This window comes from Pelodiscus sinensis, chromosome 9 (genome assembly GCF_049634645.1).
Source record: "Pelodiscus sinensis isolate JC-2024 chromosome 9, ASM4963464v1, whole genome shotgun sequence".
Classification (NCBI taxonomy): domain Eukaryota; kingdom Metazoa; phylum Chordata; order Testudines; family Trionychidae; genus Pelodiscus; species Pelodiscus sinensis.
The window spans coordinates 32,726,254-32,798,342 of NC_134719.1; the positions used below are offsets into that span (position 1 = coordinate 32,726,254).

General features: G+C 40.7%; 1 protein-coding gene and 1 long non-coding RNA gene across 2 annotated transcripts; one reads left to right on the forward strand and one right to left on the reverse strand.

Annotated features, from left to right (window-relative positions):
* Positions 1-5,962: 5,962 nt before the first annotated feature.
* Positions 5,963-10,782, reverse strand: LOC142830578 (uncharacterized). Its single transcript, XR_012905951.1, has 2 exons — positions 10,644-10,782; positions 5,963-6,783 (listed from the first exon to the last, which is right to left on the reverse strand). It is a non-coding gene; the product is annotated as an uncharacterized LOC142830578 (long non-coding RNA).
* On the forward strand, positions 10,767-38,151 carry ZNF326 (zinc finger protein 326). Its single transcript, XM_075936453.1, has 10 exons — positions 10,767-10,927; positions 13,918-14,038; positions 15,752-16,157; positions 19,111-19,306; positions 19,671-19,785; positions 22,004-22,151; positions 24,621-24,720; positions 27,826-27,956; positions 29,425-29,520; positions 37,401-38,151. The coding sequence occupies exons 1-10, from the start codon at positions 10,912-10,914 to the stop codon at positions 37,587-37,589; spliced, it is 1,518 nt and encodes a 505-aa protein (XP_075792568.1). The 5' UTR covers positions 10,767-10,911; the 3' UTR covers positions 37,590-38,151.
* The last annotated feature ends 33,938 nt before the right edge of the window (positions 38,152-72,089 follow it).

Genomic DNA, 72,089 nt, shown 5'->3' on the forward strand with positions numbered 1-72,089 from the left:
AGGCTGGCAGCTCTCCTGCCCTAGACGGCCACTTTCCTGTGCCTAGTGCGGAGATCGTGGACGAGGTCCACGATGTCCGCACTAGCCCAGGAAGGTGCCCGCCTCTTGCGGTCCAGGGCAAGCTCCCGGGAGCCGCCAGCCTGGTCCCGGGAAGAGGGGGTGGGCTGGGGGACATCGGGTGGGTGGCTCTGTGCCGTGCCAGGTGCAGGGTCTGCCGGCTGGGTGCTGGCAGGCTTGCACCTGGCATGGGCACCGTAGCCAGCCCGTGCCCCTTTAAGGGGTCCGGAGCCGGGAGGGGGGGCATAGAGTTTCCCTGGTGTTGGCCAGAGTGGCCACCAGGGAAACCTGGGGAGGGCTAGCCTCCCACTAGTTCGAATTAAGGTGCTACACACCCCTTAATTCGAACTAGTAAGTTCAAACTAGGCTTAATCCTCGTAAAATGAGGTTTTCCTAGTTCGAACTAAGCGCTCCGCTAGTTCGATTCAAATTCGAACTAGCGGAGTGCTAGTGTAGCGGCTATGAATGTTAGTTCGAACTAAAGTCCGTTAGTTCGAACTAACATTGTAGTGTAGACATACCCCAGCTTCCCAAGGATCCACGGGTCTCAAATATGACTTTGTCCCTGTCTCCCCTTGGTCCACTTCTGTGCTAAAGTTGATTTAACCAAACCTGAAGATTTGATCCCAAAACTTCACGTCCTTCTTCTAACCCTCTAAGCCAGCCAAGATCACATTTAGTTTTCTATTGTTTAAAATGGCTAAATAGACATTCTGGGATTTCTGCTCTTGACAATTGGGTTACCCCAGACTTTTGCACAGATGAATTTTACATTTGTGTAGCTTGGATGACAGTCTTATTTTGCTCTTCCATGCGTATGTTTTTGTTTGTGTATCTTGGAGAGTTTACACATTCTAACAGTCTTTTGCAAAGGGCACAGGAGGGAAGGCGCATTGCCCAGAAAAGAGTAGAGAATGAAGCACAAAGAGGTGGGAATCTCCAAAACTAACATCTGAGACCAATTTCCCTGAAGATCCAACTCCAGGTATGTAAATTACAGCTGTTTTTAGTTATGTCCTGAAATGGCAATAGAATCATATTGATCATACCATTGGAAAATTCTAATCTTTACTGTGACCTCAACCAGAGCTATCTCTGGAGCGTTTTCTACAGGCTTGCATTCCAAAAGGAAGGCAATATTAGAGAGGTATTCCAGGGGACAGGCTATGCAATGTTATCTTAGGAACTGCAGATTTAAAAAAAACCGAAACTATTGAGCAATCTTTGGTTCAGAAGTCTGAATTTTGATTTTAGGAGTACTGCACATGAAAAGTTCCTCCTTCTGTTTTGTTGACATAGCAACTGGAGTTTTCTGTTTATTTGCGTATGAAGCACCTGTAATTCTTTTTGAAATAACTACCACAAGGATTTCTGTGATAATTATGCAGGAACTGTGTATGCATGGGGTGTGACTTTATACAAATCAAACCTGTGTTGTAATCTGATATGCATCACAACATACTTCTTTCAGATAAATCACTGTTGTCCTGTGTGCAGTAGAAGACTGTCCAAATGCATAATGTCCCATTTACCTGAAATTTAGATTCTTGTCCCTAATATTTGTGCCTATCTTTTTATCAGATGCAGGTTATTTGCCGTGAGAGTGATGTGCCTATCAGTACCTGTGATATACATACCATGAGTGCTTTGACTGCATACACTATACTGGACAAAGTATGGATTAACCTACTCTATTGTTCACTCACATGTGTGTCATTTATGAAGGCAGCTCTGAATATCCATGGCTTAGAAGAGAAGGACCAGGGGTAGGCACACTGATATATCTCATTTTCAAGGGCATTAATTACCATATAACTTTATTTATGTAGTCATTAATGACAGTGGGCTCAGTCTAATTCCCATTCATATCAATGGAAAGATGACCATAGATTTCAGTGAAATGGGCTCAATATGTATATTTTCCAAAATTGTTTCATTTCAGATTTGTCAGGATAATGATCCTCTGAGCAGCAAAGCAGTCAAGAGCTACACACATTCCTATGTAATGAATAGTTTGATTTAAGATGGAAGGATTTGCAAAGGAATAAGAACATCATGTGGCTATGAAGAAGTGTGCATATGCTTATTATATGTCATGCAGAATGTTCACTAAACTTCTTGAGGAAAATGGGAGCGCAGCAGTTAAGTCTGGGCTAGTAAAGTGCCTCTTGCTGTGCACTTGTTTTCTTTTTTGGACAAAGGCACCAAGGTATGGTAGGTCCTATTGCCTCCCTCATCTTCACTCTCTAATTATGCCATACTTCTAAGCAGGTCAGGTGGTCAAATCAGAAGGATAGAATTTAACTTTTTTTGCAGCTAGTTCACATTAAGACCATGTCCATGCATAGCAGAGGAACTATGCAAATATGATTGTTGCTAGTAGGGCTCTAGTACAGCTTTCCCACAGCACTTTGGGCAGGGATCTTCTCTTCGCATGAGAACTATGTTAAAACCACGTTGTGAAGCAGATCTTACAGCTTACTTAGTGGTTTAGTTGATAGTGTGGTGTAGCTAGTATCTGGGACCAACACACATCCCTCTTAGAGAAGCTGTGCTAGAACCATACAGGCTGCCGTTGGCATGTCTGTGCTATGGACAATGATGCCTTTATTGCCAAAGGGGAACTGATGATTTTGGTGTTCATTTTAAGGTCGTTCTTCATTCACTTATTGTGTCTGGTTTTCTTCTTACATGTGGGTTTGATTTAAATTTTTAGTTTGCCATTTCTCTTTTTTTCTTTTTTGAGAAAGCTAGATGTATTTGGTTTGTTGGATGTCTTTTTTCTTTAGGGGAAAAAAGAAACATTGTTGTCTGGAATAGTCTCAGAGGAGTAGCTATGTTAGTCTGTATCTGCAAAAACAACGAGGAGTCCTGTGGCATCTTAGAGACTAACAAATGTATTATACCCATGAAAGCTTATGCTGTAATAAATCTGTTAGTCTCTAAGGCTGTGTCTAGACTGCAGGTTTTTTTTTGAAAAAAGTAGCCTTTTTTCGAAAAAACTTCACCTGTGTCTAGACTACAGCCGCGTTCTTTCGAAATTAAATCAAAAGAATGCGGCTTTTCTTTCGACGGTGGTACTCCTCATTTCACGAGGAATAACGCCTTTTTCGAAAGTGCTCTTTCGAAAAAAGGTGCTATGTAATGCAAACTGTGCTTTTTCGAAAGCATCCAGACTGCCTGGGTGCTCTCTTTCGAAAAAGCGGCTTACTTTTTCGAAAGTACTGGTTGCAGTCTAGATGCTCTTTTTCGAAAGAGGCTTTTTTGAAAGTATCTTTCGAAAAAGCCTCTTTCGAAAGAGGCTTGCAGTCTAGACGTAGCCTAAGGAGCCACAGGACTCCAGGTTGTTTTTGTCTGGAATATGGTTATCAACTCTGAAGCTATTCTCAGAGACTTTTTGCCCCTGACATGGCATAATGCCATTTTCTTAAAATAGCCCATTAAAATCTCCAGGATTGCTTTCATTAGTCACTGGGCGAGTGAGACTGATTCCAGGAGACTCCAGGCTAATCCTAGGGTTAGCAACAATAATCTGAAATTATCTGTCCCTTCAACTGCCACCACTGTTTTGGGTTTCTGTGGTTTGTGTTTTTGTTTGTTTGTTTTTTTGTTTTAATGGGGAAATGGAGCACTCTTTTAAAGTAAGTTGTCTATGCATATTGAGGTTACTTTTTAGCACAAATTTCCACAAGAGTATTGCACCACACAGTGGCTGTTTTTATAAGTCTGGGTTTTCCTGTATTTCTCAGAGCCCTCTGTACACAGGAAAGTTCACATCACCTCCCTGTTCCTACTTTCATGCACATGCACACAGAATAGCTAGTCTCTGCCTTGGGAGAGGTGCCATACTGGAAAATTAGGAGTGGAGCATTTCACAGACCTGCCAGTTCAGAAACTGCTATTGTATATGCAGTAATAGCAAACTGTCTGCTGCAATTTGTGTTATCCTCAGAGCAAAAGAAAAATTGTGTCAGTGGGTGATGGAAAAAAAATAGCTATTTCTTTTATAGTAAATTACAGAATAATTCTACCTACATTTTTAGGGATACCTCTGTAAAATGTAGTTGATTTGCCAGTAAATTGCCACCTAAAATTTTAAACAAGTGCATTGTGTAACTACAGAACATTACAAATCTGGTAATGTTAGCTGGCAGTTTTTCCCAGATCAGCATCTTGAACTAACATCCGTGAAAATCAGTGAAAATACTTTCATTGTTTTCACTGGGGTTTGGCTCAAGCTCACAATGCTTAAAATACTAATGACTTGTCCACAGTAGGGTTCTCTACATTGCTAGTACTAATGGAGCTGACCCATTGTTAACAATAGCATAAACGTTTTGCAAATGTTCCTCAGTGTTTAAGCAATATTCTGAATAGACAGAAGGTAACAGAAAACATGGCATTCAAAAACAGAAAGAAAATCTGGATAGTGATATTATCAAACTACAAAAGAGATATATTCTTATAATAGTCTCACAGCTGCTGATGCTGGAATAGATAGCTGATTGTTCTCTTATTCATGTACTGCTTCAAAATACTATACAAAAATTCCATAAAATAAAGGAGGCAATCATGAATTCCTAAGTAGGATGAGAACTCTTGAAGGAGATTCTGTGCTTAGCCAAAACATTCACATTTTGGATCATAAAGCACAGGGCTGTCATTGGACAAGGTACGAGGAACACCAGAAGGTGGGAGACCTAATGCCATGAACAAAAAGCACAGAGCACAGGATCATCACTCTAATCACCAGAACCAAGCTGGAGAGGACCTTGAAGGACACCATCCACTGCCACTATGCCGAAAACCTGAAGCAGAAGCTGGACCAGGGCAAAATCTTCTAAGAGACTTGCAAGTAGAACACTGAGAACCACTTCCTCCCCAGGGGCAGCTTCGCCTGGTTTCACAGAGACTGGCTAAACTGCATTCTGTTGAATAGAGCCTTCCACCACAGGACTAGGGAAAAGTGCTGCTGGAAGTGTGGCTATGTCAATGGAATGCTACCCTATGGCCTGTGTACCTGCAGGCCCCATTCCAAAGCCTGCCAGCTGCGAGACAACACTGTCCAGAATTGCCTGGTCAGAGCCATCCTGCCACCACCGGGGAAGGTCACTGTGAGCTCCGCCAAGGAGAGCCAACAGTGACCGGACATCGTTATCGCCAACACAGGGAGACATCATGGTAGATGTCACAGTGTCCTTTGAGAACAGGATCCTGGATTTCCATGCTGCCTCAGCCTGAAAGCTGGAGAAATATGCCCCTCTGGCCAATACTCGGGAGATCTAGGGGCTACGAGGTTCAAACTCATGCACTGAATGTTGGAGCCCTGGGTTCATGAGACGCTAGCAACGAGCAAGTGCTGAGAGAATCTGGAGTTTGGCAATGCTGTGCCCGCTAATGTGGCAACTCATGCTGTTGGTGTGATCTATATGGAAACATCAGGGGACCTCAGCAATACCAGGAGGAATGAGCAGCAGCACTGATGAAACATGCAGCCAGGAAAGAAACTTAAATACTTCCCTGGTGAATTGTATTTTCCAATGGACAGCCCAAGTCACGTGAAAATCTGACTTACTAAGGTATCATCCGTACTCATTAATATACTTGCTTTCCCCTATGAATTCTCTGTAAAACTTTCCATGAGTGATGTACCCAAATTCTCAGTTGCTAATATTGAAACAGTTTTGTTAAACTTTCACACCTAAATCTAGTATATTGCTGGTTATATACCTTAAGCAAAATGTTTATCTGTAATAATCCAGGCATGACACCCAGATGTACAGTCTCTGTGTCTCAACCTGAGCACTATGTACATTTTTTAAACATTAGCGTCAATAAAGTTTTTAAATCTGTTCTAGTCCCACTGTTACGCTTATAAGAAACATGCAGGACCTTATTCAGGGGAGACGGTAATACACTGTGTTTATTGAGAATACAGCAGAGAAGCAGGTAGCATATGCTTTATAAAAACACACCCACACCCACACCCACACACTGTGTGTGCAGATGGTGTATAGTTACCAGTCCATGGTGGCTAAGTCAGCCTTACTAGCCAGGCAAAGCTGACTGATTGAAGAGTCGGGGTTCCTCTGAGACTACTCTGAGACTTGGATTGCAGGACTGAACCCAGAGTCCCATGGCAAGAGCTTCCCTTCTTATACATCCAAGTTCCCATTGGAGTCTGTGGGTTTTGCAGTGTCATGCTGCTGTCATCCAGCTTTAAAAGGTGTTAATTTGTGTTCCTTTGATGGTGATTGTCAGGGTTCCCATAATTGTTTTTCGGTCTTGGTAGGGTCACTGCCTGTCTCCAGGGTTTGCCAATGCTGCTAATTCAATTCAGCCTAGAGACACAATGGATGTTTCAAAGTTTCCACTTCTTCTTGATCACGTGGGCATCTGCGATGGCTTTCACTCATACACCCCCTCCATTCACACCAAACAATCGTACAGAGTTTCAGACAAGATCAATAGTTACATGAGGTACAACTTAATTTGCAATACTTAACAGGGAGCAAGGCCTTGCAGTAACATCTAATCATGAGAGACAGAGAGAAATAGAAACTACAGAACTTACAAGCAAGTCATTATACATGAAATTATACATCATACTTATAATCTTATAACCAATATTAACTAAAATATACATTTGTGCTACACCACTCCCCTTTTTGTTTCTCCTGTTGTTTTTCTTTGCTTTGTTTTTCACTTTTTGGAATCCTGCAGGAACTTAAAAAAGAAGCCTTTGTTTTAATGGGTTAGACAAACAGCAGCTAATTGATCATTACTGAAGCAGAAATAATACCCTTTTATTTTTCTGTTTATCTTGAATCCAAAGACTTATGAACTAAGTCTGAGGCATCCTCAGTCTGACAGGTACAGTTTCTTATAATTCTCTATAATTTTCTAAGTCCCAAGCTTACTAGGGACAGAGCTTAATGCCCAAAGCACCTCTGTTGTTACTCTTCTGTGTTCACTTTTTTGGTCTCACCTCCCTTTTATATGAGTATGTTACTAAAGAGACATATATCATGATCCCCAAGGCAGTCTCTTCATTTTTCAATAATTGCTTTGTAATGTGAAATGCACCTAATGTATATAGCAGTAATTCTAGTCAGAAGTTTGTGTTTTATATTTAAATTATGCTGGACCATTAAATCTTTTTTTGAGTGAGCCTTCCAGACTGATGCAGAATACAGCTCAACTAGTCTAGAGGGTCTGTACCATTGTCTGATGTTAAATTGAATACTTCAACCTATAGGATTCAAGGGCAAAGAAATTATTGTAATAAGCTGTTGTATAATCTGCTTCTACTTCATCATGTGTGTATCAGTCCATGTATACAGTCCATTTTAAGCCCTTCCACATGGAAATTGCAAACTTCATTTTAGTTGAACTAACCCTGAAGTACTTTATTTGTAGGAAAATGATTTCTGTGCCTGCTGGTCTATAGGAGCTATTCAACCCCTTCTGGGTTATGCAGCCATAAAGCTACCTATACTGGCCACTTACATTGTCCTCAGAACTGCTTACTTGATGCTTTTTTTGACATTACATAGGAATGTCTGATTGCTCAGTCAGACTCATTAGAAAAGCGGTGAGGTTTCACTGATTGTACTCACTGAATTTTTTTTAACATACTGAAGTTTTGAGTTTCAGGTAGTGATGTTTTAGGGTCACATTTTCAAGGGGGTCTTCATTTGTGTGTATGATTCTACATCTGAAAATAACCGCAGACAAAAAATATAATGGGTGTGCATAATATATTTGTGTTTATCAGAAAAGTTTAATCCTACATATTACTTCTATCTTTTACATGCATAAGTAATGGTGCACAGACATTTTGCTTGCACAGGGTTTCATGTGCAAAGGGGTATGTGCACAGGCTGCATACTGAATACTTGGCTCTTGAAAGCATTGCTGCACCAGAGCTTGTTGTATCCTTGGCTGAGACCTCTGTACTAGAGAGCCACAGTGATGGCTCCATTTGGAAGAAAATTTTCATGCTTTTTGCCCACACCTCTGCAGAGATTAAAAACATTTTTAGAATAGGACTGCTCTACAAGAAAAGCTATAGTATGTGCCGCCCCTCCCACTTCTAAAGATCTAGATCAAAAGTATTCTTAATTGCAGAGATTGAGGGCAGAAAACATACTTTTAACCAGGGCTCGACAAATAATACAATCTACTTGCCCATGGCGAGTAGATTGCAACCTGGAAGAGCCAGGTTTGGACGATCTGCACATGCTGGACAGCACGGCTGGCGAGCGGGGCTCGCCATAGTTTGGCGAGCCTTGCTTATAACTGCTCTAAATCTTTCATCTTAGATTAGAACAAAAAGGAGCAGAGGCCTAAAGATGAGTCTCATCTTCCTTCTCCTGATAGAAATGTAGCCGTGTTAGTCTGGTGTAGCTGAAACAAAAAACAGGACTATGTAGCACTTTAAAGACTAACAAGATGGTTTATTAGGTGATGAGCTTTCGTAGGCCAGACCCACTTCCTCAGATCAAATAGTGGAAGAAAATTGGCACAACCATATATACAATAAAAAAAAAGTGAACACATATGAAAAGGACAAATCAAATTTCAGAACAGAAGGGGGGTGGGAGAGGAAGGTAAATGTCTGTGAGCTAATGATATTAGAGGTGATAATTGGGGAAGCTATCTTTGTAATGGGTAAGTTAATTAATGTCTTTGTTTAAACTTAGGTGTAAAGTGTCAAATTTAAGCATGAATGTCAGTTCAGTGGATTCTCTTTCAAGTGTGGTCTTAAAAGGTCTTTGAAGCAGGATGCAAGTGATCAAGTCATTAAGACAATGTCCTTTCTGGTTGAAATGGCAAGAAACTGGTTTTTCTTTGTGATCCTGTCTAATATCTGTTTTATGGGCATTGATTCTTTGGTGAAGAATCTCCTGTGATAGAACCAGTGCTTTTTTTGTGATGGTACTGCCTGGTACGCAGTACTGGCACCTCCAGTCAGAGCTCAACAACTTTTCTCCTGGAGTACTGGCACTTTTTTTGTATTAAAAAAAAAAAGGCACTGGATAGAGCCATAGTAATTTGCCTTGCGTTCATAGATAAGTCAGTGTTGAAAAACACTGGGTTCAGTAAAGGGTATTATATGATATGAAGATATTATGTTAATAAACACCCTACTTTCCAAACACCTCTGCAGTTATGTAGCATGGGTCTGACTGTTCTCTTCAGTTTGAGGGAGTGAGCAAGCAAGAAAATCAGTGAAGACAGATTTAAATCATCAAGTAGGAACTTTATTTAAACTTATTTTAATCTTGTTTAGCATTTGTATCATTTTCCTTAAAAAAGGTTGAACACTGATTAGCAATTAAATTAGCCTTTAGACTAAATTTGGTACTAATTTTTGCTAACCAAAAGAACACAGCACGGGCACAGTTATTAGTGAACAATAATCAATATTACTTCTAATTTTTTCCCACACAGGTGCAGAATAATTTTTGGTATGTGCACTGAGGCATATCCTGTCCCTCTTCTACATTACCAGTAGAAACACATGCTGCTGGCTTTGGGCACTGTGATAATCAGTTGAGCATCATTTGAATCTCTCCTGTGTGGCCGCTTGCCCAAGCACTCAGCTTACAGGCAATCCTGGCTGTGGCCCAGTTGCTTGGCATCCAGGCCCAGTGTGCAAGCACCCATAGATCTCCTCATGCCTTAGTGCTTGCTCTACTCCACCAGCCCACCTGGCACTCCACTCGGGGAGCAGGATCGAGGCACTAAGGCTTACCCTGGTCCACCCAGCACTGCAGCTGGGGAGCGGGGTTGGGTCTTGGGGGATTGCCCTGCTCCTCCGAGTGTTCCAGTAGGAACATGAGGACAAGGACTTCTCCCTGCTCCACCTGCCCCGCACTTCAACTGGGGCATGAGAACAGGGCACAGGAGCTTGCCAGCTGCAGAGAGGGGGTTGGAAAGCAGGCGCTTACACTGCTCGGGGCTTAAAATTGGGAGGAGAAGGGCTAAAAACCACCTGGGACCCCTCGCTCAGGCTGGAGGGCCGGCAGTTGTGTGGAACAGGGCCCCTGTGCACAGACCCGCTCACTAGTGCATCCCTGGGACCCAGTGTCCTGTGGCCAGCCTGTCTCGCCCCCCCATCCAGCAGTTGGGGGAGAGGCGGCCCCAGCCTCCTTGTCCCCTTTCATTGCCCACCCACCTGAAGTTGGGCCATACCCAAGTGTTGCCTTGTGGCTGTGCCACTGGGATGCCTGTGTGTGTATTGAACTAGGGAGTTATTTATATCCACTAACAGCTGTAACCAGGCTGGGAGTGGATGGAAGTTACCCCCTTAGCAAACGGGGACTGACTCTTATACGAATATTTGTGAGAAATGTCCAGCTTTATGCGGCTGGCAGTTAGGCACCACAGCAGCTGAGATCTGTAGTAAATACAGCGGCCTCCCACAGGCCAGCTGCCTAAAAGATCAAAGTTAATTCCCCCCTCCCCCGCTGAAAAGCTAGTTACTAGAAAACAAGCCTGCGCTCAGGCTCTGTGCCAGCCTCAAAAATGGCCGCCACCAGAAACCAAAATGGCCGCTGCCTAGTCAGCCAGTGACCTACATGCGCTAGCGAGTGATTCCCGAAGCAGATATGGCGGCGCCCTCTGCGTTGTCTCTCGCCTCTGTTCCCGCTCGCTGGTGTTCACGCGCCCGGCTCGTCGCGTGACGTCACTAACGTGTCCAATCGAAGACCGACGTCCTCTGTGCCGCTCCCGGGCCCCGCCCAGCCTCGTTGTGGTTGAAGGCGCCATTGACAGACGCTGGAGTCGCCGCTGTCGTGGTCCTAAGGAGGCCTTCACCGATCCCGGGCCCCGGGCGCCGCCGCCATTATGGATTACGGGGAAGGTGAGGGCGCCCCCCCCCCCCCCCGGAGCGAGGGGAGGGTCCGGCCGCCGCCTCCTCAGGACCCGCCTCGGTCTCAAAATGGCAGCGTCCGCTTTGTTTCGGGCAGCGGGCGCCCCGCCTCCCTGCTCTGGGGAGCGGGCGGTCTGTGCCGGGGGGCAGCGAGGGGCCCTGAGGAGAATCTTGGGCGCGGGGGCCGGGCGGAGGGGACTGAGGCCCCAGCTGTGCGAGAGGAGCGGCCTAGCCCTTGAGCATCCACGCGGGCCCGCCCAGAGCCGACTAGACGCAGCGGCTCAGTTTCCGGTGTGCGCAGGAGGGATGGGGAGGGTTGGTCATTTAACCCGTCGCCTACCCGCACGGCTGCCGAGGTAACCGCTGAACCGGCGCCCTCCTGAGCAGTCCCGCCCAAGTTTAACCAGTTAACAGTTTGATGGGCTTGGACGTCCCGAGTGAGCCGCACGTCCGGTCCAAAGCGATGTGTCTGAAAAGCCATTAGCGGTGATAACGCAGTTCTGTGTTTTAATGGGTATAGCTAAACATATGATTAGGATCCAGCTTCATTGTAATTGGCTGGGAAAAAGTTGAGTCTCTGCCTGGACATATCAATACAAACCTTTGCTTATTCTAAAAAAAAAAAAAGGGGGGGGGGGAGTTGAGATCACAAGGAATGGGAGGGAAAATAAAAAAAAAAGAACATTATTTGGGATACTGCACTCAATTCCTTGTTTACTGTATATCAGTGTTGGGGAACCTTGTTTTGAATCACGGGCTACCTGCAGAAAAATCAGTTTGGGGGAACGCCACATGCAACACCCAAAACCAACAAAAAACCCCACCCTCACTGGCCTGGCCCTAAAATGCAAGAGGGAAAAATCCTCAGAGATATGTCCTGGGGTTGAGAAGTAGAAAAAAAAGACATTTACCGTACTACCCTCAAACTCCACCCCAGATCCTAAGGGGTGAGCTGGGGATGGGGTTTAGACAGGAGGTAGGGTGCACAAGTAAGCTTGAGGTGTGGGGTATAGGCAGGAGGTTGGGTGCAGGAGGAGAGTCTGGAAGGGAGGGAAGATGCAGGAGCAGGCTGGGTGTGGCATCTGAAAGGGAGGTGCAGGAGTGGGCTTGGGGTAGGAGTTGGAGGGGGGGGCTCTGGAGGGAGTGCAGGAGCTTGCTTGGGTGCCCCTTGAGGCTCTGGGCATTGCCCCCAGCTGTTCCCATGGGTCACAGTGGGAGTGACAGGGAAGCAGTACCTGCACAGACTGCTTCCGTGGAGCCACTCCCCACTCCCGCCAAGCAGACCAGTATTTAGACCGGGGTGGACAATACATTTTAATGGGGGCGGGGGGGCACTCCAAAGTTTTGGCAAGTGCTCAAGGGCTGCACTTCTGTGGAGGAGGTGCAGGGCCTGACAAAGATTGGGTGCAGAAGGGAGGTTGAGGTAGGGGACTGAGGTGCAGGAGGAGGTGTGGGGTCTGATAGGGTGTTACGGTGAGGGAGGGAGTTGTGATCGGGGGCAGGGATTTGGGGTTCAGGGGCCAGAAGGGGATAAATGTGCAGGAGAGGATTCTGGCCTGAGGGAGGGGCTCTTAAGGGGGGGATGGTGGGTCTGGCAGGGAGTTATGACCTGGGAGAAGGGGGTGCAGAGTTTTGGGCTATGACCTAGGGCAGGAACGGGTTGTGACTTGGGGCAAGGGATTGGAGTACAGAATATTGAGGCAGAGAGTTTGGGTTATGTAAGGTTGGGGTGCCAGAGACAGGCTCTGGCCGGGAGACTTATTTGCTTGACTCCCAGCCAGTAGCCTTCTCAAACAGACTCCCTGCCTGCCCGCACACTGGCTGCAGGGGACGTGATTTTTGAACAGCTATGAGCCTGAGGACAGGGTTGTAAAATGCAGTTCCCATTGGCTGGAAACCAGCCAATGGAATTGTGCTGGGGGCAGGAGCAGCACATGAAACCTCTCCTCACTCCTCTGGGCTCACAGCTGATTAAACTAGGGATGTTAAATATCGGTTAATTAAATAGTCGAGTAACCTCATGAATTCTTATTGGTTACTCGGCTATTCTATAGTCCCGGGTGCGAGGCTGGCAGCCAGTGAGCTTTAGCCCCACTCTCGAGAAGCCCCATGCCACTCTGCATGGCTGCCTCTGTATCAGAGTGAGCAGCATGGGGTGTCAAGTGGGACCTGTTTCGCGAGGGGAGCCAGTTTAAAAACCAGCTTCCCTCATGGGCCTGTCTCCCTGTGCTGCTGCGTCTGGTATAGAAGCAGCATCCCCTGTCTGGGATGGAGTCTGAGCTCCTGGATCTGGTGTGAGCTGGAACTGAGCTGGGCTGACTGCCTGCCTAACTCCTAATATACTTTAAATGCAGAGCTGCAGCAGGAGTATGTCCTGATGTGAGTCAGGACTGAGCTGAGCTGCTGGCCAGCCTGCTAAAAAATTTACTAGGGAAGGGAGAGGAAGGGAATGCGTGTAGTCTATAGCATTAACCTATAAGCTTTTTCTTATTGGTTAATTGACTACACTATTACATCCCTAATTCAAACAGAGCCCGGCAGCTGCTGCCTTTCTCAGCAGCATGTGAGAGGCAGGCAGGGAGTCTGCCTGAGGCTCCTTGCTGTATCCACAGGCTGGATCTGGCAGCTGGGTGGCCTGAATTCGTCCCACAGAGGGTATTTTGCCCAGGCCTGGATTGTCTGGGTTCAGCTGTGCGGTGTTGCCCCTATGAAGTATCTGATAGAGGCAGCAAGGATGGGGAGAATCGACTAGTTGACAGACTCTCTAATAAGCTTTTGCTTAACATCCTTACATCTAAGCACTAGTCTTTGGCAGGCCGTAGACAAGCAAAGATACTCCACAATCCCTTTTTGATTAAAATTAAAAAGAGGTGCATGTCATCTTCTACTAAACTTTCTATGGATACCATCATGCAGATCTAATTAATCTGTTCTGCAAAATAAAAGTGTTTCTAATAAATGTTCTGTCCTGTTCTTTTAAGATATGGATCGTGACTATGGCCATGGAGCTTATGGTGGCCCAAGATCCATGGACTCTTATTTAAATCAGTCTTATGGGATGGAGAGTCATGGAGGTGGTGGTGGAGGAGGAGGTGGCAACAGGTAAAATAATCATTCAGTTGTCTCAAGATGTTAACAAATCTAGTTAAAATTTAAGCCTTCATGTTCATTAAAAACTGAACAAGTTATGCTATGATATCTCAACAGTCTAAATCTGTATCTTTGTGAATAATTCTTGCAGTCTTAATGACAAACTAAAACTTAAGATGCTGTTTTGTACTTAATGGCTTTCAGCCATCTGTTATCTGATCAGTAAATTTAGACTGGTTTATGTCTTTTAATGTAGCAGCAGTCTATAGCTAAAATGTTTTAATTGGTTCAGTGCCTTAGAATTAATCTAAGAATGAAATTTACATTCCATTTCCAAGGAATATTTAGGATCTATATTTATCCCTTCATTTCTAATGTAAATGGTGCAAATGTTCACTGGTATTATGATTTAAACTCATGTCCAGATTATTTTATTGGCAGGTACTAATTGGACCAAAATTGTTTATATTTGGCTCTTTTGTAGGCTGGATTAGTTTAAAAGTAAAACATTCTGCTGCAGTATTGCTTATTTAATACTGTAGTATTCCTGATATTCTTTCAGGCTAAATTTACACATACAGTACATATCAACTGGTTTACTTCAGGTTTTAAATCCTGTGCAAATTAGTTATCTAATAAAGAATAGTGTTTCAGCTGGTATGAAATAAAACTAGAAGATAATGTAAATAACTTGTTGGTGTCCTCATTTGCACAATTGAGTCCTTGACTAGAGATAGCAGGATTATTGTATGATAACTGTATGGAGCCATTGCAGTACCATTGGGCAAGTAGGGAGAATAGAGAAAATGTACTTGCAGTTTTGTATCCAGGAATAAGATGTACCTACCATTTAGTAATCTGTATATGATTGAGGTTGACTGAAACTTGAACACATTAAATGTCTATTCCCATAAAATCTTGCTATTATGCATGGACTGTTTCTGTGGAATTGCCCTATTTTAATTCCTTGGGGAGACTATTGCGCTCCCTTTCTCAGCATGGTTAGAGATGATTCTTTGCCCTGCCTCTTCCTTATTCCAAAAAACTAAAAACAAAACAACTCCCAATGAATAACTAGAGTTCTTCTACTTTGAGATTTGTACAGCTTTTCCAAATGCAAAAGTTGCTAGCCAAGTAAAAGATGGAGGGGTGTTGATCATGATTTTTATGAATGAAAGATATTATGTTTTACAAGAAGAATGTCCAAAAATACAAATGAGAACTGTAGATCACTCATTTTCTGGTTATAAAAGTGAAACTATGAGAGTGTAGAAATCACCTGTTATATTATAAAAACAAAAATTGGCCTATTTTCCCATTGAAAATTAAGCTATTTCAAATGCTGTGTAATTGTTAAAACGTTAGGCATGACTTTGAAAAAGAAACAGTTTGACTTCCCTATGAGCTTCTTCAGGTGATTATTTTCCTGAGACTAGGGCTGGGCTCAAATAATGTTTAGTAAACACTGCTGAGAAATTAAATTGAACAATGTTCAGGCATACTGAGCTTTAGAATTGTTTGTACAGAAAATGGCTCCGATAGCATTCTATCTGGTCACAGCTTGAATTGCCCAGCCCTAATCAAGATAAACAATAACACAACTGTACAAACCAGTATAGTGTAACATGATTTTAGTTGATAAATGTCAACTGATAATATGTATTTTGAAATGTATAACACTAGTAAGCTTACTTTTTTTTTTTCCTCACTGTGCAACTTTTCCAGGTTTGGACCTTATGAGTCTTATGACTCCGGGTCTTCTCTGGGTGGGCGAGATCTGTACAGATCTGGCTATGGTTATAATGAACCCGAACAAAGCCGCTTCGGAGGTAGTTATGGTGGTCGATTTGACAGCTCCTACCGGAATAGCCTTGACTCTTTCGGAGGTAGAAACCAGGGCGGGTCTAGCTGGGAAGCACCTTACTCACGTTCAAAATTGAGGCCTGGGTTTATGGAGGACAGAGGAAGAGAGAGTTACTCTTCCTACAGCAGTTTTTCTTCACCCCATATGAAGCCTGCACCTGTAGGCTCTCGGGGGAGAGGAACGCCTGCTTATCCTGAAAGTGGATTTGGAAGCAGAAGCTATGATGCTTTTGGAGGACCATCAACAGGCAGAGGCCGAGGCCGAGGAGTAAGTACAGAATCTTTTCAGATTCTTTTCACTAGTCACTCTTTTAAACCCTTTCGAGACCACAGCTTTAAAACTAATACACTGTTCATCACAGTGTACTTCTGACCAATCAAACTGTCATGTTTGATCAGCCTGGTAATCCTTCTGAAGCTGATTTATGAAGAAGTACCGAGGCCCTCTCTTTTGGAAGTAAAGAGCAAAATAAGATTAGTTGATAAGGTTTTGTTAAATCTCTCCTTTTGTTGGAAAGGTGAAGATTAAAAAGTACTAGGTTTGGTCTAAAAGGGGTTAAAAGGAGTTGCCTTTTTCCTTGTAAACACTAGCATGTTTGCTGGTGCGAAAGTTCTTGGCTAATTATAAAAGGTTAACTTAAACCTTTTTGAAGTTTTGAGTAGGTTAAAGGTGCAATGTATATGTAAATATAAAACTTAGGCTGTATATGCTATAAAACATTTGTTTTTTGTTCTTCATATGGGCAAGTGAAATTTTAGCTAATTGTGTATTAAACACATACTTGACCAAACAGGAAGTCTCATTTTTACCTTAGTTCTTGCTCTAACTTGTATTTGGGGAAAGGGGCGGAAATGTCAAAGGTAGGTGGCAAACAATTACAGTGGTTTTCCTTAAATTCAAAGTATTATTTAAAGGGATGTCATCAACTTGAAATCAGGTCATCTTAAAAGGAGTTAAAATGAGTTTCAGATACTACATCTATTTTTCCCACTACCTCTGCCTGCCAATTTTGTTTTACTTGCACATTTTCCATGTTGCTATGTAAAAGAACCAGGTAAATAGGAAATAATGAAATTAACAATGCACTAACTACAGAAGCTGAAAGATTGGAGAAGCATCTGTACATTTTTCAGTTTGTTTAATCTTATATTTTATAACAGTAGGAAAAATATGAAGATATAATTGATATTTTAAGTTGATGGTGTCTCTTTAACTTAATTTTATAATTCCATCTTTGATTTTTTTCATACAAATAGTTCACCTACTGAACACTTTTTTTTGCCTATACTTGAGGGTAACTTACTATCTTTTAAAATTTGTAAACATACCACATTTCATTATGAAGTAGTTTTGTTGCAGTAAACTATGTAGTTTGTTTGTAGCTTAAAATGTAGACGAGAATAATTTGTATTGGGTCTTCTAAATGCCTATGTGTTTTGTTTTTTGTTAAAAAGGTTTATATACCCAATATTCTTAAGTAATATAGCTGCCATAATCAAATTTAGCACTGAAAACTTAAACATAGCTATAAGCAGGGCTTGCTGAGCCACGGCGAGCCCCGCTCGCCAGCCGCACTGTCTGGCGATCTGCGCATGCTCAGATCGTTCTTCGCATGCTCAGATCGCCCGAACCCGGCTCTTCCGGGTTGTAATCTACTTGCCATAGGCGAGTAGATTACACAGATTGTCGAGCCCTGGCTATAAGCTAACATACCTTAGTAATAGAAAGAAATTCTAGTCTTTATATCCTTCTGTCAAAATGAAAGTAGTGGATTTTTCAGTTCAGATGTCCTCCTTTTAGCCTGTTTCAGAGCTAAAAATTCAATTTAAAATATAGCATAGTACTTTTAGTGCATTTTTTTTCTTAAATAAATGTTATCAGTTTTACCCTTCATAAACGAATTCTTTGAGGACAATATAAAAAACGCTAAACATCTTAGCATATTTAAAATGCATTGCACCTTTAATAGACAATAGAAATATTTGTTTTTAAAAATGTGGATCACCTGGAAAGACTGTTTATTCAAGTGTGTACTTCACGTCAAATTTAAATACATGCAGTCTGAACAGATGTGCTGTATATATCTCTGTAGTAGTACCTTGATAATTAAATAGATAAACTGGAATTACTTGAGAATTTGTGCATGGACTTTTATTTTTTAAAACTGTAAATATTCCCATTTTATGGACTTAATCCAAACTTGTGTGGTTAAAATGTATTCACTGTTTAGGAATATATTATATTTTCATATAGTACATTACACTAAATGATTGTAAGAAACTCCTTACTCGAGTAATAAAACATTAGTGTTAATTGCAGTACAGGTATTTCTGCTTATCTGATTCACCCATCCAGTGAAGTGGGCTTTCCTGTTTAATGTCTGTTAATCAAATAAATGAGCCAATAGGAGATCAGCCTTGTGCTGTTACATCTCTCTTGGTTCCTCCTCTTCAGATTACTCCATTGCGTCCAAAGAGTCAACTGTAATAGATGTATGTCTTCAAACATCTGTCCCATTTTTCAGTTCTTTCAGAGACAAGAGGACAAAAAGGAATTAAGGGACGTGTCATCTAGCCCAATTCCTTGTCCCTGTTGCTGATCTGATCCTGCTTCTTTCTGCATGGATGTTTTTGCCCACGAAAGCAATTTTTTAAAGAAGTCTTAAATTCACTGGGTTCAGTGGCCACATCCTCTTGACAGAATAAAGTTAATAGAGTATGTTTGGTGTTCTCCAATAGTCCGTGATCCATATGAAACAACTTCTGTGCTTTAAAACATTCTTTATTAGTCAGCAACTCCTAGACTTTCAGCTTGCCATCAAAATAGAAAAATCTTGACAGTCCTCTCTAGTTCAAGTCTTCTTTTCTGGCTGTCAGGTGAATTCTATAAAACTTGGATGGCTTTCTCTCCAGAAAAGAGATCAGAAGTATCACCTAGAGAATCTAAAGAGAAGGAGCTGAGGCGTACTGAGCTATGATTCTGATAGGCACACTCATAGCCTGGACTAATGGTTCTGAATAAGCAGAAACCCAGTTCATAGGTGCACACTTAATATATTGGTTGAAGCATCAACCAAGTCATTAAGCTCCCAATTTTGATATGTTTTAATTTAGCAGTGCAGATTATTATACATTTAAACGTATTTATAAATATTTACCTGTAGCAATTGTGTTGTTTCTGTTGATTTCATATACTAATACTTGATTTCACAAATTTCCAGCATATGGGAGACTTTGGAAGCATGCATAGACCTGGAATTATTGTTGACTATCATAACAAACCCAGTTCTGCAGCAGTTGCTGCAAGAGGAATAAAGAGAAAAATTATACAGCAGCCATATAACAAACCTGGTGGGACATTTATCAAGAAACCCAAACTGACAAAACCTATTATGATGAATCAGAATAAACTACCTAGTAAGTAATTAAGTAAATAGTAATACTAATGATGTGTGTTTGTTTGTTTGGGAAACATGCATTTGTGATATTTTGCAATTCTTTAGTAAGGAAGTACTCTACTAGAGTTTGGTGAATCAAGTAAAAACTTTACTATGGACCGTACAGCCGGTTTGGTATGTAGATATTATGGTTGCTGGCATATTAGAAATGCATATTAGGTAGAAGGTAAATCCCTTCATGTTTATCTTTTTCCTGCCCAAGCAAATTGTTTATTTAAATAAACTTTCTTGCTCTTTTATTGTGAAGATTGCTTATCAAATGAGAACAAGTTCTGGATTTTGGAATTATAAAATATTTAACTTAATTCTCTATATGTGTTAAGATACCAAACCAGAGGTTAAAAGTGAAGAGGAGGAAAAACGCCGAATTGAGGCAAGAAGAGAGAAACAGAGGCGTAGAAGGGAGAAAAACAGTGAAAAATATGGAGATGGGTACAGGTTTGTACTGTCATTTTTTCTATTTAACATGTGTCATCATTCCTTAGGGGCACCTTTTGCTTATGCCAATATCTATTGAGGAACAGACCAAAAATGGAGGGTTTTTTTTAAACAATGCCTTGGAGGAGATTACTCAACTAGAGTACCGAAACATTTCAAGATATAGCAGTGTTAACATTTCTAAAAGTATATTAGTGCACACCACTATACTCAATGTTCAAATAATCTTTTACAATGGTACCATATTCCATTATATTTATAGCACTATTAGGTGAACTTATAAACTGAAAGTGTATTCCTCGTTGCATTGCTAAGCTCCTCCAGATAAGAAAGATCTTATTCTGTATTTCATTTTTCTCCATTTTAAGCATTACAAAGGGCCAAATTGTGTGAGGTCTGGTTTTAACCAAAAGACTACACTGGAAACAAGGCCTGTACAGTTTAAAGTATATACCACTAAACCAGAATTTTTCAAACTCTGGAACACCATTACCTATAGCTAGTATTGGCTGGGAACAGTGATCCATGGCCAATGGGAGCTGCAATCAGCTGTATCTGTGGAGGCGCAGGTAAACAAAGTCTTGTGGCCAGCAAGTGGCTTGCTATTATAAGCTGTGACCTAGAATTTGAAAGCCCTTGCACTAAACTGGGCTCCAGGAAGATAGATTCCTTAAGATTATATCCTGATCTCAAACTCTCTAAGCTGCAAGGGGAATTTTGATGTAAGATTTCAATAATAATAGAGATCTTCCTGATGTGATCTCATTCTGAAGTGTGGACTTTTAGGTTTCTTTTAGACATTGGGACACTCCCAGTGGCAAATCTAGTCTCACAATGCAGTACAAGATCATTTTGTCCTCACTGCATGAAATATCTTTCTCATACGTATATCTCATTTTAAGGATAATCTGTATAGAAAACTAATAAAACTCTGTCAGTGTCCGTTCACCTGATGCAACAGTTTTAAAAATAACTTGAATAAAAATATTGTTTGTTAGGCCACTGCTACATCGCTATACATTTGCCTTCTTAGAGCATTTTTGTGGTTCAGGAGGAAATAGATGCATTGACATGTCTTTGGTGATATATGAGACATAAAATTGTGCCTCTCACACCTGTGAATGTGAGAGACACATGTTTTTATGCTCTAGTCAAAATCATGACTTTTGTGGGATTACCTTTTGTCACTACATTAGAATACATCTGACCATTTCACTTGGCATGAGAGATATAAGCATTCTTCTACATGTACATATTCATTGGTGAAACCACATTATACAGTTGAAAACAGTTATTTCATACTTAGCTACATTGTACTTTGCAAGGTTTGAAAAAAATTACAAGACACCAGATAGGCAGAGTACTAGAACAACAAGGCAGAAATAGGTGAAACTAAAATGGGGGAGCCCCTACCAGCAGAGTCCAGGGCAAAGCCTGCTTAAAAAGCTTGCTGTCCCAACTTTGAGTCAGTCTTTTAAATCTGTATCTGACTATAGTAGATATCTAAACTCTAAGCTTCATTCTATATAATTGTTGGAAAAGTGTGTTCTTTTCCCACCCTGCTAGAACCATCTGGCCTGATGTTGGTGTAGGATTAAAGCCCCAGCATTAATCTGTTTCTCAAATCTGTTAAATTAGGGGTAGGATTTTTTGTGTGGTCTTGTGACTGTATAGGATTACATATTTGGGTGGAGGGAAAGAAGAGGTCTCTGGCTACATCTGTTCTTCAAACAGTTTGTTTTTTCTGGTCTTTTTTTTTGTGTACCTTTCCCCACCAATATGAGGTTAGCAATAGTGGAACTGTCAGGAATGTCAGACACTGACAGTTTTTTAATAGCAGCAATGAAATTAGCCAAGCTGTTTCATTCTTGTTTCAGATTTTGAGTAACAGTGCAATAGATGTCTATCTGAATATCCAGGTAGACATCACCTGCTGGGTTTGCATTTGGATTACTTTTGGTACTTCAGAACCATAGCACTGCAAATTTAGCTCTCTCTCATGTAAATGTCATTAATAAAATCAGTACAGAAAAAGTTGGTGGAGAGTTCTATTCTTATTAAGGAAAGCTTTCCTACTTGCCAGAGTTGACTGGATTTAATAAGTCCCTATATAAGCCGTTTTGGTAATTCTTGAAAAACATTCTATAAAATAAAATAAAAAAACAAGACAAAAGCTTACTGGACAGTAACATCTTAACGCAAATGTTTTTCCTGCTAGAATGGCATTCACTTGTTCGTTTTGTAAATTTCGGACCTTTGAAGAGAAGGACATTGAAGCGCATTTGGAAAGTGCTGCTCACCAGGAAACATTGGATCATATCCAGAAGCAAACCAAATTTGACAAAGTAGTGATGGAGTTTCTGCATGTAAGTTTTCATGTTCATAGAAACATAAAATGTAGGACTGGAAGTGACCCCAAGAAATCACCATACAGCCTCTTGTGCTGAGGCAGGATCAAGTAAACCCAGACTACCCTGACACCTCTAAGTTAGACTAACATGTGGGGAACCTAAGGCCCAGGGTCCAGATGTGGTCTCTGGCTTGCCTGGATCCGGCACCTGAGGCTTTGGGTTCTCCCAAAGCGTTGGGGAAGCTATTCTGGTGCTCCAGCCCCTCTGTCATCCCCTGTTGGGCTGGAACACACAAAATCTACTAGCCTGGGCTTTGGCATGTGAAGGGAATGTGGGCAGTGTCTTTCTTCTTGTCAGTTGGGGGCCACATTGGTTAGGGTTTGTTTGTGTTTTTTTGCTTCTTGTATGCTGCCCCCAACTGATTTTTCTGTGAATCAGTGGCCCCTGAACCAAAAAAGGTTCTCCATCCCCGGTCTAACCTATTTTTGAAAATCTCCAATGAGTCCACAACCTTCCTTGGAGGCCTATTCCAGAATTTTTTCTAACAACTAACCTAAGCCTCTCTGCCTGTTGCAGAGTAAGCCTGTTACTGGTTCTATCTTCAGTGGATATGCAGAACAATTCATTACAATCCTTTCTATGGGTGCACTGGCAGTGGTGTGTAGAATACAGACTCGGCGTGCCCAGCTAGCATGGGTATAAATACCAATGTAGACAGTGTCCTGTACCCTGAACCCCTGTATGCCCAAGCTGAGCCTCCCATGTCTGAACTGCAGTGTTAGCACTGTAGTGTTCAGCTGCCTCCCATCTGCCAAAGCCTTTCTCCATGGTGTAGGGCAGGCAGTGGAAAAGGCTCTTGCGGGGGTGGCGAGAAGGAGGGAGAGCTCTGGTAGATGGAGAGAGAGGAATCAGATGAGACTACAGGGAGGAATCAGGTGAGACTACAGGGAGAAGCTCTGGTGGTGAAAGGGTGGGGGTTTCTGGAACCTTTCATTGCTGTGTATATCTATACATGTCAGAGGCAAGCATGGGCTCAGTCTGTCTTTCATTACAGTATGTAGCTACAGTGTATTTGCCTTTTGTCATGTTGGCATAAATGTAGACCCAAATTGTAACAGCCTTTAACATATTTGAAGACTGTTTTCAGATTCCTCACATAGTTTTCTTTTCTCAAGAATGCACAGTTTTTTAAAACTTTTGCTGTAGGCCAGGATTTCTAAAGCTTTTCATCCCATTTTCTTAATTTGCTTATGAGAATGTCAGATGGGACTGTACCAGAAGCCTTACTATAAAATAGGTTTATTATAACTAGCACTTTCCTTTTAATCCACTAGAACAGTAAGCCTGTCAAAGAAGGAAATTATTTTGGCTTGGCATGATTTGTCCGTGACACATCCATGCTGGTTATTCTTTATAATCCTATTGTTTTCTAGGTTCTTGCCTATTGATCAATAACTTGTTTCAGGATTTTTCCAGGTATCAAAGTTAGACTGACATCTATAATTTGTTAGGTCATTGGTTCCCCATTTTGAATATAAATGCTATATTTGTCCTTCTCCAGTGCTCTGGGACGTGACGTGTCCTGATTTCTTGAAATTAATTGCTAATGGTCTGAGATTGTTTCAGTTCTGGTATGTCTACACTTGCACCCTCTTTCGAGAGAGGGATGCAAATGCAGACATTTGAAATTGTAAATGATGCTGGGATTTAAATATCCTGTGCTTCATTTGCATAATGGCATTATGGCGCTATTTCAAAATAACAGACTCTGTTAAGACGCGGTTATTTTGAGAGAAAACCATTGCATGAGGAATACCAGTTATTTCGAGAGGAGGAGTTTCTCTCAAAATAACCCTGTCTTAACAGCGTCTGTTATTTCAAAATAGTGCTATTTTGAAAAAGCGCCATTATGCAATTATGCAAGTGAGGCATGGGATATTTAAATCCTGGCTTCATTTGTAATTTTGAATGTCTGCATTCGCATCCCTCTCTCAAGAGGATGCAAGTGTAGACATACCCTGTCTGAAAGGCCCTTGGATGAATTTTGTCAGGCCTTGCCAACTTTAATACATCTAAATTACCTTGATTTGTAGGTCATTTGCACATTTGAGTTTAAATTGTACCATTCATAGTCTTCAAAACATGTCCTTAATTTTACATTATATCATTTCACTTAGGAAAAGGGTTGTCCAGAGTAAACACTACTGAACAGAAAGGCAAGTTCAGGTTTTTTGAAAAGAAGCATTGTTTCTAGGTAACAAAATAAGTCATTATTGAAGTTAACAGTGATAGTCTGAATGCCTTTGTTAATGTCAAAACATTCCTTTGAAACTTATCATATTTGGTACATACACATCTAATGAGCAGGAGAGTAGAAACAGCTTGAGTAACCTCAAAATTTAGTGTGTTTCTGATTTGGGGTGTTGAATAGGTAGAGAAATATGTCAGTTATTTAAAAGAGATGTTCTGTTTCCTGGATTCTAGGAATGTATGGTGAATAAGTTCAAGAAGACAGCTATGCGTAAGCAGCAGACCAACAACCAAAGTGAAAATGTCCAGGTTGTTGAAAAAGATGTAATGGAAGGCAAGTAACAAACTGTATGGGAAAGTGCCTGTTTTGGGAATGTCCATGTCTTGTTTTCTTTCCATTTTATTCTCATTTGAACATGCTGATCCAATGGTTGGATTAAAATCAGTTTGAGTGCACTTATAAAATCTGTTGGAATCTGCAGACTCTCTTTAAAGTGTGTCCTCCAAAGGCAAGTTTTTTTCCTTTTAGTTACACTGAAAACCAGACTTGTAGATCTGTAGTGCTAAAATTCTTAAAATCTTCCAAACTAGGTACTACTACTAGTAAGGATTTGAGTCAGATTACTTATCACTAATTCCACACCCATCCTTTTTTGGGATGAGATTCTCTTCTTGGCCTTTAAAACATGCACCACTAAGCTCGTAACTCAGTGGGAGGCAGTGGAGCTAAAATGACTTTTAAGCCGCTTTTGTAGCCATTCTTGAGCTGTTAAGGGGGCGGGAGAAGGCCTTGGTATAACTTTGCCCAAGAGACTTTCTGAATTACAATAATTTCCCTGGGCTGCCTTATGAGCTGAGGTACTGTGTAGAGCAGGGGTGGACAATAATTTTTGATGGGGGACCACGTCAAAGATTTTGGAAAGTGGTCAAGGGCTGCACTCTTCCATGATATTAATGGAGGAGATGCGGGCTCTGGGATGGAGGTTGGGTGCAGAAGGGAGCTTGGAATAAAGGATTGAGGTGCAGGAGGGTATGTGGCGTCTGGGAGGGAGTTTGGATGAAGGAGGCAGTTGTGACCTGCAGCATGGGACTGGGGTGCAGGAGGAGGTTCAGAGATTTGGGTTGTGACCTAAGGTAAGAAGGGATTGTGACCAGGGGGAGGGATTGGGGTGCAGGGATTTGAGTTGTGGCCTAAAGTAGGAGGGGGCTGTGACCTGGGGCAGGGAACTGGAGTGCAGGAGGGGATGCAGGGGTTTTGGTTGTGACCTGGGGTAGGGGATTGGGTGCAGGATCTGAGAGGGGTATGGGTTCAGTAGGTGGGCAGAGGATTTGACTTATGTGGCAGTGGAAGGCAGCAGTGGGAGGCAGAGAGTTGTGAAGGGCTGGGGTGCCAGAGGCAAGCTTTGTCTAGGAACCTTACCTGCGTGCCTTCTGGCCAGCAGCCCAGCACATTTCTCACGCAGCCTCTGTGCCTTCCCCACGCCGGCACAAGCTGTAGGGGCCATGTGTGTCTTTGAATAAGAGCCTGAGGGAACGGGGGGCAGGGGAAGGAGTGTGTTTTGTGAGCTCCCTTCAAACAGGCAGCTCCCATTAGCTAGACATTGGCCAGTGGAATTGAACTGGGGGCAAGGGCAGCACTTGAAGCCCCTCCCCCCAACCCCCTGGCTCACAACTGTGAAACAAGTGACTCAGCAGCTGCTTTTCTTAGTGGCATGCGGGGCAAGCAGGGAGGCTCCCTGCTGTGTCTGTGGGCTGAATCCAGTGGCTTGGCAGGCTGGAGTTGGCCAATGGGCCATATTTTGCCAAGCTTCAGTGCCCAATACCCATCTCTGTCTAGGTGGAGCTTCTATTCTAGGGCTTGCAAGGGGTCTTCAGGAGGCTGCATTGTGGCTGTTATCCTGAGTGCATGCACTTGGGAAGAATCCTCCCTCATGCCACTGGCCTTTTTGTAGAGTGTAAAGGGGCTAGGATCTTATCCTTGGTCTTTGTCTTGTCTTAATTAGCACAGCACTTGCCAGACAAGACATCAGCTGGATCAAAGATCCACACATTTCATGTTTAGGCAAGTCCTTAGACCTTTGGTCCAGTGAATGTTTTATCTACTAAATGCTGTGTAAATAACAGTGCACTATAAAACATTTAAAATAGTTTAAGCAGTTTATAGCTGTTCTAAAAAGTCATCCCTTTAAATTCTTCCAGTATGGTGTTTGTTTTTGTTTTGGTGTATAGGAAACTATTTCACATTAGCTTGTTAACAGGAAACATTTAATACAAATATCCAAGGTGTGCGAGTACAATTTAAGCTCTGCAACTTTTCCTGTCTGGGAAAAATAAAATTCATATAACTAAGTACCCAAAATAAAAGTAAGTTCTGCTTTGAGTGCTGGTTCCTACTCTGTATTCCACACGTGCCATGTACACTTTGTGCCTGAGTCTGGAGATTCTTTGTAAGCAGTGTCTGGTGACCTTCACATGTGCAGTTGCTGTCCTTGGGCTGTAAACAGGGCATAAGAGCGCAGGGCTGACACCTCTCCTGTTCCTTCTTACTGCTATGTGACTCAACTCAGAATCTTCTGGGTTCACAGATTTCTCCAGCTTCTTTGTCATCAATCTGTAAATATATATGGTAAATAATTCTGATATTTGGCATAGTTAAAGTTTTGCAATAATATAGTTTAGTTTAGTTTTCCCTTTTTGGGAAGTTCCTTCCTGTGGATTGGGACTAGATGTCCCATGGTTCAAGAATTACATATCTTGCTCTTACTGCCCCCATGTATATGTGAAGTTTATAGTACTCATCTTGGGAAGCACCTTACGGAGAGGGCCATGAGACCTCACTTGAATCCAAGGAGACAACCCTGTACATGGACCTTAACTAATAAGTTTAACCCGCTGAGGATAAACTTGAGAGTGGAGCTTAGTGTGGCTAAGCCCTAGGAAATGTCACCAGGGGCTTTGTGTGAGAGGGGCACTCTCGTAGATAAAAGGAAAGATCCCCATCCAGGTCTCCTCCAAAAAAAAGAGACTCCTCCCTCCCTCACTCTTTCTAGGTCAGATGAGCATTTGCTCCAATTCTAACAGTCTCAGGACCATGTAAGGTGGGTAGGTGGTTTAAAGAAAATAAGAAAATAGAGCTGTCAGTACTGTCTCTGGTTCTGACTCCTAAATATAAAGATCGGCATTCATGGGTTCCATTTAAGGGTGCTAGATTTGAATTCTCAGTGGTTTTATTTTTTAAATAAATCATATATTTGAAGCATTAAACTGAGTTTGATTTATTTGTCCAGGAATATTTTTATGATTTCTTTCAGTTAAGCAGTATCTTTGGCAAATGTAATTAGCATGAGTTGATATTTGTAAATGCTTGCTTGTGTATGGATTGTCTGATACAGACAAATAGAGCCTCACCGTTGTGGTAATGTCTTGTTTTCTTTGCTAGGTGTTACTGCTGATGACCACATGATGAAAGTTGAGACTGTTCATTGCAGTGCTTGCAGTGTGTATGTTCCTGCACTACACAGTTCTGTTCAACAGCACTTGAAATCTCCTGATCACACAAAGGGGAAACAAGTAAGATTTAGATTAGATAGATACTTAATGCTCAGTTTGTAATTACTTGTTCTGTGAAATGCCGAAGGTACAGTCTAATCTGAACAGAAAATATAATGCAGGTTTCCTTTTCAACATTAGAATCTTAAGCTTTGATACTGAACATCTGATGAGGAGTAACAGCGTAGGCTGGCTAATGAGAAGGCTAAGTTTGTGATTTGTAGTTACAGGGAGACTTTAGTTTTTTCTAAATGTATAAGGTTCTTGATAGCTGCCACCAAAGATCAGAAGAAAATCAGTGGTGACAGACTTCTCTATTAAATTCCTTAATACAGGTAAAGAAAACTTACTGTGCTTAAATATTCAGGAATACTAATACTGTTCTTGGTTGAATGCATGAGGTAATTGAAAGGAATTTGTGAAATAATAGTTACTTAACTTTTTAAATAGGAGGTTAGAGTATTGATTTAGGTAATTATAGTGATATTGAACTAATAGTTCATTTCCTGTCTGCACCAGACTTTAATGTAAAACTAGTGAAAATACTACATTCATATATTTTAGGTGGTGCTGCTGTCATTTCCATTCCAGGTTCCATATATACAACATTCATGTCACCTCACTGTTGATTAAATCCCCGGTGTTTCTTCTGATTCTTAATCCCTTTTTTAAAATCAGAGGGAAGAGTTTTATGTAGAAAGAATTAAAAGAGTTAAGAAGCAGTAGTGATATGCAGAAACCAACTTTCTATTGCAACTTAAAATGGTGCATTTTTAATTTAATTAATCTATTCAAGCAAATGGTTGAAAGAGGAGGATGATTAGAAAAATGGTGGCAGCTGGTTTGTTGGGATTTGGAGAATAACATAAATCTGCAGTAGTTTGGACATCCCTTGTCCATTGTATATTTATTGAGATTTTGCGTATTAATATAACAAATTGTAGAAAATGATATACAAGGAAACCTGTTCTCATATGAAAATGGTATCTCACAGAATTGCATTTTGCATTAGGAGCCAATGTAACTTTAAATTTGCAATCAATAAAATCAGAGAAACCAGGTACATGGTTGTAGTTTGTAATATAGATGAGAGTGTCCCTAGGCAAGGCTAAAGCCATGAACAAGTCCATTCTTCCACATACAAATACAGCTGTATTGTACCTAATAGAAGAACTAGAGGACACCAAATGAAATTAATGGGTAGCAGGTTTAAAACTAATAAAAGAAAAGTGGTCAGCGCCTACTGGGCTAGATGGTCCTTTGGTCTGACCCACTACGGCCATTCTTATGTTCTTATGTTATGTTCTTGTGACTTCAGTTATGTAGGTTGGGCCTTTGATGCTAAAATTTAGTGTTTCTGCTTTGACAAGTAAATGTGTTGGCCCCTAATGTAAGTAGCTTCTAACCAATATAGCATGAATTAAATTTGTATCATGTGACTGTTTAAATGGATCAGGTTGTAATACTTACAATTACATTTATTTCATAGGCATACAGAGAACAAATAAAAAGGGAGAGTGTCTTGACTGCTACCAGCATCTTGAATAATCCAATAGTGAAGGCACGATATGAGCTATATGTCAAGGTAAGATATGAGTGGAAAAATGATAGTGTCACCTCTGATCTTGTAAATGGTTTCATCCTGTTCTTTCTACAACCCCAATTGATGCTAATCTCAGTTGAAGTTTGTCTCCTCTAACGTCTTCTAAACCACCCCAATCCATGGACTAGCTTTAAAAAATTAAGGGAGTTTAGAGAAGTGGACTAGACTGAAGAAGTCAAAGATCTGAATGTGAGTGAGGATTGAAATTACTTTGTCAGAGTTGCAGAAGCTATCTGAAGTCTGCTTCCCAAGAAAGGGGAAGAAATTCATAGGGATTGCAGACCAACCTAGATGAGCCAGCATCTCAAACAGGTGGTTATGGAAAAGAAAAAAGCCTACAAGTAATGGAAAATGAGGATGGATCATCAAGGAAAATTATCTTTTGAAGATGAGAAAGTTTAGGAATAAAGTGAGAATTGCCAAACCAAGCAGAGTTGGATCTTACAAAGGGAATTCATACCAATAGTAAAAAGTTTTTTAGACTATAAAAAGTTGGTAAGGGATGTGTAATTTGATTAATAAAAAACTACAGAATCATAATATTAGAGGTGTAAGCCAATTCATAAAAATCTACAGAATCCGATCAGTGGTGTTGCCTTCTGTGGCAAGATAGGGGCACCGTATCTTGGGGCCCAGCTTTAGGTCTTCTGATTTGTGGAAATTTCGTTTATTTGCTATCATTAGAAATGGGTTGAGGTTGGTATAATTGGAAAACCCATTCGCTCACAAACACTATGGTGCCAAACATGACAAATGTAAAACAATTGTATTGATATATATTCAAGACCAAATATTTTAAAATCAATGTTTTGTTATACTTTAACATGGGTGCATTGCTTACGTAAGAGATAATTCTCTTTGGTAATCTTAGGAAAGTTAGGCTTGATATACAAGACTGAAAGCAAAGCAGGCATCAATGTTGTCTCCATCTAGGGCACTGCTGCTAGATACACGTCACACTAATGAATATCTCCAATGCATTGGTCAGTGACGGTCTCAGCCATTCTGAGCACCTTCACAACAAGGAGAGCTTTCTCAGGCTGAATCCAATGCCTTCCATTAAAATAATTTGGTCTTTCCAGCCAATTTTCCAGTACTGCCATGTCCTGAAAGAATGGAAACCCTGCAATGAGCCAAATGAGGGTTATACATCAATTCTGTTCCCCACTGGAAAGCACAAAGCCAGAATCTTGTTGAAGTGTTGGCTGGCATTTAACAATGACACTAGAACATCAGCCTTTTGTGCCAAAATCTGAAGTTTAGTAGCACTTTTCTCTGTGTCATTGATGGCATGCAAGACAATTTGTGTCAGTCTCCACATCAAAGTACAAAGAAACTCCAACAAACGGTGCTAGGCCGCAGCTTCATTATGACAAGAGATAAGACAGTTCTTCATATGATGGAGTGTTTTTCCTGCAATGTATGTGGCTAACTCAGGGGTGAGCAATAATTTTTTTATGGCAGGGCCACTCCATGAATTTTGAAAGTGGCCATATTAATGGAAGAGGTGTGGGGCCTGGGAGGGAGTTTGGATAAAAGAGGTAGTTGTAACCTGGATTAGGGTGCAGAAGAGGGTGTAGGGGTTTGGGCTGTGACCTGGAGCAGGAGATGGGGTGCAGGATCTGGTAGGGGATATGGTGGCATGGGGGAGGACAGTGTTTGGGTCGTGTAGAGGACGGGGGCAGAGAGTTTGGGTCATGGCCTAAGACAGGAGTGGGCTGTGTCCTGAGGCAGAGAATTATGGGGCAGGAGGAGTAGTGGGTTTGGGTTATGTGGGGGTGGGGAACAAGAGGGGTCGGAGTGCCAGAGGCAGGCTCTGGTTGGAAGACTTACTTGATTGACTCCTGGCCAACAGCAGACTCAAGCAGACTCCTTGGCTACCCTGCTCCTGCACTGGCTGCAGGGACTATGTGGTTTTTGAACAGCTAAGAACCTGAGGGAAAGCGGGCGGGGGGGAGATGCTTTGCAGGAACTCCCATTGAATGGGAACCATCCAATGGGATTGTGCTGGGGGTGGGAGCTGTGCATGAAGTGTCTACTCCTCCTCCCAAGCTCACATCTGTTCAAACAGCCCCACAGCAGCTTTTCTCATTAGGGGAGCAGGCAGGGATCTGCCTGAGGCTCCCCTCTGTGTCTGTAGGTTGGATCTGGCGGCTTGGTGGGCTGGATCCGGCCTATGGAGGGTATTTTGCCCAGGCCTGTGTTAACTCATCGTTCATGTGATTGAGACATTGTGATATTGGAGATGTTCTTAGAGTCCAGGATTTTTCTGTTAGAAAGGTACAATACCACAGAGTCTCTTTTTTTTTCTGGTTATATTTTTTAATAGATTCCTCTGTATGCGTTAAACATGAAATAGACTTTGTCATAGGTCCAATATTTTCTCTGTAGCCTCATAAGGAAGTGTTCAATTGACTCTTTGTCACCCATTCCTAGATTCTGGCAGAGAATGGATCACTTGATGATGACCTGGTCTGTTAATTCCCCCTGGGATATCTGGCTTTGGCCACTGTCACAAGACAGGATACTGGGCTAGATGGACCTTTGGCCTGACGCAGTATGGCCATTCTTATATTAACAGTTTCTGGTTTGTTAAGACCTGGTACCTCAGTTATACCATCTTGATTGCTATGCTGAAAGGCATCTACTGGTACAATTTACTGGTCATGTCAATAGTTGCTGACAGAAGACCATGCAAGATAATTATTAGTTTGCTATTCTTTAGATATATATGTATTTTTTTCATCACTTTTAAATGTACTTTCCCAGAGTTTCACTTAGATCAACATCACACTGAAAGGTGGGCAGGGTGAAGACAACAAAACAATGATTGGTCTGTGGTTAGCTCTGTAGTAGTCCCTGCCACCTTCACTCTGACTTTTTTTTCCTTTGTGTTCAAGCAAGTTTAGTATGTTCTTCTTGATTGGAGCCCTCAAATTGATGGGGTCTTGGATAATTCCTTTGCTTTTGAAGACTTCATTTAAGTCATGGCCCAAAGTAACCATCTGGCTGATCAATGAAAACTGCTTTTATCATATTAATGAGCTCTAGTCCTTCATACCTGAATGGGTTGCCAGTGTGAGTGAGCTCATCCTAGAGCTTTTAAATTGCCTCTGTTTGATATTTAACAGCACCCAATGAGTTTAGAAGTCACCCTAGCCATACCTAATGTTGTGTTCAATATGTAGTGAATTTGTCGAGATTGTCAGGAAAACCAAAAAAAGCATTTGGATGCTGTTATTCTGGCAGCTACCCAAGTACTTACTTTCGTTGCTCTGTTTTTTCATGCTCCAGGACTCACTCTGAACCTAGTGCACAGAAGGAAACTGACACTCTTTGGTTTTAAAAACCAACATTTCCTTTTTGAAATTCCTCCCATATGTCAGGGTTAGACTTTTCTATGTCTCCTGATATCAATGAGATACCAGAAAATCATGGTAGAATAGTTGATTAAAGTTAAACCAAAAAAACTATTTCAGGAAGTCTTCTAGTGCTACAAGCTTCAAATTCTAATTAGGAGTCCTGACCGATTGAATAAAGAGCAACAAAGCAAAGACTCTGCCATCTTCATGTGTCACTGCATCATTCCAGATATTGACTTTGTTGCCAATTGAACTTTGTTGAATTGCTTTCAGTTCTCTGATATTGTGCACAATGGAGAGCAGGGTCATTGAGAGCAGTTTGTACACTGGATGTGTGAAACTCGATTCACAAGTCCTATACCTTTAGGGAAATGACTTCAAACCCATCAGTATTTTTTCCCTGCAAGAATTTGGTTTACAGTTCTGTAACTGTACAAAATCCCACAGGTCTCAGGAATACCAGGTCCATCAATGACTGAACTGATTGCAAGTGTCACTGTGACTGAACTGATTGCAAGTATCACTACAAATAGTATGTACAGTTTGTCAGGACTCTCTGTTGACAAAGTCCATCATGGGACATTATTAGCTGTAGAACAGGCCTGTAAAAGTCCACAGATGACTTTTTCTGAATTCCTCATTGCTAGGGATTGATCTGCTCCCAGTCCCACACCTGGGGGTATTCTTAGCTCTTCCAGCTCTGGGGGGTGCCTCTCCTGTAACCAGTTCCTATAATATTCAGACACTCTCACTGTGTCTGATGCCTGGGATAGCCTCACAAAATTGCTTCAACTGCCACAGCTAATTGACTAGTCTGTTTAGTCGCTTACATCCCTACATAGCTTATTTTACTTAAGAGCCTTTGGCGAGGGACCTTGTCAAATTCTTTCTGGAAAACAAAGTATATTATAACCACTGGATTCCCCTTGCTGACCTCCTCAAAGAACTCTAGTAAGGCATGATTTCCCTTTACAGAAACCATATTGACTTCCCCCAACAAATTATGTTCATCTATATGTCTGATAATTTTATTCTTTAGTATAGTTTCAACTAATTTGCTCGGTACTGATGTTATACTTACCAGTCTGTAATTGCTGGCTTCTTGCCTTGACTTTGTCTGACCCCTCCCACAGATACTCCCCAGAGGCAGCAGCTGCCAGCTCACCCTTTGACTCAGGGCCAGAGAGATTGGGACATGGAGACAGACAGTTGGGGCTGGGAGATACAAGGGAGGCTGGTAGCAAAAATAAATCATAATCGACAGATGTTCTAAGTTCCTTGGGGGCAGGGACCCTGCTGCCTCTGTGTCCTGTCCAGTGCCAGTTTTGCTTTGAAACTTAATCCCTAAAATGTGTTGAGCTGGCCCTCAAATGTTAATGGAAACAACAATGTAAACACATGTCCCCTTCCCTGCCTGCTTCTCCTACTAGTTCTTCTTCTGAGGTTTGATTGCTTTGGGGTTAGCACCACTATTTATTACTGTAGCAGTGCAGCACAGATCTTTAAGAAAGACAGCTTTATGTTCAAACTTTGCAGGTGTGTGTGTGTAAGGCGGGGTGTGGAGGGGGTGGTGATGATGTCTTTTTACCCTATCTGAAACTGATGGCATAATACAGTACATTGGCACTTAGCGTCAGCCATACCATAATAATAAGGATGCTTGGGTGAAAGTTCTGATTTAACAGCTCTTTTATTCTTTCCGACTGGGGAAAGGTTGTTTTAGTATTCTTTCTTCCATTGTTAGTAACTGGTAGATGCAATGGTGGCACACATCCGAACAAGCACACATGATCTCAGTATTAGTGCACAAGACAAAACGCATTCCGTGCATGAATGGAAAATCTTAGAGAGAACACTGGTCACAGCCACTTCCTTCACCCAAATTCTTCCAAGATTCCACATCCTCTTTTGCACCATAATCCCATACCCCAAGCTCCCTTCTGCACCTACCTCCATCCCAGACCTTGCACCCTCATCATTAATATCATGGAAGAGTGCGACCCTTGACCACTTAACGAATTCTTGGAGTTGCTCCCATCAAAAAGTATTGCACACTCCTGCCTTATGTGCATGTGTCTGCATTGTGAACTGTGTGGGCAAATGTATCTTGAACTGCAGTTTTCGTAAGGTTAAGTAACCTTGGTTTTCAGGCTGTGTGAGAGTATCTGTCTCAAAAGATAGCATAAATCCAGATTGCTGTTGCTTTTTTAACTTTAGAAATATTGAGATTATCAAGTTCCATTCTGGCCTGGTATTATGGTCCTCCTAAGTTAAAACAACAAGGAGTCTGGTGGCACTTTAAACACTAACAAATTTGTTTAACAACCCCAGTCTCCTTGTTTTTGCTGAAACAGACTAACATGGCTATGCTTCTGAAATCCTTCTTAAGTTGATGCTGAACGATGCACTGTGATGCTTGGAAAACATCTTAAAAATAAACTCCAAACTTATATGGCTTTCTTTATACAGCATAAGTAAAAAAGAGGAGCCTAATATTTTTTTCCTTTTCAGATCATCTTTAAGGAATACTCTTGGAAAATTAGTTTCGCTTTAATTAGTAGCTTGTGTGAAACAGTTGTCTACATTCCATTGTTTTTGCTGCTTATTGTTAAAGGAGTACAGCAAAAACAAAAATGTATTGAATGTCCCTACTAAACAGGGAAAGCATTGAGGAGAAAATTTATGTTTTGTCTAATCCAATGGTCTCCAGCCTTTTTAACCACAAGATCACCTTTTCAGTTTAAGTGCAATGTAAGATCTACCTCAAACCCAGACACTCTTTTCCCGCCTCCTTTGTGCTCCTTCTCCAAGGAGGACCCTGCTCACTCCGTCCTCCCTTCCTCTCTCCCTTTCATCAGGCAGGGGCAGAGGGTTGGGGCACAGGCTCTGGTTTTGGGCTAAGGGATTTGGAGTGTGAAGGGGGCTCTGAGTTGAGCGTGGGGTAGGGAGTTGGGGTGCAGGTGGGGGTTCAGGGTACTGGCTCTGTAAGGAAGTTTGGGTCCAGGGGGCTCAGGGCTAGGGCAGGGGCTTGAGGTGCAGGAAGGGTTTCAAGTCTGGAGCATGGGTTTGGAGCTGATTTGAGATGGACACTGCTTACCTCAGGTGGCTCCTAAGTGGTGGTGCAGGCGCTCTGTACCACTTTCAAAAGCAGCCAGCAAACTCCTTCCATTCCAGGCCCTGTTGTGAGCCCCCTTCCCTGCCCTCAACCTTCCCCCCCTTTCTGTGGAGATAGGATAAATGGTGGAAGAGGGGCAGGAGGATCCTGGGGGAGAGGCACAGCTCCAAGGCAAAGGGCAGGAGATGCACAGCAGTGGGGGGAGTGGCAGCTGAAGTGCTGCGCTTGATATCCTGTTGGCCAAACCAGTCAGAATCACCCTCAGAGGCTCCAAGATCTACCAGTACATCCCCATCTACTGGTTGGTGACTACTGGAATGATTAACCTATTAAAAAAATAAACTTCTGTCTTTGAAATCTGCTTGCTGCTATTTGGTTTGCTAAGGATAATGAAGAGCATGAATTTCAGAGCAGTCAATTTCAGTGACCAGTTAAAAGGTTTATAATCCTGGGTTTAACTTGGTTTTAATTTTGCCTTTATGAAATAAAACTATTGTATTGAGAATGAATAGACTGACTTAGGCTTTGTCTACACTTAAAAGTGTGGCCATGCTACCAGCACTGGGAGAGAGGTCTCCCAGCACTCTGTGTAAACGTCTCCAGGAGGCGAGTGGCCTGCACTGTAGCTTGGTTCACGCTGGTGCTTTACAGCTCTGTAATTTACTGTGCTTGGGCGGGAAGGGGGTGTTCTCACACCACCAGCCAGAAAGCTACAGCACTGTAAAGTGCTAGTGTAGATTTAGCCTTCATGTGAATAAGAGAAGGCAGACAGAAACTAGTTTTTTCACATGCACCCTTTAATCCAGGAAGCAGAACTGCTGGAGCTACATGAAGAATTGGTTTTTGTTTGTTTGTTCGTGTGTGAAGTTTTAAGCATGTAGTTTTATCTATTGTGATGTTAATACTGAAGTGATACTGAGGTTTGATCTGCATCCGTAACACTTTGGTGCTAGAAATATAGCCGTGTTAGTCTGGGGTAGCTGAAGCAAAATGCAGGAGTGCTACATTGTCCTGCATTTTACTTTGGTGCTGACAGTCTGCAGCAGCTCAAACTGTTAAGTGCTAGTTCTCATTTCATTAGAGCCAAATATTGAGATCATGATTTTTAACACTTACAGATTTGTACTTCTGTAACTCATTTTATACTTGTGTGGTGTGTGTGAGTATAATATAAAAATTAGAAGTAGCCCATCGTGAACCTCTAAAATCCATGTTTTAATATTCATGTGTTGCCTCAGTAATAGTGTAACAAAGTCTGACATTATTTCAGCAGCTTTTCCTTTTACATGACCCGACGGTGCATGTTTTTGCTAAATAAAATCAAGGATTTATATCTGTTGTCTTAGATTTCAAAATGTTGGAACAATTTGATCTCTCTGTTTTAGGGTGAAAATCCTTTTGAAAATACTGGTCAATCTCAGGATCAGCAAGCAGAAGAAGAGGAGGAGGAGGAAGAAGAGGAGGAAGAAGCAGAAGAAAAGGCTGAGCCTGCTGAAGAGGAAGAGGAGGAGGAGGAAGAGGAAGAAACAGAAGAACAAACTGACTTCACCCTTGACCAAACTGAAGATAACTAAATGTGTGAAAAATGAAAAAAATTCAAGTTGAAAAACAGCTTTTTATTTCTGTTCTAAAGCAGCTAAATGTAAGAATTTGTAATAGTTTCGCAGATGAAAATTGTGTAACATCCCTACCCTGTGCATGCATTCCATTATGTGGAGTACTTGTTTATATAATTTCTATATGTTTCCCATTTATTTAAAATGATATCAAGACAATTTTAGTTTAGCTTTTATGGCAACCGAATTGTTAGAGCTGATTAAAACATTTTGTGTTGTATATTTTTAAGCTTCCTCTTTTTTGGTCTTGAAAATTGGATACGTTATTAGTGTTTGTTCTAACCACTTGAGGAAGGTAGTTTGAGGGTAAATAGTCAAAGTGCTGTAACATAACATATTACGCAGCTCATAATATTGACCCCATATGGCTACAGATGCATAAACTGAAAAATTGTGCTATAAGTGTGGCTGGTTTTGGACTGTATTGTACACTATATAGTAGTGTACATGTTATAAACATGCTTTGTAGCTTTTTGTGATAAAATGTACCAGTTTGTAGCAATAAAATGTTTTAGAAACATTGGTGTTCTTATTTTCTGTAAATAAATAGTAGGAAAAATTGATGTTTTTCAGTGTTCTGGGAAATGTTTAAAACAATTCAAGCATAAACCCAGTTTGCAAACTTATTTCATTTGCAGTTCAGTGATTAACATAGCAATTGTGTGCACATTCTGAATACAATTCTATCCAGCAGGAGTGTGACTATACCTTGTGCTAGCCTGCTGTGTCTTTGTGGACCCTTGTGACATGCTTTAACAGTTAATATACTTTGATCTAATCCTCTTGAACCAAATTATCCAAGCATATTAACAAACTGTTAATATGTAGCAGTTTCACTGCCATATTTATATGATGGAGAGGGTTGTGAATATAGGTACAAGGGCACGGAAGAGGGAGGAAACTAGTTATGGTGGAAACTAAGATAATTTATATGATACAGACTGGGTTGGAGTTTCTAGCCCACTGATACAGCCTGTAGTGAAAAGGTGAGCAGGTGTTGGTTTAAAGATAATTTTACTATTATTTTGCCAAATAAGGAAAGTGGTGGTTGAGACCAAAAAAAAAAAATGGAAGATTTGGTCATTAACAAAGTCCCCGAATACATATATTTCGGAGATTGTCTGACCTGCTGTTGGCCCAAGTATCTTCTGTCAAGTAGAGTTGGCTGTTTGAATTCAGGGAAAATAAAGGCAGGTGGGCATGACCGTAATTGTTGTACCAATATAAATGCAAGCCTACTTTTTCAGATCTGGACTTGCTCAAATGTGTCCCATTTTGTGGAAGTTCTGAAATAGGATTAAAACGGGCTGTTATACTGGGAGATTGTTCATCCCATTGCACTTCAAAGCCTTGGATGGGCTGGCAGAGTTCCTTTCTGGGGTGATCATTGCAGAGACTGATTGTTCTGGCCAACTTGAATGTCTGAATGAACAGCCCCTTAGATTAACTCATGATCTCTTGGCTTTCATGGCAATCATAAGACAAGTGCTAAATACTGAAGTGGGGTTTCTGACTATCTAGGTACATACATATGTATCCCCATTACTGTGGGTTGAGTGTTTCAAACAAATTAATTCATCCTCTCTTTGTCTATGAAGTAGAGAAGCGTGATGAGTTGGATCACAGAATTCCCCCCTGTCTGCCCCCCCCCCCGTGTGCTAATCAAGCTACTGATGCCCACCTTCCTGCCCTGTGGGTTCCTCATCACTCTATCCTGCTGGGCCAGAAGCTCTCGTTTCGCCAAACCAAGGCACTGAGTTGCTGGTAACCACCCACACCCCTGTAGAGCAACACAGACACTGAAACAACTCTGCTCTGGGAGGATTGAAGCCTTGACATCACCCAGGAAACTTTGAAAATGGTCGAAGTTAAGCAAAAGATACTAGCTAATTATAATACATTAAGAAATTCAAATCTTATCCTAAACAGTTCTTATCTCAGGCTACAGTTGATCTTTTTCTGACCTAGGCCCAATAGTTTTGTTTTCCCCCTTTCGCTACAGTTCTTTGTTTTCAGGTCTCTTCATGTGTATCCTCTTACGGTAGGAAGGCAATTTCAAAAGCCAGCTGAAGTTAAAGACCTGGTTGCTTCCCATTCCTTAAATAGACTTTCCGCAAAGGCAGGAAGTCTTTCGTCAGTCTCTTCATCCACATGAAAAAGTACTAGATTCAAAATGGATTCCAGTACCAGGTAGGCATGGTCACACTTTGTAAGACTAATCACAGTTTGGGCTTACAGGACAAGTAAAACTATTTGGGGGTTGTTGGTTTGAGCACTGAGCCATTAAATACCTTAACTATCACTAATGGACCTCATTACCACATTTAGAATTAAAACAAATTCACTCTTTGTATTTCTAACTTCACATACAGATTTGTCGGATTACAACATTCAAAATACATTACACACCCCCTTTTGCATAAATTATCTTTACACATATTCATAAACTAATTTTCATAATAGAGGTGTGGGCATGACTGGAAGTATTCCCATTTATACAGGTGGGGAAATTGAGACAGACGTGCCAGGAATTCTGTTCTAGGTGACCTATGTGCTAGTCCACTGTCTCAGTCACAGGACTGTGCTTTTTCTCCCATTCTCAATAGATACAGTTGGACACATTCTGGAGCTGGGCTGGGGCTGGAATTGAAGGCATGTGGAAGTAAAAATCTTATTTTATAGTGGACCAGCCATTCACATACCTTTTCTACTGATGCCAAGGTACATCTTTTGCTTTGGAGGGCAAGTTTCATTCTTTTGCCCCCACACCACATAATTTGTTTTGCTTTTTAGCCAATAACCCCACTTCAGTGGGATCAAGCAATCAAAGATGTTGACCCATGGTAAAAGGCTTCAACAATCATCTTCACCAGCAGTGGTGGAAACTAACAAACTCTGGCAGCAGGTCTGTTTTCAGAGAGACCGGACTACAGTGCTTGCCTCAGTAAACAGGGAGAATGTTAACAAATGGTGCTTAAAAAGAACAGCAGCATCAGCCTCTTGGAAGTAAGAGGCTGACCTCTGGCAAAAAGGATACCTTGTAGAGATGACCACTACTGTCTGATGCACTGTAACAACCTACTTCCCATTGGCAAGGAGGCACAAAGGGAAGCAAGTTGCAGCAGAATTTATGACAGTTCTACTGAACAGAGAAAAAAGCATGTGCTGCTCAAAATAATCTACATAAATGGTCCTGTAAATGTGACAGCAGACTAGCTCAGCTGAAAGACATAACACCCAGAAAAGTGGTCATCAACTCACTTGGGTCTTCCAAGTGACAGTATCACAATGTGAAAATTTGTTGAGCAAGGCTTAGAAATTGTCATTTTACTGCATATTCTTTGTAAGTGACACAGCCTCAGTTCAGGTAGGTTTGCTCCAGTCTTTGCATGCTGCAGCTATTAGAAATCCAAGTGAACACCTTTATCAGAAAAGTCTCTTTTCCTGTCTAAGAGCAAGGGAAGGCAGAAACCAGGTCATAGGCAAGTCCCTCTGCTCTCTGTACAGAGCAGGGTTTAAATCTGCAAATGTCTGGGTTTTTTGGGGTTTTTTTTGTGACTAGTGTAGCAGACTTGAAATTCTGCAGCAGATTCATTTAAATAAAAATGGAAATTAGTCATGAATTAAATATGAAAACAAATGAATAATTTATATTATACATAGTGGTATAGTAGCCCCTATTTATTCTGATATTAAATTAATTTAAAAATTTTTGTTTTCAGTGTTCTATAGGCTCCGATTCTGACCAGGCATAACTGCATTGAGGTAGATGGAGGAAAAACAGGAAATCTTAAAAGCTGAGTTGGGGACAGTCTGCAGTCTGGATTATTATTATTATTATTATTATTATTATTGTAGGGGGTTGTAGGATAACCACGTTAGCTGAATGTTTCTTTTGAAACAATCAGGAATGAAATAGTTAATATTAATGTTTTAACTGTCATTAGGTTTGAGAACTAATGGAAATAATGGGCTTGCTCATGTCTCTTAGAGCATTTGCTTCAGACTGGCAGCAAACACAGTGTCAGTTTGCACTACTGTTTTTCAGGATTATCTTCACAACCCTGTAGATTGCAAACTTTTAAAAATAAAGTGGGTCCTGGACCACAATTCTCTGGCAATAGATAGATTCTCTAACAGAAAAGGATTTTTTTTTTGCTTGGTCATTGTTGGCCAGGGCCCTTAGAGGATGCCGATGGGTTCTTAAATTATATGAACTGTAACAAATTTCAGGCTTGAGTGCCTAAAATTCTAGGCATTCTTACCCACATGCATCATACGCAGTGGCATAAGGCACCTGAAAATTTGGTGTACCGCTGAATCTTAGGCTGTGTCTACATTGGCAAGATTTAGCGCAAAAGCAGTTGCAAAATCTTGCCGCCTGTCTACACTGGCCGCGCGTATTTGCGCAAGAACACACATTCTACTGTGTGAAATCAGTGCTTCTTGCGCAAATACTCTGATGCTCTTGCTCAGGGATAAGTCCCCTTGATGTTGATGTTTCCCTTTGATTTCTTTTTTAAAATTCATAGACATTGTGGTATATATGAAGATATTTAGGTTAATCAAGAGCGGAGAATGTTCTGAGGAAGTGAAGAGGCACCTAACAAACCTGGGGGATGGAGAATACAATGGCAGAAAAAATTCCATGTGGATAAATGCACGGTAATGTGTGTTAGAATGAATAATTTGAGCTACTCAAACACCTTCCTAGATTTAAAAAGATCTATGCATTGCCATAGGCAGATGAATGAGAACATCTGCTCAATTTGTAGTGACAGCCAATGAAATAAAGAATATTATGATGCAGTAAGCAATGGGTGAAATATTACACTGAAAATATGGTGCCATTATGTATATAACGATAGGTTCTCACATATTGTCCTCTAAATTCAGAGATTATCTAGTTTAACCTCCTGCATGACACAGGCTATAGAATTTCATTTAGTGAATCTGTATTCTATTCTTTCATTTAGTATATCCTGTATAACGCCTAATAGTAGCCCCATCTACGTTGTATTTGCCTAGTTTATTGATAAGAAGATCATGCAGGACTGTATGAAATGCCTTAAGTCTAGCTATACCACGTCCACCGCTCCTCCCTTAGAATGGTACTGGGTCCTGCCATGAGGGAAGGGCACTGGACTTGATGACCTCTCAAGGTCCCTTCCAGTTCCAGTGTTCTATAATTCCTGACTCATCCCTCAAGCTGTGTTGTGAAGTTTTTATGAAGTCCATTAAAATCTCTGGAAGGAAAGCACTACACATTTGCACATTAATGATTACAACAGCATTTACTATGGGGCAAATGTAGTCCTCTCTTGGGCTGTGGAGACCCCTTTGATTGTAGAAGTGGGATAATTCTACTTCCTAAAGAAACGGAGAAGAGGTTGAATAGCTTCCATAGTGCCCTGGTCTATGTTAGCTACCTGTGTGGTCGTGCACAGAGAGTGGGCCTGGGGAGGGAAGAGCTAGCGGTCTCATCACTGTGCAGTTCTTCTTTCCTTTTCCTCCAATGGCTTACTGAGGCTACTTGAGACATTGGGTTAGAGTAGCCTCCACAGCTGGTGAAAAGATTCCTTCCGGGCACCTGGTATCAAGAGTGTGGCACTTCTGAGCAGACTTCCACGCCTGTGCAGAGCCCCGTTGATTTCAGTGGGATCTGCATGAGAGTAAGGTTTGGTTGTGCTGGTCAGACTGCAACATGGGATCTCAGCTGATCTTATCTTGTGCAGCTGTTCATTAGGAACTATAGGCCTTCTCCATATTGCATCAGATTGGTGTAAAAAATTGTTGCCTTTCTGATTTTGAACTGTTAATGTAAGTTCAATCCCTCGATGTGCATATCCAGGTTTTTAGTAACACGTCTATAAATATTTTTGAATGAAGAACTTAATGCTGCCCATTAAATTTTAAGGCCTTATTATTGGGCTGTCCGTTTTGTATAAGCCAAGTTCAATGTTTGCATAATCTTTTGTGTGCAGCAGTTTTAATTAAACTACTTTCTAACATTCTTTTATTATTATTATTCTGAGTCTCAAAGCGGCACTAGAATGTGCTGCCATGGTTTGCAGCAGCCCGAATGCTAGAGGTCCCAACCCACCATGCACCAAAGGGTTAATGGGTTTCCATCACTAGGGATTTGAATTGCTTGTCAGTGCTGAGGTCACTGCCACTGTTAAATGACAGATGCCTTCCTTAAAATCCCTTGTATTTTTCCTTGTGATGTGAAGTTCAGTGACTGCAATAACAGGGTGTTGTTCTTTAATAACTGTTAAATTTATTCTTTAGAGATTTTACAAAAATGTCCTATTGCTTCTGGAGAGCTCCCTTGACACCAAACTCTGCATTTTCTTTTTGCATAATGCCTACAGAATTAGAGTCACTGTACTCCCTGCTGTATAGCTTCTGTATCCCTGGTTCAGCGCTGCTGAAATACTCGTAAATCTCCTTTCTTCTAGTGTCTTTGTGCAGCAGCTGGGGTATGACAATAAGGTCCCTGATCTATAATTCCAGACAGCCCCTGAGGGTGAACAGAGACCAATCCGGAGACTCTACGTCAGTTCAAGTGATGAAGCCTGGAGAACTCTGTATCCCCAAGAGGTAGCCATCTAATGCTTCCCATTTGTATTCTACGTGAAAGTCTTCTTGATGCTGGCTGGACTGTTGTTCACTCAGAATTGTCCAGTGTGCAAGGTATGAACTCCCAATAGAGACTGAATACATCTCAATAAAAGAATGCCTCAAGTCTGACATTGTAATTCTTACGTGAAAAGAAATTCACTAAATATAAACACCATTTAAGGCTGCTCCCTCTGTTCAAAATTTGTAGAATGATTAATGAAATCAGTATTTGCATTTAAATATGCCATTAGTAAATTCAAAGATAATATCTCAGACTCCTCTAATTGCAGGAATTTATTTTTATTTGAATTTGATTCAAAATACTAAATTGGCTGTTCACACTCACGGGGCTATTTTCAAAGTACTTATGTGAAATATCACCATGTAGCTCCTTATGGAATGTGGAAAGGATCAGAATTTGAAAAACTAGCTCTTACTGAATCACATTAGTTTGGATGTGTCTTGGGGAAATGTGATTATAGGTGTTTATTCACAGCACCCGAAAACATGCCAAAGTCTTCCAAGTGCAGATAGAAAAGCAAAGTTCCTGCCTCCTAAACCATGCAATCATTATATCCTTTAACTGTGTTAATTCTAGATGGGGTTGGGGGAGAAAAGGTGGTAGGGGAGGAGTGGTGGTGTGACTTTCATATCTGTATAATGTGCTTGAGTGTTTTGTGAATTTTAATTATAGCACATTTGAAATGGTTCATGGAAACAAATGGACAGATCTAGAGACTAGATATGCCAGAAGCTTGGAACAAGTGACAGGGGTGGGAGCGCTTGATGATGGCCTGTTCTGTTCATTTCTTCTGAGGCATCTGGCATTGACCACTGTTGGAAGACAGGATACTGGCCTAGATGGACTGACCCAGTATGGCTGTTCTTATGTTAGATTAACTTTTAGCTTTTCATAAATCTTACACATCTAGGGTACGTCTAGACTACATGCCTCTGTCGCCAGAGGCATGTAGATTAGGCTACCAGGCATAGGAAAATGAAGCCAATAATATGGAACTGTTTCTTTTTTCAGGGTTTAATATGCATCAATTTGCAGCTGTTTTGTGTAATATTTTTAGCAGAATTTTCAAACCAAACTCTCAGTCATTTTAAAATGTTTGAATTTTTTTCATTTGTCAAAAACCTGGTTTTCAATATGAAAATATGATTTATGGTAAACAAATTTCAGCAATGATTTTGAAAACTATTTTAGTGTAAAACATTGATTAAAGTTATTGCAGAGAATGTCAAGGACCGGGTGTGTATATTTTCCAGATTTAAAATTGTGTTTAGTGTTTTGCTGGGTAGGGGGTATCATACACTTTATTTCATGTCTCAGGGAGTGGAATTGTCACTTAATTTCCCTAAAATATTTTCTTCAAGTAGCAGAGTTGAAGGCAAGATTCCTTCCCTTTCATGGGATTTCTTTCCCCTGTTTTTTCCTGCTGTAGCCAAGGCTCTTTACATGTCTCAGGTGTATGAAGAATGCTAAAAGTTACTGCTTTCATTCTGCTTCCTTACAGGTATCCAATTGCTTTTTTCCATATGTATTCAAGTCAAGCAGTTTGGGCAGCAGCTTTTCCATAAATGCTGCAGGCTCCAGATTTTCCTTTTCTGCTGGAGTGCTCAGAATGTATATGTTCTGGGAACACACCTGGCTTTCTAATAATTCTTCCTGTCTCTCAAATAACTATTACTTTTAGCCAGAGGTTAATACTTAATTTGATTAAAAGTCTCAGAGGGGTAGCCATGTTAGTCAGTAACTTTAAAAAAAATTTCTTTTAAAAAATGAGTAGTCCTGTGGCACCTTTTAGAGACTAATATATAAATGAGCTTTCATGGGCAAAACCCACTTCCTCAGATGAGATTATCTTGAGTGTTTGTTTAATCTAATGATTGATAATAATATCTTCAGTTAAGATTAGTTTGTTTTCTGGTTTTATTCCCATTGTTATGGTCTGTGTTTCCTAGTTTTTTTCTATTGTTGTCAATCTACCATTCAGAGCCCCCTAATGAAGTCACAGAGTATCTATACACTGCAAGGTAAGCCAGGGTCATATTCAGGCTCCACTCCATCTCCCCCTTCCATCTACACACAATTCTATGTGACTTGGACCCAGGCCCTGCAGGGCTAGAGGGTTTGAGCTGGGTCCTGTGGAGACTTGAACTCAACTGCCATCATTTTGCAGTGGGACTGGGGTCCTTGGACTCAGGCCCTGAGAGTTCACCATTACTATCTCGCAATCCCTCGGGCAAGTGTCATTTGGCTACTCTTGGAATAAAGAGGACAATGAATTCCCACTGAGTAGATACAGAGTACTATATCTAGTATTAGCTATGGCCACCAACAAAAAGTGGTCCTTTGTCAATAGGGTTGCTAGATGGTTTCAACAAAAATACCGGACACACTTGACATTACATCGCAATCTACATTACATCTTATTTAGAAAATACCGGACATTTATATTTTCTCATTTATATTTTCTCAATATGTTTCCCGAACAAAAAGCTCAAATATTGGACTGTCTGGTTCAAAACTGGACATCTGGCAACCCTATTTGTCAAGCTGGCCTCTTCCTTGTTAAGGGGGGACAGCCAGATTTTGATGAATCTGTGGGATCAGGCGGCAAGAAATTTGATTTGAGAAAGAGTTCTAGGAATGACCATGTGTACCAGGAAACAGCAAAGAAACTGGCAGCATTGGGGATACAGAGAGAGGACTAAGTTGCTCAACACAGTGAGGCCTGTGACAGCTGCCAGACATCGGCCTGTTTCACCAAAGCCTGCACCCTCTCCCTCACGCTCTCTACCCTCAACGCTAGTTAGCATGGGAGACAAGCTGGGCACTTAGAGCGCGGCTTCTACTCACTGACCCGCCAAGCAGAAACAAGGCCTAAGTATGTCAGCATCCAACCTGGCACTGCCAAGAGAATGAGCACTGGTAGCTTCTGTGGCAACCAGACCAGCACAAAGTTCTGACCCAGCACCGATGACACAGACGGCGCCAACGGCACCAGCCGCGACAGCACTGGTTCCTACTGTGCCGACTGCATCGGCACTGACACTACAGCCGGCATGCCACCTAGCGTTGGCACTGGCAACACACATGACCGCTCAGCTGGCATCAACACCCATGTCAACACCAGCGTCGTCACCAAATTAGCATTCCCCGGCGCTGACTAAGGCGTCACTTAGCAGCGCTGATCAAGCCGCTTCCACACATCCATAGAGCCCACTCGACGAGGGCAATGGCAACTTCCACTGCTTTTCTCAAGGGAGTTCTCCTAAAGGACATTTGCCATGCAGCTACATGGTCTTCCAACTTCACATTTGCAAAACAGTATTCTATCCCTAATATCTTCATGACTGATGCAGCAGTTGCCTCCGCTGTACTTTTCACAGCAGCAAGGTGCTAACTCCGAATCCCACCTCCTTATGCCAGGCCACTGCTGTGAAGTCACCTACAGTGAAGCACCCACAGGGACACTACTTGAAGAAGAGGAAGTTACTCACTCTGTGCAGAAACGCCAGTTCTTCGAGATGTGTGTCCCTGTCGGTGCTCCATGACCTGCCCTCCTCTCTGCTTCGGAATATCTCCTTATGTTTTTCAGACTCTCAAGCTTCAGGAGGAACTGGTGGGAGCTGGACCGTGCGCTCAGAAATGGAGTGAGTGGCACGAGATGTCCAATGCTCATGCACGATCTGGCGGACTACTTCTGAAAAGATCTCCGATCTACAGCGCCCTAAGAATGTGGGGGGAGCTCAGCTCTGGGCCACCAGAAGGGGTGGGGCTTGGACAGAAGGGGTGGGACTAGGAGTAGACAGCTCTCAGCACTGTCCGGACTGTGGGGTGCATCCCCCAGCCAATTCTTAGTGATGCCCGGACCATGCAGCATGGGGCCCATTGGCAATTTAATGGGCTCAGAACCCTAAGCACTTTTAAGATGTTGAGCCCCTGGGCAACTGCCCCCTTTGTCCTTCCTCCCACTTTCATCAGCCCTGGTAGGATGAGAACTCAGGGTGAACCATTAAAACATGTTCATGCTAACATAGCAGCATTCTATTGATCCCCTCATGGGTTTGACCTAGTCCAGGGTGCTGAGAGTTCCATTTTGGGGAAGGGAGTATTTGTGGGGGCCACTTCAGTATGCAACAAACGCACTCCACTCATAGATGTGCTGTTCAGTCAAAAATACATTTTGAAAAATTCTCTGGCATATCTGGCTGGCTTGACACTGGCAGCTTGGGATAAAAAAATATTTTGGAACCTCCAAAATTATGTCCTCCAAAATGTGGAATATCTGAAATGATAGGAGGGGCTTATGTAATAAATCATGGTTCACACCTTCCTGCCCAATGTGCTCTGCAGTTTCTAAACAAAACCAAATGTGATTTTTAACTTAACAATTCCTTGTGTATTTTTTTAATGTAATTTAACCCCTTGTGTCCTTGGAGCTTCTGTGAACTCAAACATTCCTCTCACGATGTAGTGCTTTTTTTCCAGTTTTACAAAGTACTGCTTTCTGGCCTTGTGATTCCACAAGAGCTTTTCCCTCATGCACCGAAACATTTGTGAATTATTGGGACAATAACACATTGTTTTATGTCTATTTACAGGTTCTTCAACTTCAGCTGGCCATAGTACCTGAGCAGCATGGGTGCACAATAGCAGAAACATGGCTCTCTGTACTCTTATGGATTGGTTAAAAAGGAAACGTTTCCCTGATGAACTTATGGTTGATACTCTGGACAGGGCCAGGAAGCAAAATGTTCTTATCTGAAGGGCTCAGGTAACTGAAATGTAACTTGCAAAGGAAGAAAATGAGTTCGTGACCTTTATGCTTGTTTAAGGGGTTTGTTTAACAAAATATTTGTTTTTTTTCTGGTTTGTTTTTAACCTTAGTAAAACTATGAGCATTGTTTGGGTTTCCTTGGTTTTGACGGACTCATTGGGTGTCTAGGATGTGTGTGTATATCTATATCTATATCTATCTATATATACAGGGCTCACCGAGCCACGCTGTCTGGCGATCTGCGCATGCACAGATCGCCCAAACCCGGCTCTTCCGGGTTACAATCTACTCGCAATGGGTTGCAATCTACTCGCAATGGGTGAGTAGATTGTATTATTTGTCAAGCCCTGCATATATATATATATATATATATATATATATATATATGTATTAGAATCTTCCAGCTCTTTTGATTGAAGGGATAGTGTGTATCAAAGATATGTTTTCTTCTATGCTTTTAAATTAAAAATGCATTGAGAAAAACCGGCCAACAAACCATAATTTTAAACAGAGTAAAACTCAGTTCCCATCAAACTAACTTGTTTAGGCTATTTTTAATAACATAATAATCATACAAGGTCTCCAGTCACCAAAATTTCTTGGCGTAGACATGAGTTGAATTTCTAATAGAAAAATAATGAAAACCAGTGTTTTATTTGGCAGGTGGAAGCTTTCAGGCTTTCTTTGTCATATCAAAAAGATGCCAGAAAAGGCCTGAGCCAAATTTTTTTTCATTAGTTATAGTTCATTTTTTAACAAAGCACAAACAAAAACTATGATCTACCCTAAAAACTGCAACATGCCCAAATAAATATGTCCCATCCACCCAGCATACAGCAAGCACAAATCTAAATAGAAATTGGACAGGAAATAGCTTTGCCCTGCAGGAAGTCATATTATCGGTTCATTGACTTAATCAACTGGAGTTACTGTCCAGAACAGTGATTGGCAAGTGAGGACAAATAGCTGGACTCTTTCTTTTGGTTAGATGTGAATAGCCACACTATGCATAATAGCTTTGGAAGTCAATCTGCATATGCTAGCCAAGAAGGTCCCATAGGTTTAATTGCAATAAAGAGAGATTCTTTCACTTAGGTTTCTCGCTATAACTGCATTGAAATTATCTTGATAGGTTTATAAGGTATCCGGCTTTTTATTTAAAAAAGACACAAACAAGCTTAAGTTGGAACAGAATAAATATCATTTTATTGGGGCTCCATGCAGGCCCAGCCGAAGAGTGTGCGGGGCCCACGGCAGCATACTGAGCCACACGGCTGTGCAGCTTCCAGCCGGGTGGGCGGGCCGGAAGCTGGGCAGCAGGAGGCCCTGAATGCGTGGGTCCCAAGGCGACCGTCTTGCTCGCCTTGCCCAAAGGCCAGGCCAGGCCTGGCTCCACATGGAGACAAGCCATGCATTCTGCAGCTAAATCCTGCCTTCTTCAACATTCTTTTAATATTTAATAGAAGTCCATCAGCTCAGTGAGCACTTTCAATTCTTTATCCTCTGTGCAAGTAGTCTGGAAATTGACAGGTAGAGGGCAGCAAAGCCACATTTTTAAATAAAGTTTAAACTATCCATCAAAGGGGATCTTGTTTCTTATTAAACAAATGAGGCTCCTGTCTGTTTGATGAATGGCTGGCTCGCTTTTTTAATGATTAAAAATTAACAAAATAAAAACTTCAATCAGGAAAACATCATCTTCATAAAAACACCAGAAATTTAAAACACCAGTCTCATGATGTGATTAAGCTGGTTGTCAAGTAGCAGTGACACACACAAAAATCCATTCACAAAGCCAATTAGAGGGCAGCTTTTCAACCTCAGTGGTGAGAAACTTGTACTGTTCTACACCATTATCTATAATTGCTACATACTGAATTGTATAGAATAGAAATAAAGTTATGAAATCATCATTGCTGCATAGATATCTCCCATTTTGTTTAAAAAAGAAAGAAATAAAGAAAGCATTGCCTGCAGTTAGGTATTGATTTTTGGATAAATACCTTATTTGCACTTTATTTATCTAGCAGTGTGAAATTATTCAGATTATTCAGTGATGACATTCTATTCCCCAGTCATCCTTTAAGTGGAATTATAGAATAATGGCACCAAGTTTAAAACCAGTTACTCCTCCAGCATATGTGCCTAAATTGTAAACATTCCGCAAGAGGAACTGAAAAAAGTATTAAAGCAAAGCACATGTGTAAGTGGAAGCTAATTCTTAGGATTTTATCCAAAAGGGAATATTCCTGGCAGTGTTATAACCATTAATAATGGATGTTAATCATTAATGCAGAGAGTAGAATTTGCTTCATTAAATACACTGGAACATTTATTTTTCTAACAGAGTGGTTGTAATGCTTTATTATTTAAGCAGTGATGTTTGCTTGCACTAGTACCAAAGTACTTTATTCAATGAGGAAACTTGAGTGCATATCCCAGTATAGCTTGTGAAGAACAGCATTCCAATTTGGAGACACCAGTGTATAAACGTGGGTTTGAACTCTTGCTCAAATATAGTTAAAGATCATTACTCTGCTTAAACATTATGGCCAGATCCTGTGCCGACTTTTTCATCATGCAGATCCATTGAAAATAATGAGATTGTCTTTGGTGTAATGGTAAAATTTCATGTTTTATATTTCAAGACCTGACTGTTCAATTACATCATCCACATGCTCAAAAAGCAAACCTCAGTCCTCTCTGAACATTTTCAGCAAGTAGGTATTTACTTTTTTATTTGTGATGATTTAATTAAATGCAGGAAAAAAACTTAAATAATGTACAAGTTCAGTGTCAAACTGACACAGCCCAGAAATTCAAACTTAAGGATGACAGTTTGTTTTCAAGAAGTGATAAAACAAAAATATAACAGTTTGAATGAGGGAGCGACTTTAAACCCCGCTGTCATTTCTTTGATTTTTGTTGGCTTGTGTCACAAGATTAATAGTATTTTAAAAAAACGGAGCCACATTTGGCCTCAGATGCTAGCTGGTGACTTCTATAATCAACAGCAGTTGCCTGTGAGTGTAACTGAGATTAGGCTTCAGCTTCATATTTTTTGCTAATCTTTATGGAGTTTTTGTAATAATCCATTTTCTCATGAGACATGAATGGCTCTTGGGTAAATACAGACGACATTTAGACTTGTTCTAATACTCTGGAGCTCCCTTGTTCCCCCTTATTGATCTGAAAAACCTCACTTATTCTGGGTAAGATTGTAACCCCAATGTGCATCAAATACATTGAAAAGCCTCCAACTTGTCCAAATCCACGTTTATCCTTGTTACTTTAATCTCCATCTCATTTGGATAAATGAGGGTTAAACTGGATTTGACCAGTTTTTTTAAAGTTCATCGTATATGGGAACAATATGGAATGAGTGCTCCTACTTATCAATAAACACATGTTTAGAAAAGGTATCTTATACTCAAATGGTCTCAGATGATTATGAGCTAAGCATGATCATATTTATTTTAAAAGTCATATTCATTTTATATTTAGATGAGAAGATATTTGGAAAACCCACTTTAGTTGTACGAATTCATAGGAAATCTAGTTACGGTGTGCACATTTACCTTGTGCCAGTGAAAAGAAGTCAAGAGTATCTGAAAAATATCAGTTGAAACTGAATTATATTACAGTATGAAATCATGAGTTTCTCAATAGAAACCTCAAAACCCATAATAGCATGAAGCAGTGCCCAAATCAGGTAACATATATTAATTTACAGTTGGTTGTCATTTGGGGAAAATAGCCAACTTATTTATATGGATAATTCTCTCTCTCTCTCTCTCTCCTTCCCCCCCCCTCCCCGTCTATGTGCGTCCATTCATTTGTGAGCCTGTTTGTTCAAGAACTCCTCCTAAACGGTAAGAGTTAGAACCACCACATTTGATATGCAGCTTCTTCTTATCATAACTTAAAGCAAGGTCAGGGTTTTGTTGCACCAGGACAATGGAATGTGCGTGGAATGTGATTGTTTCTCATCAACAAGAAAGGAAGAGGTGTGATAGCAGGGGCAGTTATACTCATGAATGAGCATGGGTGGCTGCAAACAGCCCAGCCTCAGAGGGCAGCTGCTGGCTGGGAGCATGATGCCTGCTACCCCAGCCACTCCCAGGGAGCAGCCACTGGCGGGGGCACATGACCCCATACCACCTCGGGCTGGCCCCAGGGAGCAGCTGCCAGCTGGTCCTAATTCCTGCATTGTCCTACCCCATTCCCTGAGCCCCTTATCACCTCCAACTGTCAGGGTGGTTAAACACTGGAATAAATTGCTAAGGGAGGTTGTGGAATCTCCATCTCTGGAGATATTTAAGAGCCGGTTAGACAGACACCTGTCAGGGATGGTCTAGACATTACTGGGTCCTTCCACGAGGGCAGGGGACTGGACTCAATGATCTCTCAAGGTCCCTTCCAGTTCTAGTATTCTATGATTCCAACTAAGGATGTTAAGAAGTGGGTAACTGACTAATTGTGTAGTTGATACAATTTGCAACAATTACATGATTAGTTGATAAGAGGTCCTGCTGTGGCTCTGCAGTTTAAATGTAGTAGAAACTGGACATGCAGGCAGCCTGGCTCCTACTACATTTAAACTGAAAGCCACAGAGTGGTAGATCCCAGACTCCTCCCATCGGTTCCCGGACTGCTGAGGTTCTGCATTTTTAAATGTAATTAGAGCTGCCCAGCTCTCACTACATTTAAAATGCAGAGCTGCAGCAGGAGTAGGTCTGGGACCCAGTGTGAGCCAGGATTGAGCAGTCCCAGCTCCTGCTGGGTCCTGGACCACTGTGCCTCTGCCTCTCATACATCACCTCCTACCTCCCCGCACCATGGAGAGAGACAGTGTAGGAAGGAACCAGCTTTTAAGCCAGCTCCCCCCAGAACCAGCTCCTGCTCCCCCCCCCCCCCACCATAGCTGCCTCTCATACAGCAGAGGCTTACTGGGTAGTCAGCTACTTGACTAGTCGCTTACATCCCTACCTCCAATCCTACCTCCTGCCTCCTCCATACGTCCAGCCCTCTGCTCTGAGCCCCCCATATCTCCAAACCCCTGCCCTCACTTCTGCACCCCCACATCTCCAGCCCCCTGTCCTGAAAGACCTGAGCTATGCCAGGCAAATCATATATTTGTGTGTGTGTGTGTGTGTGTGTGTAATATATATAAAAGCATGCATGTCTGTATGTGGGGAAACAGGCTTTTGAGCTTCAATTCTTCAAATGAAGGGTTATCCTGAGATAAAATTCTTATGATCAATGAACATTGCCAAAATATGCTCATCTGAAACATTGCTACAACCTTAACTTTTGTGTAACGAAGGCATACCATAATGTGTAAAATACTGCATTTGGCATTGGTAGGCTAAGTCTATAGTGCTGCTGGTGAAAAACAGATTGACATTTGGTCATTATTTCTTATCAAGGGTGTTTTACTTGTAATGCTATTTGACAGCTATATTCTAGGTCTGACAGCATTGAACCAGCTTAATTCCCACTGAACTACTCTAAATACGTGGTATTGCAATCAGTTTAACAACCCCTGGAGGCAATAAAATCTCTCCTTTGAACACACTCAAGGGGAAGAAATCTAAGATTTATAAAGGGCAGCAAGTATTCAAGAAAGGGGCAAAGTTTATGTGTGAGCCTATAATTGATGTTTCCTTTGTTGGAAAAGAAAGCTTGAGGATGCTTTAAGAATTAATCTTTAACAAGCTCTAATCTGCGCTAACAAGATCTGTTGGAGATGAGTGAAGAGATCTGTGAAACTGAGAATTCTGTCAGTTCCAGCCTACTAAGAAACTTCAAAAGTACTTACAGTTGGGGAACACACAAGTGAGATAAGGAAACTTCACAATTAGAAATGAAACCTGCAGCAGGGAGATGCTTCAGGTAGGTGAATACAAAAACTGCAAAGTTGTCTGCTCCCTGTTATTTATCCAGGTGACCACTCCCTTTGCAGCAAGGGCTTCCCACTGCATGTATGTAAGCAGACAGATAGGAATAGGCTTGCCTTTCTCTGCTCTTCCAACATGTAATAGCAGAACAAGGGCACATGGTGATAAACTTGCAATCCAAGAGAGTCCAAGTGCTTTACAACATAATATATTAAGAATTCCCCAATCAGTTACATAGGATTAAATATAGTAACTTTTTAACAGCAAACATTAACATTCATGGTTTAGAGGTGTTAAGAAAAAAATATTTATTTATTTAAAATATTCAAGGCGGCTTACAAAATTGTTAAAAAACAATATGAATATATATAAAAATTAAAATATGAGACCCCAGAGGGACATAAAAGCTCCTCTTGAGAGGAGGGACACACACACAAACTTGGGAAAGATTCTCAATATCGTTTTACTCAGTTTTATGTACAAAATTCACCTTCAGCAGCACAGTGAAGCCCTTAAAACCTGATTACAACATTGGAGAGAGAGATAGTAACCACCTACCAAATGAGTCCCCAGCACTATTTCCTGTACCACCTTGCTGATTCATGGGGGTCTCCCATCTGACTGACCTGTCCTTGTCCTGCTTATCTTGTGAGATGGGACAAGACTGAAAACAGAAGGGCTACGTCTAGACTGGCATGATTTTCTGGAAATGCTTTTAATGGAAAAGTTTTCCGTTAAAAGCATTTTCGGAAAAGCGCATCTAGATTGGCAGGACGCTTTTCCGCAAAAGCACTTTTTGCAGAAAAGCGTCCGTGCCAATCTAGACGCGGTTTTCCGCAAAAAAGCCCCGATCGCCATTTTTGCCATTTTTGCCATTTTTGCGATCGCCATTTTTGCAGAAAACAGTACTGTGCTGTCTACACTGGCCCTTTTGTGCAAAAGTCTTTCAGAAAAAGACTTTTGCCTGAACGGGAGCAGCATAGTATTTCCGCAAAAGCACTGACAATCTTACATGAGATCGTCAGTGCTTTTCCGGAAATTCAAGCGGCCAGTGTAGACAGCTGGCAAGTTTTTCCTGAAAAGCGGCTGATTTTCCAGAAAAACTTGCCAGTCTAGACACAGCCCATGAGTATGGTTAGGATGTCTCTGTTTTATAGGGACAGTTCTGATATTTGGGGCTGTTTCTTATATAGATGCCTATTATCTCCCACCTCTATTCACACTTGCTGTCTGGTCACTCTAGGAAACATGGCGATACAAAAAAGTTGTTTGGGAAAAAGGAGCATGGTCTGAGCTGGTAGAGGAGTTTGAATAGGTGATAACATAGACTTGCTCATCTCAATAACTGCCCATCCAGAAAAATATGCAGGCATAAAATGTAATGCAAAAAACAAAAGCTCTCCTATTTTAGAGTGATCATTGTTATTAAATAAGTTATAACTGACATCCTAGCAACTTTCTATTTAAAATGTATACAAGAAACCACACTTTGCATGAACAGACACAGATTGTCATATGAGAAGAGGTTTTCAGAGGAAAACCCTTCTGAGCTCCCATCCACAATAGTACAAGAGAAATATTTGTGCTCCTGGTTACCAACAGAAAAGTTATACACCTTGGCTGCGTCTAGACGGGCAAGTTTTTCTGCAAAAGCATCCGCTTTTGAGCAAAAACTTGCCAGCTGTCTATACTGGCCACTTGATTTTGCACAAAAGCACTGACATTCTACTGTCTGAAATCAGTGCTTCTTGTGCAAATGCTTTGACTTTTCCATTCGGGCAAAAGCCCTTTTCCGGAAATGTTTTTGCGCAAGAGAGCCAGTGTAGACAGCGAAAAACTGTTTTGAGCAAAAAAGCCCCGATGGCGAAAATGGCGATTGGGGCTTTCTTGCGCAAAACCGCATCTAGATTGGCACAGACGCTTTTCCGCAAAAAGTGTTTTTGCAGAAAAGCGTCCGTGCCAATCTAGACGCTATTTTCTGCAAATGCTTTTAACGGAAAAACTTTTCCGTTAAAAGCATTTGCGGAAAATCATGCCAGTCTAGACATAGCCCTTCAATACAGAGTGGGAGGAGAGTTAGGGATTGTTTACAGATGTGGAAAAGATTGGGATAAACTTTTGTATTCCTTAGTGGACTGGAGGGGTGGGGGGTGGGGTCAGAAATGTTCATATATTGGAATGAAAGTATCAAATCTTGGATTGCCTTCATGAGTTCCAGGACTCTGACATAGTGAAAAAAACACCAATGTTCCTTGAAATTAGAGCAAGGGTATCATTTATTGAATGGATTTGTCATGGCATCTTTGTTTACCAAAAATCACAGAGCAATCACTGTACATAGGTTTAGATGGCAGAGGTACAGGTGGGGTGCATGCCGGAGGAGGGGAGGTTGGATCCTGCCCCAAAGGAATGGGAAGTTCTTGGGGGAGTATTATAGAGTAAGGCCATCCTGTACCTGTCTCTGCACTCCAGTGGCAGCTCCTGTCCTGCAGGGCTGACTTGGATCCCTACTGCAGTCCACTCACACTCACCACAGCTGGGATATGGTAGGAAAAGTGATTGGGTTGTTGCAGGGGTGATTCCTCCAGTTCCACAGCTATCATGGATGGAAGGAAAAATCCCAGACACAAAGAAAAGTCACAGGCAGAAAATCATGAAATCAAAAACATTTTTACCACCATGAAAAACCTGCAGCAGCCCTATTAATATTATGTGGAACTATACATTAGCTTGTGTCTAGAATTGCTATGTTAGGTTAACATTGAAAATGTAAAGGGGCAGGCATTGGTGGCTATGTAGAAGACCCAAGCATTGTGCAATTGTGTGGTTGAAAATTCTTCAGTCGAATAAATTATGTTGTAGTTTTGTTGTCTTTCCCCCCTCCCCCGCTTTTGTGTGGTTCTATATGAGAAAAACCTACATATCTCTAATTTTCACCTGGATTTGTTCTGCATTTTTCAAAGGATACAACTGATGAGCCTAAGCTAATTTATCTGGAAAATATATTTCCTTCTAGCATGAGCACAAATATCAGCTTTATTAGTAATCAAGTTGTGTAGCCCCTTAGTTGCAATAGTTATCATTTGTTGAGGCTGCCAGTTCCCTGCGTACTGATACAGAATTCTCCAGAAATGAAGAGTGCATTTTGTCAGAGTTATATTAGCCTGCACTAAAGCTTATCTACAAACTCAGTTAAATGTCTGTGATGATGGAATAGATCACAGCAGTTTTTCATGGAGTATTGTTTATGTTTAACTTGGCTTAGTAGTAAAATTATCTGACAGTCCAAGGGAAAAATTCTTTAAGGGGCTTCAAATCTTCAGTGGTAGATTGAATTTTTGAGCAATAATTTATGTTTCATGGAGTGTGAGAAACAATAACTTCCTTTCCTGTGGTGAGCCAGATGATCATAAGAAGAGAGCAGTATTCTACCCCTAATTTGTCATGGAAGAAGGTGTTAGACAGATGCTGCAAACAATGGAGCAGATCCTTAGCTGGTGTAAATTGTCAATGGTCTTCTGAAGTTACATGTAGCTATCACAACCAGATGAGGGTCTGCCTTAATATTTTTAACATTTAAAAAAAATTCTGTTCCATGATTTAACAAATATTTTTTTAGTGTGTTGTGGTTGCTATTACGGACCAGTGTGGGTGTATAATTTGTTCTGGTGGGCTGTGATCATCTTACCATTTAAAGAGAAAGAGCAACCTGTCAGGTTGGCTTTGAAGAACGTTTTCAATTCTGTAAGTATAATTCTATATGTATAATTCAGTAGTTTGGCATGTGGCTGTTGTTGTGATTGACTGACCACTATTGCAAGTCTGAGTGTGGCATTGTTGTGATGAATCATTAGTGGGCATTAGCATTATCATCTACATTCCACAATGGACCCGATTTTGCCAGTTTTACAGTTGCTCATTTTATACACTCAGGCCATGTCTACGCTACAGAGAAGATGAAAGCTGCCGCAGTCCATCTTCCGGGGTTTGAATTAGCAGGTCTAGTGAAGATCCCCTTAATTCAAACTGAGAGGGGACTCTCTTCAGATGCTGGTAACCCAGCTCCTATAAGGAGTAAGAGAAGTTGAAGGGAGAGTGTGCTCTTGTGGAGCTCCCACATTGTGGACAGAGCCAAAATTTGATTTAAGATGCTTCGACTTCAGCTATGCAATTGACGTGGCTGGAGGTGCATATCTTAATTTAAACTTATCCTCTAGTGTAGATAGACCTAGCCTCAGTGAGCAGCTAAGTGACATGGATTCTTTCAATCACAGAAAGTTTATTATTTAGTTATTTTCTCTGCTTCTCTCTCTCAATCTGCCTGAGGAAGAGCTTTACAAAAAGACATTATAGATGCCAAATAACTTAAGTCCTCTGTCCATTTGGCCGCATTCAAGCACAGCTGCTTTTCTTGCCATTGTTATCTTATCATCATTCTGGTCAAAAGCCACAAACGTTCGTTCATTCAGTTTTTAAAATGTCTATTCCCAACACCAGACAAACTTTAAAATTCCTCCCATTATGGACGTGTTAAATGAAAAGGCTAATGTTCACACCCATAGTTTTTATGCAAATAAGGAGGAAAAAATGCAATACATGAGGGCAGTAATGAGGTCTTGTGTTAACAATTATTTATATAAAATTTTATATAAAATTTACTACATAAAATGTATTTGTATATTTATTCACAAATTAAATATGTCAGCAATGTGACACTTGCAAAAAATGCAAAAATGATTCTGGGATGCATTAACAGGAGTGTTGCGAGCAAGATGCAAGAAGTAATTATTCCATTCTACTCTGCACTGATTAGACCTCAGTTGACCTATTAGGGAAGACTGAAAGAACTGGAGACATGATAGCAGTTTTCAAATATATAACAGGGTGTTACAAGGAGGAGGGAGAAAAATTGTTCTCCTTGGCCTTTGATGACTGGACAATAAGCAATGGGCTTAAACTGCAGCAAATATCTCACTGGAGATATTTAATAGCAGGTTGGATAAACAACTATCAGGGATGATCTAGATGATTCTTGGTCCTGCCGTGAGGGCAGGGGACTAGACTTGATGACCTCTTAAGGTCCCTTCCAGTTCTAGTGTTCTATGATTCTATAATACTATGAAGTATTTGCAGTAACACAAACTAATCACAATTAAAATACATTTTGTGATACACTAAATGTTATTGTTTATTCACTTACTAATTAGAAAAAATAAATGGGTTTTCCAATTTAGTGTGAATTTCTATGCTAACTACATTTAAAATTTTTTTTTTTTGTCAAGTGATGAAGGCACTAAATATGAGACTCCTAAATGAAGTATGAAATAGGTGAGCAAACAGTTTTTGGCCATAGAATGGGTTATAGATGTGCCAGTGAATCAAGTAGATCATTTCAAATTACTAATCTCAGTCAACCAAGTAAGCAAGAATGACTGTAAATTGGGTTAATTACTGTAGCTCAGATTTTAGCTCAACAGCTCTTAATTTCAATTTTCAAAGGCTACACAAACCAATTTTGTACTCTTAGATTATAATGAGTAGTCTTTATTCTTTAATCAGTTCATCCAGTATCTAGCTGTCTAATGTAGCATTCCTTTGAAGTCTAGAAAGATCTAACATAATTGAAGAAATGTCGAACTACTTGACTCTCTCTTTTTTTAATATAAAGGAATTAAACATTAATCAGACTTGTGCATCTCAATTAAGCCAATTAAAACTATCACAGAATGTACTGCACACAGCAATAGGTAGCTTTAATGTTTGAATACATTATCAACTTTTACTTAATATTCCTTACTTAGGATGTTTGTTACTCAGAAAGGGAAATACATGAAGCCCAATATGGAAAGCCATAATTGTTTTAAAAAGTTTGACTAACTTCATGACCTGGTAGAAGTCACTATTATATATGCAAAGATATATATTAGAAATGTGTTGCATTTAGTTGAAGGTAATACCATGGATTACTTTAAATCTTTCACATTGCAAAGTAATTTCTGTATTTGTTGTGATGATTGATTTCTTCAGTAATACAAATAGTATAATATGTGTTTGAATTTGCATCTATCACAAGGAAGTACAGTTTGTTCTTGCAGACTCAAATATATACACAGTCTATATAATTACTAATAATTTGTAACAAGTGTTAATTGATAAACAGCTCCCTCTGGTAGCTTAATTAAAGCTGTAGGATAGCTAGGCGATTTACAACTGGGATTGATCTCAATTAGTCAACAAAATCTGTGTAGTCTGTTCAAAGAAGAATAAGGAAATTTAGCCTAGTGAGGCTTTGGGGATTTTGTCTTGTAGTCTTTAGTGTTCCTTTTTAAAAAAAAAAAAAAACAGAAGTAAAATCACAAGTATACTAATGTTGTCTGCAGTGATCTATCTACTGTATACTATGCTTCTCTTTAACACTACCCAACACTTGTTCTTTCATTTATTTGTTCATTGTCAGGTTACAGAACAATATTCAAACATTTCTTTTCATTACTCACAATGTGATAAAAAGTCATTTCCTACAGAGATGTACATTTTAGAATAACACCCCTAGGAGACCACAAACGAGAGAATGAAAAACATTTTAAATATGTCAGTTTTTGATCTTAGTTAGAGTTCTGTTTATAAACTGGCATTATGCAGCCTTAATTAAAAGATAACACAGGAAAGATGGCATTAGGGAATAACTGGGTATGTGGAAGCAGAGAGAACTTACAAAGCCAGCTATGCTGTTTCAGGATTCACTACTCTTTTATCATTTGGACTGATAGTAAAAATATAATCTAAGAATACTTGAAATTGCCCCTGTGGAATAAAAGGGAAAAAAAGTGTCATCTGTGTTAAAACTAGATCACAGACTGGTTGCAAACAGCTGCCGAAACATTAATTAATTTGTTTGCAAATAAATCATGGATATGTACTAACTGAAAATACTGGTATAAACAAGCATGAATGTTGTGCTTCTTAGGATACCAATGAATTCTTGGTTATCTATATTTTGAGGTACTTTTATTTACACCACAAAACCAACACAGAAATCAATTATTATAGATTTATTTCTGGAAACTCTGAGCCCTTTTATAGTCACATGGACATTTTGAGCTTCTAAATTGCAAATCTATTTCAGTGCTTTCAAATGTACATATCTGTTTTAAATTTGTGTATATCTGAAACTCATTTAAGAAAAAAAGGTGTTAATAAAATAAATGTTACAATAAATATGTAATATATATAAAATAAATATCGCCTATATTATCTAAATTATATTTATGTATAACATCAAATATGTTATTACTTGCTTATTACTTGAAACCTGCTTTATATGGAGTCTAATGTTATTTAACTTATACAGTATGTCAAAAGTAATATGGACTAAATCCCGAACTTATAACTGTAATGGCAGAGAGCCCAGTCAGATGTACACAAACTGTACTTATGAAGGCTTACACAGATCCTGAGGGGTGGGCCCATAATGACAACGATACTGCTCATTTCAGGAGCAGGACCCATGACTCTCTTCAGTGCTGCCTCAGACTCTGGCTATGACAGATGGAGAGCTGGAGGATGAGATTCTTTGTATGTCTTTGTATTTAACAATGATTAAGGGCTAGCTCTTACCTCAAAATATGAGCTACACAGAGAAAAGCATTAGGGTACCAATAACAAGGTGGAGCTCATGTATCACATGACTGTTAGAGAGGGATCCACATTTGTGGAGCAGGCTTTGATAGGCCATGGAAGACTTTCCTGCCCTGTGGACATCTGCACTCTCTCTTTACCTTTTAAAGGGTTTCAGCTTTACTTTTTAATTAGTGGCTATCATTTTGAACATTTGGAAAACTTTTCCTTCTTTCCTTCCTTCACCAAAGTACAATCAAACATATTTTAACACCACAAAGAAAACTCTGCAAAGGTTTAAAAACATCTTTCTCTAAGAAAGAACCTAATTTCTTGCTCTGAGTGAAGTCAATTTTCTTTGCTTGCACTTTGAGCAGCCTTGCCAACTATCATGAAAAATGTACCAGCCCCAAGACAAATTCTGTGTGCTCACTCTTTCCCAGTATGATTGAAACAAACACCCTAACTTTGCCTGCCTGAAAATGCATGGATTTTCATAAGGGTGTTTTAACAGAATGCCATCTCTGATAATTACATTGCATTACACTTCAGCACCCAACCTGGTAGACAGTACCAGCTATAGTGCTAAATGCCATAGTCCCATTAATGTCCAACAATGTACTCCATATGCAAAACTACTTGCATGTGATTTTAACATCAGGCCTTTATTTTGTAGGACATCAGTTCATAGCTACTTTTACACAAATGTGTAAAGCCCTTTATTATCTAAGGGGTACGTCTATACTTGTACCCTAGTTCAAACTAGAGATGCAAATGTAGGCGACCGAAGTTGCTAATGAATCGGGGATTTAAATATCCCACGCTTCATTAGCATAATCTCGCCCATACGCTATTCCAATCGCCAGCTGATTCGAACCAGGAAGTGCGCTCCGGGCCACATTAGTTTGAATCAAACTCCTTGGTTCGAACTAATGTTGCTCCTCAAAAAATGAGTTAAATACTGAATAATTAACAAAGATAAACAAATAAATAACAAAACAAATAAATAACAAAGATATTTTGGCCTTGGAAAGGGTTCAGAAAAGGGCTACTAAAATGATTAGGGGTTTGGAACGGGTCCCATATGAGGAGAGGTTAAAGCGACTGGGACTTTTCAGTTTAGAAAAGAGGAGACTGAGGGGGGATATGATAGAGGTATATAAAATCATGAGTGGTGTGGAGAGGGCCGATAAAGAAAAGTTATTTATTAGTTCCCTAAATAGAAGAACTAGAGGACACCAAATGAAATTAATGGGGAACAGGTTTAAAACTAATAAGCAAAAGTTCTTCTTCACACAGCGTGTAGTCAACCTGTGGAACTCCTTGCCACAGGAGGCTGTGAAGGCTAGGACTATAATAGAGTTTAAAGAGAAGCTAGATAATTTCATGGAGGCTAACCATAAAAGGCTAATAGCCAGGGGATAAAATGGTGTCCTTGGCCTCTGTCTGTCAGAGGCTGGAGAGGGATGGCAGGAGACAAATTGCTTGATCGTTGTCTTCGGTCCACCCTCTCTGGGGCATCTGGTGCTGGCCACTGTTGGTAGACAGGATACTGGGCTAGATGGACCTTTGGTCTGACCCAGTTCGGCCATTCTTATGTAATCACAAAGGGGGAGAGAAAATAACTATAAGCAAGGGGGAAAATGTACCTGAGACTTGAAATGAGATTAATTGTCAAAGATGAGCTAGTTAAGGGCTATTATGGGAAGGTAGAAGAATGGGAGAAGGCTTTTGCACTTATATTTGGTGAATGTGTGTTGCAGAGAGAGAAAAGAGGCCACTGCTAGATGTGAGGAGGGGATGGAGAAGGAAATAGACAAGGGTTTGTACGAGAGGCTTTGAGCAAATCTATAGTGGGCTTTTAGAAATAAAGGGGAGTTTTGAGCTACATTCTGGTATGAACAGGGAGCTAGTGGAGGTATTTCAGAAAGATGTGCATATGAGAAGGTGGATAGCTGTGTTCTCTACATGCAGGAACCTGGTGGGGGTTGCCACGGAGAATGACATGGTTGAAGTTAGCAGAGTGGATTGCATAGTGTTAGACATGAGCAATGTTGCAGGGTTTGGAAAAGGCTGCTTTCAAAACAGGAGATGTGGGAAGAGGAGAATTTAGGAGAAACAGAGAGGATTCATTGAAGGTGTTGAGTACAGTCATATTCCCTGAATGTATGTGGTAGTTACTGTTAAAGATGTTCAAGATGATGGAAGTATATAAAAAAGACCAGAGGGCCAAGAATTGAAACCTACATAGTTCCAGATAGGAAGACCATTCCAACTTTTAATCACCTTCTTGTCAGAACTGCAGAGGGGTAATTATTACTTATCAGAGTCCAGAGTTATTCAAAAAAGTTCATTGAAATGCTTTTAAATGGAGAGAAAATATGGTGCATGCGCAACCCCATTTCTAGTTTTCTGCATAAGTATGCCTTCTTTTACTGCTCACAGTTTCCCCCAGAGTTGAGGGGTTTGCAGATGGCATGCTACCAGCATGTGGTTATTCGAGCATATAATATTTTTAGACTCTTACTCTTATCTCCCTCTGTAGTAATTTATACATGTAACTTTCTTTGCTTCAAGATGAGAATAAACCTCAGTACACTGAATTGTGCACATTTTTTTAAAAAAATAATTAAATTGAATAACTAATGGAGACTTATGCCAGAATTATTCTCCTGGTGAGAGTTCCCTGAATAAACTCTGCAAGCAAGTACTTATTCTGATATGAATACAACATATATTTCAACCTTCTAAGTAGAGTAGAAAGTACTGTTTGATTTGTGGTAGTCATTAATAATGAAAAGCTGAACATTGTAGTAGATTGGAATAAATGTGACTCCTATTGGAAGTGCCCATTACCATACTTTAAAAATCCATACTTTATTTCAGTTTTATTCAAGAAATTCTTTAAATTGCTAAGGGAAAAAATATGTATTGGATCTTGTAAATTTCAAGAATATTTTATGTTTTAGGGGTTTTAAAACATTTTTTCTAAGAAAAAAATCTTGGGCCAAACTTTTCAATCTTGCCTAATGTTAGGAACAAAAATAAAATGTCCTTTATTTCCTTTATTTATTTTGTTATAAAACTGTACCCAATCCCAAAATTCTAATGCATTAAGATGTTTATTGACACTTAATAGAGTTATACATATAAATTCTTATACAATGAGATGAGGCAACAAAATAAAGCTAAAAAAGTTTCGCCCAACATTTTCAGTAAGGAGAAAATTAAAAAAAGAAGAGCCTTGAAGTGTATGGGATCCAAATGGGGAGGATGTCTTCAGTGGCAATTGGTGGCCACAACCTATGAAAAATAGGACACTTTGTAGGTGCTTAATTATGGACATTAAATGCTAACTGGAGTGGTTATTTGTTTGGTCTTTTTCTTCCTAGATTTCCCCACAGAGCTATGCTTTCTCTTTCCTGGTCTACCTTTAAGTTTACAGCTGACTCTGACCATCATTTTTCTTCAGTGTAAGCCTGATTGTGGTCATTTTAGATTCTAACATTGTTTGGCTAACCAGTGCCAGCCTAAGTTGGCCATTCTGTTAGTGCATGGTTGTTTGCTTATTAGTTATATAGGTTGGTCCCACAAAATGTTAGGACTTGATTTGGCCGTAAGTGAGAATCTAGCAGTGCTGTAATTGTAACCCAGGTGTGTGTGTGGAGGGGATTCATTACAATACAGTTATCTCCTGATCTGATAATTACGAGGTTGAAAGTTTTGATGTATGTGGGACTTACCTATGTCTCTGGAACTGGATTAAAAAGCTTTGGCATGCCCAAGGCGTCATCCCAGATATGGAGACAGGGTTCAGTCCCTTCTGCAGGTCTTGGAACCACCATTCATGAATCTGCGGTCTACAGGTGAGAGGCTCCATGTTGTACAGTCCTCTAGGTCTTGGGCTTTATTGCCTGTATTTATTAGATGCTATCTATGAAGTTTGAGTAATGGTTCAGAGTAAACTATAACCCCACAAAACTCCTTCTAGCTGGGAGTACTGTTTTTTACTTGAGTTTTCTCCCTGCTGAAGTCTCCCAATGCCAATGGCACTAGTCAGTCATATCCCTTCCCAGTGGTAGATTCCTGCTGCATTTACTGATAAGGCTCCTTTTTTATCCTCCTCCTTTAATGCAGGGGTTGGCACATCTTGGGCTGAAATCTTCTCAGAGTTGCATGCCCATCCCCCTCCCCAGGCTGCTTTTTGAGTTAAAAAAGAAATAAAACATTTTTTCAAGGAAAATTCAGCAGAATTATCGTGGGTGGGGAAGAGGGAGAGTGAAAACACTGCAGGGTTGAGCATAATCACATTTAATGTAATTGTACACCACTCATTTCTTGGGGTTGCTCATTGCAACTAATTATAATTGTAAATTTGCCCTTAAAAATCTAATTCTGTTTAAAGAGCAATTTTTGCCCTGGGGCAGCCTTGTAAGAGAAAATACTTACTCAGTATTACTTTGCTTGTGATTTTCCATAATCTCTTTGTTGTTGTCTAAGGTATTTGTAGAGGAGGAAGTATTGCTTTCCTTCCATAGCCCTGCCTCTCCCTTGATGTATAAGCTTGATCCTATGGTGAAGACATAATCTTTTGTTTCACGGCATCCGAACCTGTTCCCAGAGAAATGATTTGTATAGCTGTAACAGTCATTTATATAGGGTCTTATTTTCAGAGGTATCAATTGCTCCCAGCTCACACTAACTTTCACATAAACATTTCTGAAAGTCAACTCCATTGTTCTTTCCCCAAGGTGAAAAAGCACTTTATAGACCTGATTGGTACAGAGGCTATATTCTGTAGGACCACTTTACGTTAGACACAGATGAAATTCAGCTTTCTTTATGGTAAAACATGGCAGTTATTTATCAGGGCACAAGAGTATTTTGACAAGAACTGAAGAAAAGCTCCATGTTTTAAACAGTGACCCTGTCACTTGGGGTATGTCTACACAGCAACATTATTTCAAAATAACTAGCGTTATTTTAAAATATCTTAGTTCGCGTCTACACAGCAGGCAGTTATTTTGAAATAATGTTGAAATACTGTCAAGCTGGAGGACTTCTTACTCCAACTCTTGGAACCCTCATTGTACGATGAGTAAGGGAAGTCAGAGGAAGAGTGCTCTATTTCAAAATAAGTGTTATGTAGACACTCCCAATTTCAAAATAAGCTATTTTGAAATAAGCTACGCAATTGACGTAGCTCAATTTGCATATCTTATTTCAAGTTAAGCCCAGCTTGTAGATGCACCGTTGATGTCTCTGTGATTCAGTCCATGGTGTGGTAAAATAGGGACACTAATACTTGTCCAACTTTATAAAGCACTTGAAAGTCTGTGGAGGAAAATCTCTGTCTAAATCTTGCTTATTATTTAATTTGTCCATGGTACTTAACACTGTTCTTTTAAAAAGTGCTGTGGAATGAAAGAACCCAACTGGTAAGGACTTTGGTTTCACATCTAGTCTGAAAGACACATTTCCAGCTGCACAGATTCTCACTAGGGGATGAACAGGGTGGCTGTTGACACACATTGTGTGTGTGTGTGTGGGGGGGGGGGGGTTAGAAGGGAATAGACAAGCTTAGATACCTCTCCCCATTATTTTGTCTCTCTCTGAATCCTAAAGCATAAGCTTGTAAAGTGTTTTACTTCAGTTGATATCACGGGTCCTTGATTAACAGGTTAAAGATTTACTACTGCTTTTACTAATGTTTTCAGGGCCAGTCATGAGCATGAGTGTGCTTGGGCTGGTCTGCCTACAGTTTTTCACCAATTTAATGAAATTGGTTTAAAACTGAGCAAGCTAAACTGATATAAACACTTTGAAATGAATAGGAGTGGGTCCCCACAAGGGCATACAGAGTAAAAACTATGGCTTTGTCTACACTGCAGGGTTGTTGCGCAAGAAGAGATCTTCTGCAAAAACGTCTTGTGCAAAAGCACGCCCACACCTCAAAAGCACATTGCAAAAGCGATGTGCTTTTGCGCAAGAGAGTGTCCACACTGCATGGATGCTCTTACGCAAGTATGCTCTGATTTCCATTAACAGAATGGCCATCAGCGCACCTGTGCTTTTTCTGATAGGCTCTTTTTGTGCAAGAAACCCCTGCAGAGCATCAACACATGCCTTTTTGCACAAGAGCTGTAGTGCAAAAAGGAGTTATTCTTTTAGGGGAGAGGAATAACTCTACCGGCAAAAGCCCTCTGTCTTGTCAATTTACTTTTTTTTTTACGCGCATAAACATGCTTGAGCTGTGGATGCTCTGCTGTTTTTTGCACAAAAACAGCCATTTTTGTACAAAAACCTTGTAGTGTAGACATAGCCTATATGTAGAAAGCGTATGTATATGTGAAGCAAACCAGCAAATAGTTATCAGCCTTGTTATGGCCACAGAAATACACGAGGCGATTTAAGGGCAAAAACTAAACATGGCACATGAATTAGGAGATATGCTCAGAATAATGGTAGGAAACAAGTTCTGATATGATTACAGCAAAACCAATTTCTGTTCTTTTATAACATTCTGACCAGACCAGTGAAACAGTGAAGGACATGACAAATCCATTCATTTCAAAATTTGCAAAACAAATCCCTTCTTACACATTGTATTTGTACAACATGAAATTATTATTCAATATGTTGACATTTTAAACCTATTACTGCCTAAACCCATCTATTACTGAGCTATTCAGAGCACTAAGTTAACATTTACCAGAACATTCATTCTCACATCATGGGGAGATCAAGCTCAAATCCTTTATTTCATATTCAGATCTTGTTGGGTCAGGATTGAAAACTGCTACCTTTCTGATACTTTACTGAAAAGCCACTCTGAAATCCACAAAAGAATTATTATCAAGTTACTGCAGTTATTCAGCTAGATGTTGACTTTGATATGTCAACTCTCTGATCTTTAATAGAAAATTGATGGTCTTGCCCTGAGGGTCAGTCATATGCATGACCAGGATAGGCCAAGGTTTGCATTAAATTACACCCAGCCTTGCATTGTCGTTCTCTGACAGGCAAAGTCAAATAAAGCCAAATGGATCCCTTGTTAGTTTTGTTTTCTTCATTGTTTTGTGTTGGCATATGGATTTAATTCTGTAATGGGTGACTGCTGGGCACAATCTGCTTTATTGATTTTCTGGGGAGAGTTTTTCTTAGAGCACCCAGAAGTATAATACAACAAAAGCAACTGGTGCAATTTTTCTTTTTTCCACAGTACATTTTTATTATTGCACTAGTAGCCCATTGATTCCGTCACAAGAAATCATAAGAAGATATTACATTTATATTTCTAATCAGTTTGTTTCTAAAAAACTTTCTTTGTCAATTACTGGGTAGAGGTATCGGATCCAGTGGCTGCTTTTTGTGTTAGTGGTGACACACTTAAGTTTTGCACATGTGCTGACAGGAATGAATTCTGCGAACACTGGTCTCTTTCAGCACTGTTGCTTGTCACTTTGTTGCATTTGAAACTTTTCTGAGTTAGGAATGCTGTGTGGGAAAGTAGGACACCCACGTTCTGGGACTGCATTTAGGATCCTAGCTTCTGAAGTGTCAGCAGAGGCCCCAGGGGGCTGGGTGAGGGGCGCCACTCCATACATAATTTCTTTGATGGGTATAGATGAATATGTTGTGTGGCAGCAGCTAACGGAAATGGAAGGAAGGGAATATGCTTTCCATAAAAGAAAAACTATTCTTAAACTTCTGTTTCCTATAACTGCTATTACGTAAACACCACATCAAATCTGCCTACAGAGACTTGAATGGCATAGAGATGTCTCTGCTCTTATTTATAACTTCCTACCAGGTACTTAGGTTTACTGTTTAATTCACACTGTTCAAAACAAAGACACAAGGGGGAAAATTGTAGGTTTTTCTCTTTCAGGATTTATTGATGCTTTCATACCAAATCATCATAGGAAATCATGGACAAGTTAGGACGTATGCCTCTGTGGATAGTATTATTAAAGTAAGTCCAATCAAGTAAACCCAATCCTGATCTGACTGAAATGAATTACTTCAGTGGGAGCAGAACTGGGTCCTCTCTGTGCTGTACACAGGGGGAAAGAGTGCTGTGCAATAACTAGAACATATTTTCCTGCATGTTAATTAAAAAAGTTTATTCCAAGGGACAGTATGCACTGCACATCATCACTCTTTTGGATAACTCCTTATTTTCAAAGTGATTCATGCATGGTATGATTAGATTTATAGACCTTGCTGTTTTTAGTATATATGTTTATAATCCATTGCTGTTTTGGGGGTAGATTTTCAACGGCACAAAGAACAGACAGGTGGCCAACTCCCATTGGGTACGTCTACACTGCATCCCTAGTTCGAACTAGGAATGCAAATGGAGACAATTGAAGTAGTTAATGAAGCGGGGATTTAAATATCCCGCGCTCCATTAACATGATCTCGCGGCGCGCTAGTTCGAATCACAGCTGATTCGAACCAGGAAGTGCGCGCCGGGACGCGTTAGTTCGGACTAAAGCCCTTAGTCCGAACTAATGTTACTCCTCATTTTTTGAGGAGTAACATTAGTTCGGACTAAGGGCTTTAGTCCGAACTAACGCGTCCCGGCGCGCACTTCCTGGTTCGAATCAGCTGTGATTCGAACTAGCGCGCTGGCGAGATCATGTTAATGGAGCGCGGGATATTTAAATCCCCGCTTCATTAACTACTTCGATTGTCTCCATTTGCATCCCTAGTTCGAACTAGGGATGCAGTGTAGACGTACCCTTTGAAAGTCAAAAGCCTTTGAGAGTGACATTTTCAAGAAAAACTTAAATGACTAAGGAGCATATGGCCCATTGGCTTTCAGTAGGAGATGGGTTCCTAAATCACCTTGGTGGTTTGAACATTCTACCCTGGGCCCCTATCTCCCTTAAGTGCCTTGGGTGCTAATGGTGCATTCTATGCACGCTAAATAGTTTCACATAAGTGTTGTGTGGGCGTTGTGCATGTGTAATCTCATTTCCATATAGCTCAATGATGGCCTCACACAACAGTTCTTAGCCATGGGGAAGTTGCCTACAGATTTATTGTGGTAATTAATGTACTCACTGATCATTTGTTGTGAACACCAATGACAATACAGGAATAATTCTTTGTGAAACTCACATTCTGGGTTTGATTCAGCTCTTGCCCATCAAAATCAGGTGTCAGTGGCTGTGGAATCATGCAGCTCTGGGTATGAATATAGAACAATAGACATGCAAATTACAAAAACATCCCAGAAATATCAGGTTCAATTTATCCCTTCTGTAACTGTTGATGTCAATGAAGTTACACCAGGGATGAAGCTGGCTCACTGAGATTAAAGTAGTCTCTATAGTTTAGCTAGAAAGAGGCATCTAAATCCCAGTAACCCAAACTTTGATCAGTTTAACACTCAGCTTTCTCTATGAATCCGTTTCTGTCTGTCTTTCTTCAGAGTAGCTAATGCCAGCAAATGCCTGTTAGACCTAAAAAGGTGCGGTACTGTACGGTGCTGGTGCTGTGAAAACTCCCAGAGC

What these genes read in the sequence shown, in the direction of transcription:
- ZNF326 (XM_075936453.1), top strand. An exon ending in TGAAAAAGATGTAATGGAAG is followed by an intron (nt 24,721 to 27,825) that starts GCAAGTAACAAA and finishes TTTCTTTGCTAG; the next exon opens with GTGTTACTGCTGATGACCAC. An exon ending in GATATGAGCTATATGTCAAG is followed by an intron (nt 29,521 to 37,400) that starts GTAAGATATGAG and finishes TCTCTGTTTTAG; the next exon opens with GGTGAAAATCCTTTTGAAAA.